Consider the following 72,089-nt stretch of genomic DNA (forward strand, 5'->3'; position numbering starts at 1 on the left):
GAAATATCAATGGCTCATTTAAACTTTGGTTGCTTCATTTTCTATACTCATGCTGGTTTGCAGCATGACCACCTTCATAGTCTCTGTGGGTTTTGACATGATGAATGAACAGGCAATCTTCAGAGGATGTAAAGAATTAAAGCTCAAGGAATGTATGAGGTGGCCCACTAGCCACTCAAGTAAGGTTACTAGCCACTCAAGACCGCGTACCTGAACTTCATCTCTGAAATAATATACATGGTAGAAGAAGAGGATTGTCTCTTCCACACTGTCCTGCAATCTCTACACATGTGCAGTGGTTTGTGCACAGTTACACACATATGTACTTAATCAAACACATGTACCCATAATGTAAGTACATTAAAATGTATAAAATCATATAAAAACAAGCAGACCTCCTACTGGAAGTTTCAGAGAGACTACATTTATAGGATTTGGAGCTTGTTTGTTTCCTACAAACCTCCCATGCAGAAGGGAGGTTTTACATCTACTTTCGCACGACTAAGACTTCGCTTGAAGCACTTGCCTGGGATTCCTGTAGATTTGGTTTTTCTCGCCACATATGAAGAAACCTCTGTGTATTCTGAGTGCCCTAGATGCTGCTGAACTGAAAAATGCACATGCAACACAGACTTCCCACAATTGCTGAAGGCAGGCCCTCCTTTCTTTCTTTTACTGTAGAAGTAACTTTTCCATTTTCTAAACAACAGACAGTAGTAGTTTCCTTCCTAACACAAATGTCTCTGGTTTAGTTAAATAGATTTATTAGCTTCAAATCAGACAATACCATGCAAGTTCATTTTCAGAAGGGTTAAGTGGAATTGAATTTGTGTTGTGTATTACTAACTGAGAGGCCAATTTATAACCACAGAGCACTTTGAGTTGAGTGAAAATAATATTTTTACAATTATAAAATGCATAAAATTCCGTACCAAATTTTTATCAAACTTGCTTTATATGTAAGATAAACCAAAAATTAACAGACAACTACCAAACAGTTAAAGCATACAACATGGCAATAAATTAAACGAAAATGCTTATTTAGAAGTGGGAGAAGATAAGCTTTTATGGAATCTGTTTAATTGTATAAGAAAGAGAAACATCACTTTTCTTCACATGCTCAGAATATAAGAGGGGGAAAAGATCCATGTGATAATCCAGTTCTATGTACACAAAATTAAGCAAGATCCTCATAATTAATGTGTGAGTACACAATGCCTGACTCAAATTCTATCATAGACACTCAAGTCCTGTCACTGAAGGCTCATCAGTCTCACTGTATTATTGTTTATTATTATTATTATTATTATTATTATTATTATTATTATTATTAATTGCTGTTGTTTTTCTTTTTGTTATAATTACATAATTTAAATTTAAAATTTATTCAATTTCAGTAAATGATATTCAAGAAATGTTTAAAACTTTTAATATTGACCAGGGGCAAATGACTCTGCACTAAAAAACTAGATCTCATTCCCCATATTATTATCTGTTAACAGTGTGCACAAGAAGACCTGAGACCTAACAAAGTTGTCCTTTAGTTCCTCATTTTGCTCACATCAGCATCTGTAAACCATTGCCAAGTTCAGAGCCTAAGAATCTGCATAGTATCTTTCACAGACCAAGTCCTCATCGATGACAGAAACTGTGGCTATGTACTGTGTTTATACTTTATTCCTCATGATGAAGGAACAGCTGAAAGCAAGAAACTGATGCTCTAAAGGGCTTACCAAGAAACTTCCCTGGACAATATTGGTATGAATTAATAAAATTTGACTAAAAGAGCACTTTGTCCACCAGGCTTGGAAGATGTAGAAAATGTAAAAATATTAAAGAGAAAAATGTAAACCTGTACTTGTAATATAGTTAACAAAACACCCATGGAAGGAGTTACAGAGACAAAATTTGGAGCTGTGACGAAAAGATGGAGCATCTAGTGATTGCCATATCCAGGGATACATCCCATAATTAGCTTCCAAACGCTGACACCATTGCATACACTAGCAAGATTTTGCTGAAAGGATCCAGATATAGCTGTCTCTTGTGAGACTATGCCGAGGCCTAGCAAACACAGAAGTGGATGCTCACAGTTACCTATTGGAATGGGTCAAACGGCCCCCAATGCAGGAGCTAGAGAAAGTACCCAAGGGGCTAAAGGGAACTGCAACCCTATAGGTGGAACAACAATATGAACTAATCAGTACCCCAGAGCTCTTGTCTCTAGCTGCATATGTATCAAAAGATGGCCTAGTGAGCCATCACAGGAAAGAGAGGCCCTTTGGACTTGCAAACTTTTTATGCTCCAGTACAGGGGGACGCCAGGGCCAAAAAGGGGGAGTGGGTGGGTAGGGGAGTGGGGGGATGGTATGGGCAACTTTTGGGATAGCATTGGAAATGTAAACGAGGAAAATACCTAATTAATAAAAAGAGAAATAAAAAAGACTTTATGGTTAATGAGAGTAAATTTTTGTTAAGATTTGTTCACATAGCCTGTCTTCCACTTAGCTCTATTTCCATAGCCAATGGAATGAAATTCTGCCAGGCCTTGTCTATCATCAATATGAGTGGATGTGCAACTACAATAGCCAAAACTAGAAGTTATCATGGAAGATCTCTTTTCTGAAGAAAAATTGAGGAAGAGTGGATTGGGGTAGCAGGAGTGGAGGAGAAGTCAGGGAGCAGAGAAGAGAAGGAATACTAGTTTTGGGATGTTGATTGATTAACTAATTTAAAAAATCAGCTCCAGGACAGATTATTTTCTGGTGTTAGAGAAAACTCATCTCAACAATTATTATTAAGGAGAATTTTATTATCTGAGATCCTACAGTGAATTCGTATTGGTGTTTGTGTCTGTGTCTGTGTGTCTTGGTGTGTGAACCTACTATGTTGCTTAAAGTAGCTAGCAAAATATAATTTGTCTTTCATGAACTCACAAGCCAGGATTCACTTCTCTGACTACACGGCCATCTTAAGAAGTATCCTCCTGACCAAGCAGTTGTTATTTCAACATAAACCTGGGATTCAATCTACCCTGCTTCTAATTGGGACCAAATGTATAAGCCACATGTGTTTCTCTGCCAGACTACTAGTGGATGAGACCCTCGAGTATCAGATGCATACCATGTTGGAGAGGGTACAGAAGCTCCCATGCACTGACCTTATCAATAAATTAATGCTCAAACATTTCTATAGAGAAAACTGCTATACTCATTTAAAATTAAGAAATCACAAATTGTACATCCCTTTAGGCACAGGAGTGGTATGCAATCATTTAAAAATTCCAGTGTGTGTAATAAAAGCCAAAATAATCAAAGTCACTTTACTGCTCTCTTTTACTTCCACAGAGATGGATAACTAGTATGGACAGTGAGATCTGTAAGTGGACTTCAAATGCTTACAACTTTCTTAGGTTTGTGCTGGCTTTCAGGTCTTCTTGTGTTCCCCAAGCTTCCTTGAAAATAGACAATGTCAAGGGAGAAACTGAGGTGACAACTACCATGCTTACACTGAAGGAAGACACAGTCTTATCATCTTGTTCATAAATTTACCTGAATCTTTGTTTTGGTATTCTATGACGGTCAACATTATAGCCACTGAAACTATGCCATGAATATTAATTCTTTCTGACTTCAAGGGCCATAATAGCATTTTACATCTCTTCTGAGAAAAGTGAAGAATTAAATCATAGTCCATGGTACCTGAAACCAGAGGATAGTGTCTAAGAAAACATTGCTATGGACACAGATGTCTAACAAAAACATAGGTATGGATACAAATGTCAAACAAATACTCATTTCTTTTATTACTAATACAAAAAAAATGTGTGGATAACACAGATAATGAAAGACAGTGGGAAACAACGTAGAATTCTATTGTATCTTTTTTTATGATATGAAACATAACTCTCCCAAATTTTCTAGATTTTAAACCTTCTTTACATTCTGTCCCTGCAATATGCTAATTTTCCTTAGCTTGGCCATTCTGTCTGAGTTTTCTGACTAAGTACATTCTGGTGTCTGAGAAGCCTTGATCATCTGTTAAACATTTTCTCACACAGGTTACATGTATAGGGATGGTCAGCAATGTGGGTCAGCTGGTGCTTAATGAGGTGACATTTTTGAAGGAATGGTCTCCCACATTCAATACAGTTAAACAGGATTCTCTCCTGTATAAAATCATTCATGTTCAACTAAATTTGTATTATGATTAAAGGTTTTCTGGCAACAGGAACACAGATGTAGTTTTATTTCTTAGTGAGTCAGATAATGTATTTTAAAATCTGAACGGTGTTTTTCTGTGTGTGAGGGTGCATGTGTGTGTGTGTGTGTGTGTGTGATATGTATTCAGAATCCAAAGAGACCAGAAGACTTAGAGACACAAGTAGGTTTTTATTCTTGTTTTTTTTTTTTTTGGTTCTTTTGTTTTGTTTTGTTTTGTTTTGTTTTGTTTTCTAGACAAAGTTTGTTTGTTTACCCCTGGCTTTCCAAAAACTCACTCTGTAGACCAAGGTGGCCTCAAACTCAGAAATTCGCCTGCCTATGCCCCCACCCCCCAAATGCTGGGATTGAAGACCTGTTCCCACACTGCCTGACATTAGACAGTTTTTTTGTTAAACTATATTTGGTGCTATAAACAGAACGGGAAGTTTAACATGTACTGTTTAAGAATTGAGCCATCTCTTTCTTCACAATGCAAAGAATAACAAGAATGAATAAAATAGAAAAATATTGTATAATAGATATGAGGGCTTATCTATAATTGTTTAAGAGTTAAATAATAACAACAAAAAGTCAATCAGCTCAGTCGGGACATATGTATAAAAATTGCCAAGTAACTTTTAACAAAACACACAAGCAATTCAATGAATGAAGGCTATAAATGTCAATAAATTATGGGGAGCCAATTGGACAATGTGATGAGTGTTCTTGGGTTTGAACTTTACTGCATCAAGAATTAACTAAAATCCAATTGACTGGGCAAGACATTAATGGATTTTTTTCTTAATAATTTGAGATGGCAAGATCCATTTTGAATCTGAATCTTTCAAGTGGGAAATGTCACTTTAAACCTGGCACACACTTATATAAATGTTCTGCAACCTATATGAAAGACATGGAAGAAGAAAGTTTGTTTTCTTTGCCTGTTTGCCCTCATTGGGAAGCCCATTTCTTCACTGTCAATACAGGCCATTTTCAGTATTCCATAATACACTGGAGACTACCTGAGACAATTCACCTCATTGACTGAATAACTATGAGGTTCTTAGAATATCAGTTGGTAGACAGCTATTGTTGGATCACACCCTGTAATTCACTTTAAAGTATATTTAAACTACATTTACAGTATATTATATAACAAAATATTATAAATGATAAAATATATTACATATAAAATAAATTATATATAATATATACACCATAGTTTTATAAAATTATGCATATATATAATTTGTGCTGTATGTTTTGTTTCACCCGAGAGCAGTGACACATAATAGGTAAAAGAGTCAGCCTCACACTCAATCTCAACTTCATACTGTATGTAAAATAATTCACAAGGGCAGGTAAGAACAAAAAAAATTTAGGAAAATTGGAGTATATGTATGATTAAGAGAGTTAAGAGTGCTAGATTTCATGGAAGAAATATTCATTCTAAGAGAAATAATTGATCCTCACTAAAATTAAGAACTTTCACGCTGAGCTGGATGGTGGTGGTGTGTGTTTTAAACCCAGAACTTGGGTCACAAAGGCAGGTGAGTTTGTGGTAAACCTGCTGTACAGATTGATCTTGAGGACAGCCAGGGTTATGCAGAGAAATTGTATGTTAAAAAAACAAAGAAAACAAACAACCCCAAAACAAAAAATAACATAGAAAATATTTTATTTTTCTGTAGCAGTTCCTGATTCAACAGTGAAGAAGCAATCTAAATCAATTATAATCCAAAAGGCAATATCTCCCAGAGTATATTTTTCACTGTTACAGTCCAGGTTACACAATGTATACACAAAGGAAAGGAGTTATAGTTAACCAGTTAAACTAGTCAGGTGGTTAGCTTGTAGATGGCCAGCATTACAACACTGTAGAGTGTCTTCTTCCATGGGTTAGCATAGCCCATTCTACCTCAGATAAATAAATTTGTATATCGTCAAATATTAACATTCCTGAAGAAGAGAAAGGACTTGAATTTAATACTGAGTCAGAAGCAGTTGTTGTACCTGTCTGTGAATCATGGCAGGCTGCATACTGAGGAAATTATCAGTAACGAATTTAGGTGGAGAAACTGGGATAACCAGAGGTAGGCAAGTGGACCAGATAATTGGTTGTAAAATATCCAGTTTCCACTCTGATCCTGACAAGTCTAGTCGCCTGGAGATCAGTAAGGTTGAATGTACCAGAGAACACTAGTGGTCTTAGCAGCAGGAAAAATCTAAAATGAGACTGCCTGAATTCAAAAGGGAAATGTTAAAATAAAATAAAACAATAACAAAAAGCAATCTGACTTTCTCCAGCCCCTCTATGGTCCAGTAGCCTCCATGGCTTTTTAACACCAACAAACCACTAGTAAACACTACTGTTGGGCAGATTTGTGTGTTGCTATAAAGCTGCCTTGATCATTTGCTCTCTTGGGTGTTATCCTTCATGAAGTTATTTCTCTCTTTTCCTTCTCTGTAAAATATATAAGACTAAACTTAAAAGCATTTTCTGAAGTGATACATGAGTCCCACCCTCTCTATATAAGATCTGTTTACCATTAGTCAGCCAAAATAAACTCTGCCTGACATTCTTAGGTTGGATTCTGAAAGAGGTGGTTTCTGTTGTCACTGGTGTGTCACTTATTTCCCCATTCACTAGCAGCACCTAGAACATGGCACTAGGGTACAAAGGCCAGTGGAAGTCCTCCTCTCTCAACTCATGGATGTATTTTCATAAAAAAGATATTAATCCCAGCATCTATTCCACCTCTAGAGAACATGAATGCCAGCCTAGGCTCCTATACCTAACAAAACTCCCAATCACCATAGACGGAGAAAACAATATATACAACGACAAAGCCAATTTTACACATAATCTTTCCTTAAATCCAGCCCTACAAAGAATAATAGGTGGAATACAACAACACAAGCAGTGAAACTACACCATAGAAGAAACAAGAAAGTAATCTTACAACAAATCCACAAAAACATGCTTCCACCTCTAAGAATAAAACTAATAAAAAGTAACAATCACTTTACCTTAATATCTATTAATATGAAAATTAATATTACCATCATAACCTAATTGAATGAAATTCAAAAATATGAGGAATAAGAAATTGTCCGTTTTTCATTATGTTGTTCCTAATTTGGTAAATAGGATTAATAAGTCCAATATTGTATAATCCATATAGTCTTTCTTCTTGTTTATACATAACACTGTATTGCTGTGTGCCACATAATGGTCTTGAAAACATGGTTCCCCTATCTCAGCCTCTGTATTAGTAGAATTGTTTATTTGATATTTTTACACTATACTATGGTTTTCAGAACAGCTTAAATTTTTCAAAACTCTTTATAAACCAAAATAAATGTAGACAATTAATTTGGGAGGTGGCTTATAAGAGAACAGCAAAGAGTGAGACTAAAGGCTTTGCTTGATATTTATTATTATTGTATAAATTCTGAAGAGGACTTTATAAGTTACTATTATTCTAAGGTGAATGCTTTTGAAAAAACATCACATCCAATAAAACTGAATTCTATCATCAACTAACTTCTGTGACACTCTCCAAGCAGAACAATTCTTCATTGAAACAGTTGATCAATGACTTCATGGATAGACCATCTTAATAAACACCCATTCCTTAAGTGAATGTACCCTGTTACCTGTGGCCTGAGAATGACAACAATCACTCAAATCAAATAGCTTTGAACATAGCAGGAAATTAGTATCCAAAAATCATGCCTACAGTTCATTCCTTGCCACAGCAGATATGTCAACTCTACCCTTAGTACTATGGAGGTAAAATACTTTGGTGATGTGAGGGACATTCAAGTACAGCCTTATTACAATGAAATCCAGTGTCCATAAATTGTTCTTCTTTTTTTCTTTTCTTTTTTTTTTTTGTATCACAGTAAGCCAAGATTTTTTTTTAATTTTACAATTATTATATACTTTCTTCGTTTACATTCCAAAAGTCCCCTCCCGCCTCCCCCCTTACCTCTCCTTGATCCCCAACATACCTACTCCCACCTACATTCCCTAGCAGTACCCTGAGCTGAGGCATATAACCTTCACAAAACCATAGGCCTCTCCCCCCACAGATGGCCTACCAGGCCATCTCCTGCTACACATTCAACTAGAGACATGAGCTCTGGAGGTACTGGTTAGTTAATATTGTTGTTCTTATTTAGGGTTTCAAACCATCTCAGTTCCTTGGGTACTTTCTCTAGCTCCTCCATTGGGAGTCCTGTGTTCCATCCAATAGATGATTGTGAGCATCCACTTCTGTATTTGCCAGTCACTGGACTATCCTCACACAAGACAACTTCAGGGTCCTGTTAGCATAATCTGTAAGTCAAGAATTTTAAGATCTCCTAAAAACACAACAAACAAACAAACAAACAAACAACAAACAAACCAAAAGACTATTTATGTTCACCAAAAAAACTAATAGTGATATATTATTTTAATATATCATACAGTTAATATATTTGGAGTTATTTAAAATTTATGAGAAAAAAGAATTTTCAGTATTGCTCTAGACAAATATATAAATTGATTGTTGTTTCTATCAAACAACATTTTTAATATTCATTTTTATTGTTACAATATTTTATAAATATTAAGGAACATGATAAAAAATGGAAGGTTTGATAGGTTTTGAGTGGGCATCAGCTGGAGGAGTTGGGGTACAAAATAAAAAGCAGAATGTGATGTAAGTCTGTTTACTCAAAATATGTTTTTAGATGTTAACAAATTCAGATAAATTGAAATTATGTATATTTTCTTATCATAATGCAATAAAAATTAAATCAAAATATATTTCTAGAACTGGTGGGATTGCTCAGCAGTTATGAGAACTGGCTATTATTTTACAGTTCCTGAGTTCAATTCCCAGCAAAAACATGGTGGCTTACTACCATATATAAAGTGATCTGATGACCCCTTCTTTCATGAAGGTGAACCCATAAACAGAGCACTCATACATTTTAAAAATGATAGACTTAAACACATTAAAATGTTTCTATTATTATTATTATTATTATTATTATTATTATTATTATTATTAATAAAGTGTCTAACTACTTCCTTTCATTTCTTTCCACCAAACCAGCCTTGGAAATCTAATGCACAAGTAGGAAAACACTGCAAGTTAATGGGCGGAATGCTCTTGGGTACATGAAATACACACTAGACTAGTTGAAAAATTGGAAAAACTAGCTGTTAAGGGCAACTTTTGGTTAGGCAGTGGTGGTTCATGCCTTCAATCACAGCACTTGGGAGGCAGAGGACAAGGATTTTTGAGTTCAAAATCAGCCTGGTGTAAGTTCCAGGACAGACAGTGCTACACTGAAAAACCCTGTCTTGAAATTTAATAATAATAATAATAATAATAATAATAATAATAATAATAATAATAATAATAATAGCACCTATTCTATGCAGAGGACCAGGCACAAAGCACCCACATTGTGGCTCATAACATATGCACAATCACAGTTTCAGAGAAACAGTGCTCTCTTGCAGCGTCTGTAGGCAACAGAGGCATAAGTGAGAGAGAGGGGCTGCTCAGCCTAGCACATAAGTGAGAGAGGGGACCTGGGCAGCCCAGCATATAAGTGAGAGAGAGGCCCTGCCCAGCCTAGCACATAAGTGAAAAAGAGGGCCTGCAAGGACTAACATCTAAGTGAGAGGGAGGTCCTGGGAAGCCTAGCACATAAGAGAGAGAAGGGCCCTGGGCAGTCTAGCACATAAGAGAGAGAGAGGACATGTGAAGCCTAGCACCTAAGAGAGAGAGAGAGAGAGAGAGAGAGAGAGAGAGAGAGAGATAGAGAGAGAGGACCTGCCCAGCCTAACTCCTAAGTGAGAGAGTGGGCCTGAGTGGCCAAGCACATAAGTGAGAGAGAGAGGTCCTGCACTGCCTAGCACACTCTTCTATCAAGCTGAGGACTAGGAAAGTAGAGAAAGGAGAGTACCAGGGGTTGTAGGAAATCTGCATGTTCCCTTCTGAACTCTTAGGGCAGCTTAGACTCTTCTGGTGTGCGTGTGTACATGCAGAACTCCACATTATTAAATGTTTATGCACATAAATAAATAAAAAACCAAAAATGCGTACAAGAGCCTCTACAGCTGAAATTAAGTAGAGCCATTTGCTGTATTTCATATGTTACATATTTGTTCTGGATTTTCAAGTTTGTAAGCACTTGTCAACCAACAAACTGGAAATCATTTGTCTTAAAGCCAGTAGATTACTCCCACCTTCTAAAATCTCCCTTCAAAGTACTTGGTATTCCGTGAACGCATGCGCAGGGTGTATTCAGCCAATCAGCACAGTCCTTTGGTGAGACCTATTTGCTCCAGCTGGCATCACAAAGGATCCTCTGAGGCTTCTGTCTGGGTGTGGCCCCTGACAACGGTTTTTTTTTTTTTTTTTTTTTTTTTTTTTGCCATTGAGGAGCTAAGCACAGAAGGGTGCGGTTTGGAAGGTGTTCTCCTCTTAGATGAGCTGTAAGTGATAGTCTGCCCTGATCAGGGTTGTTGGACAGTTAATCGAGGTGTGACAGGGTGGAGAATCTCAGGCCCAGGAGGCCACTATGTGAGGAAAAGCCTCCTGATCGCCATTTTCTGTGGAATCTGAGGGTGAATGGAAGGTGGAGGACCATATTCATGGAAGAGGATCGAACAGGTCAGGGCCATAGAGAATTGGGAACCCTTGGAAGAGAAAAGCTTGAGGCCTGGGGATAGGATCAGAGAACCAGCTGCAGGACTGTGGGTCAGGGAACAGGGATCCATTGGTGAGATGCCTTGGCGATTGTCCTGTGTGATATTCAGGATCCCTTAGAAACACACTGAGGATTCCTCCCTCCTCATTGTCTTCTCTATGGTGTGTTCCTTTGGTATAGACTGTATGAACATTGCAGACAGTAGAATGGCATAGGAAGATGAATGAAAAGAAGAAGAGGAGATAATTGTAAGAGATTCATAAGTCATTGGGGATGGATTCTGACCACAGATCTTTCTGTCTCAGTCTCCCATATATTGGGATTAAAGACTTGCACCACCAAGTTCAGCTTTTTCTCTCAGTTTAGTTTCTGTAGGATGGGATCTATCTTTGTAGTTTCAGCTGGCCCGGCTTGGCCTGGCCTTGAACTTACAATCTTCAGATGTTTGAAATCCTCGGCTTCCCCAAATCCCTAATTTCTCCAATATAAGGTCTTTCTGTGTGGGTGGTGGTGGTAGTTCATGTTTTTTTGTAGACTTAGTGGTGGATCTTTTTGATATGAATATACAGTTACCATGTTCTTTAAATTTCTGGATAGAACTGTGAGTTTACGTTAGACTGAGATAAACTGGTAAACAGAATTGCTGATGTTTTGTTTAAAAATATTCTGTGGGAGATAGGACCAAAATTCTGATACCTCAAAGGTTAAAGGATGTTGCTCATCGTTTTTTGGGAGGAGGGGAGGACTCATATGTTGAAGGTTGGCCAGTTTTTGTCTCTTTTTAAACTGAGAAATGGCAGACTAATAATTTAGGTTCTAAAGGAGGTTTTTAAAGAAGTGAGTTAAAGAAGTTTTTAAAACAAGTTGTGAGGGAGAGGGACATGATAAATGGGATACACGGAGGAAATGGTACGGGTAAGTGTATATATATATGCATCACCATATTGAATATGTACACAGAACTCTCTGATAAAGGCAATTGATTAAAAATATACATGTTAAGTAAAAAAAGAAATGATCTTTCATTGAGCTAAAATAATTATTTGATTTTTTGTTATTTTTAATTATTTAAATGATAATTTTTAATCAGGTAACTAAGTTCTTTTTTTTTCCTTTTTATTTTTATTTTTATTTTTTTTAAACTAAGAAGACTACTGAGTTCTTATGAGAAGAATGGCTCTTAAGAAATTGAAGGTGATACCAAAGGAAGGTTACTTATTACTTTTGGACTTTGATGATGAGGACGATGACATAAAAGTTTCAGAGGAGGCTCTTTCGGAAGGTATCGCATTTCCAGTATTAATTGTGTCCTGCAGTTCATTAGACTTTAACTAGTCACCTGAAATGGAAGAAGTCTTTGTTAAGAGTTTACATATACTTCATTTCTAATTTTACCTATATCTCTGTATTCCTATATACAAGGTTTTGCAGCACATAAACCTACTCTTGGAACTATATCAGCATATGTTGAGAGAGAAGAACTTTCTTGATTTCACCTCAAGAAAAGACATGAACATTGTTCGTATAATATGTTTGCCAAACATGAATTTATTTCATAAAACTTGCAAATAAATTATTTCCTTTCTTTTTCTATTATAACTTTTCCTTATTTACATTTCAAATATTATCCCCGTTTCTAGTTTCCACTCCAAAAAATCTCCTGTCCTCTCCCCTCTCCCCCATCTCCCCAACACATCATCTACCAATTCCTAACCCAGGTATTCCCCCATACTGGGGCATAGGATCTTTACAGGAACAAGTGTCTCTCCTCCCATTGATGCCTGACTAGTCCATCCTCTGCTACATAAGAAGCTGGAATCATATATCCCATTATTTGTTTTCATTGATTGGTGGTTTAATCCCATGGAATTGTGGGGTACTTGTTAGTTCATGTTGTTTTTTCTTCTAGGGGCCTGCAAACTCCTTAAGCTCCTTAGGTATTTTCTCCAGCTCCATAATTGGGGACCCTGTGCTAAGTCCAAAGGATGTCTGTGAACATCCACTTTTTTATTTGTCAGGCATTAGCAGATCCTCTCAGGAGACAACTATATCATTCTCCTGCACCCAATCCCTTGTTGGCATCTTCAGTAGATTTGGTGGTTGTATATGGGATGGATCCCCAAGTGAGGCAGTCTCTGTATTCTTTTATTCTCAGCTCCAATCTTTGTCTCTGTAACTCCCTCCATGATTATTTGGTTCCCCATTCTAAGAAGGAACGGCATATCCACACTTTGGTCTTCCTTCTTCAGTTTCATGGGTTTTGCACATTTTACCTTGGTTATTCTGAGCTTCAGGGATAATATCCACTCATCAATGTGTGAATATCATGTGTGTTTTTTGTGATTGGGTTAACTCTCTTAGGAAGATATCATCCAGATCCATCCATTTGTATAAAAATTTCATGAATTCATTGTTTTTAATAGCTGTGTAGTAATTCATTAAGTAAATGTGCCATATTTTCTATATACATTCCTCTAAAGAGAGTCATCTGGGTTCATTTCAGCTTCTTGTTATTATACAAAAGGCTGCTATGGACAAAGTGAAGCATGTTTCCTTATTACAAGTTTGAACTTCTGGGTATAACCTTATCAGTTTTATGAGGTCCCATTTGTCCATTTTTAATCTTATAGCACAAGACATTGGTAGTATTTTTTTTCAAGAATATCCCCCCTTTGCCCATGTATTCCAGGCTATTCCCCACTTTCTCCTCTATAAGTTTCAGTGTCTCTGGTTTTATGTGCAGTCCCTTGATCGACTTAGACTTGAGCATTGCACAAGGGATGAGAATAGATCAATTTACATTCTCCTACATGCTAACTGCCAATTGAACCAACACCATTTGTTGAAAATGCTGTCTCCTTTCCACTAGATGGTTTTAGCTCCTTTGTCAAAGATCAAGTGACTAAAGGTTTATTTCTCTGACTTCAGTTCTATTTCATTTATCTACCTGTCTACCACTATACCTGTACCATGTAGTGTTTATCACAATTGCTTTGTAGTGCACTTTGAGGTCAGGCATGGTGATTCCACAAGAGGTTCTTTTATTGTTGGGAATAGTTTTTCCTATACCAGGTTTTTGTTTTTTGTTGTTGTTGTTGTTGTTGGTTTTTTGTTGTTGTTGTTGTTGTTGCTTGTTTGTTTTTTTCAAATTCCAGGAGAATTTGTAAATTGCCCTTTCTAACTCAGTAAAGAATTGAGTTGGAATTTTGATGGGGATTATATTGAATCTATAAACTACTTTTGGCAGAACAGCCATTTTTACTATATTAATCCTTCCAATCCATGAGCATGGGAGTTCTTTCCATGTTCTGAGATCTTGTTTCATTTCTTTCTTCAGAGACATGAAGTTTTTATCATATATATCTTTCACTTTCTAAGTTAGAGTCACACCAAGCTATTTTATATTATTTGTGAGTATTGTGAAGGGTGAGTTTTCCCAAATTTCTTTCTCATCCTCTTTTTCCTTTGAGTAGAGAAAGGCCACTGATATGTTTGAGTTAATTTTATATTCACCTACTGCACTGAAGTCATATATATGGTTATGATTTCTCTGGTGCATTTTTGGGTCACTGATACATGCTATCATATATTCTGGAAATAGTGATATTTTGACTTCTTCCTTTCCAATTTGTATTCATTTGTTTTCCTTTTGTTGTCTAATTGCTCTAGTTAGGACTTCAACTACTATATTCAATAGGTATGAAGAAAGTGGGCAGCCTTGTCTAGTCCCTGATTTTAATGAGATTGTTTCATTTAGTTTAATGTTTCCTACTCGTTTGCTGTCTATTGTATTTTTTTTTTTATGTTTAGATATGGGCCTTGAATTCCTGACCTTTCCTGGACTTTTATTATGAATGGGTGTTGTGTTTTGTCAAATGCTTTCTCAGCATCTAATGAGGTGATCATGTTGTTTTCGTCTTTGAGTTTGTTTCTATAGTGGATTAAGTTGACAAATTTCCATATATTAAACCATCCCTGCATTACAGGGATGAAGTCTACTTGACCATGATGGATGATCGTTTTGATGTATTCTTTTATTTGGTTTGCAGTGATTTTATTGAGTATTTTTGCTTCGAAATTCATAAGGGAAAATGGTCTGAAGTTTCCTTTCTTCATTGTGTTTTTTTATGGTTTGAATATAATTGTAATCTGGCTTCATAGAACAAATTCAATAGTGTTCCTTCTCTTTTGATTTTGCATATTAGTTTGAAGAGTTTTGGTATTAGGTCTCCATGTGTAAGACCCCGAAGATGGACCTCCTCTCAAGTCCAGTAAAGTCCCGGGATGAGCTGGCCAGCACCCCAATGACTTGAGAGAAATCCACACCTGATGCAAACTGCAAGAGGTTTTATTATCAGCTAGCTAAGGACAAACTCCTTCCACTGTGCAGGGCAGGGGCGTATGACTCTGAGATGTGACAGAAGAAGGTATTTATTAGCTAGCTGAGGAATTGGGATGAGTTGGGAGGAGAGTTTGGAGGAGTTGGGAAGAGATGGGAGGAGTGTTCTTCTCTGCCCAGATGTCCTTGTCAAAACTCCAATTTTGAATCTCTAGCTGTAAGGCTCAGAAACCAAAAGGATTTTTGGTGGCTGTAGAGAACATAGAGTCTCTTTCTGGCTGTATTTTTATAAATCAGGGAAAACAATCTTGGAGAATGTCCAGGTGCTTTACCTTCCAGGGAGAAACGCTCTAAGTTGTGGTCTCACATTTCCCACTCCTTCTAGTACATAGTTCTGATCTTATAAGTTAGAAAATTAAACCTCTGGCCCAGCTGCCAAACAAAGCCAACATGAGGTCACAGCTTTAGGATATGTAAGATTGAGAACCTCAGAAGCCCATTGAATGAGACAAAAGAGCCTCTTGCCATTGGGAGGAGGGAGGGAGGGAGGTTCCTGTGCAGTGCCCACTGTGTGTGACCAGTGCCAGGCCAGTGGGCCATGGCAGGCTGGATGCCAGAACTGGGCACATGCTGGAGGTGTGGCAGCAGGGCTTGTGAGAATCATCAGGGAAAGTCCTTTTGATCTGAGTTCAAGTTTGCCAGAATGGTGGCACCAGACCAGGACAGGTACTCCTGTTTGAAATTAATGTGGCACCAAGATGGTTTCTGGTTCGTATGTTTTTTGGTTTTTTGTTTTTGTTTAAGTTTTTTATTGTGTTTCAACATTTCCAAGGCATCTTTTCTGACCAGTTGTAGGTCCTTCAAGTGAGCTAGTGGGAGTTCTGAAAAAGAAACATGAGGGTCAAACATTCCACCTGCTTGTGTTAAAAGGGGGGGGGTCCCCTGTTGAGGAGTTCGAATGGTGTAAGTTTAAATTTCCCTGTGGTGTTCCATACTCAGAACAAGGTGAAGGGAAAAAGAGCTGCATAATCTTTTCTGCAGGTCTCTAAAACCAATTTAGTCAAGGTTTCTTTTAATGCTCTATTCATGTGAGTTTTTGAGCTTTACTAAAGTTTCTTTTATGAGTGTGGATGACATTGCATTTGGCGTATAAATGTTCAGAATTGGGAATTCATTTTGGCAAATTTTAACATTGATGAATATGAAGTTTCCCTCCTCTTTTTTTTTTTTTTTTTTGATAACTTTGGGTTGAAAGTCGAATTTATTTGATATTAGAATGGCTACTCCAACTTGTTTCTTTGTAACATTTTTTTGGATAATTGTTTTCCAGCCTTTTACTCTAAGGTAATATCTGTATTTGTCCCTGAGATTTGTTTCTAGTATGCTTGGTCTTGCTTACACATCCTGTCTGTTATTCTATGTCTTTTTATTGGTGAATTGTGTCCGCTGATATTATGAGATATTAAGGAAAAGTAGTTGTTGCTTCCTGTTATTTTTGTTGTTAGAGTTGGAATGTGATTCATGTAGCTTTCTTCTTTTAGGTTTGCTTCAAGATCAATTTCTTGGTTTTTCTAGAGTGTAATTTCCCTCCTTATATTGGAGTTTTCCCATTATTACCCACTTGATGGGCTGGATTTGTTCGAGCATATTGTGTAGATACCGTTTTTTTTTCACAGAATACCTTGTTTTCTCAATCTATTGTAAAATTTTTTGATGCGTCTAGTAGCCTTGTCTGGCATTTCTTTTCCCTTAGGGTCTGTATGACATCTGCCCTGGATATTATGGCTTTCATAATCTCTGGGGATAAGTTAGGTATAGTTTTGATAGGATTTCCTTTATAAGTCACTTGACCATTTTCCCTTAGTGCTTTTAATATTCTTCTTTTTCTTTTCTTTTTTTTTTTATTATGCATTTGGAGTTTTGATTTCTATATGATGGAAGAAATTTCTCTTGTGGTCCAAACTATTTGGAGTTTTGTAGGCTACTTGTATATTCATAGGCAACTCTTTCTTTAGGTTAGGGAAGTTTTCTTCTATAATTTTGTTGAATATATTCACTGTCCCTAAATTTGAAAAACTTACTTGTCATTGATACCTATTATCCTTAAGTTTTGTCATCTCCTTGTGTCCTGGATTTTCTCGGTGTAAATATTTCCTTTCTAAAATCTCTTCCAAAAATTTACATGGAGAGTTTTTCCAGATAAATTCAAATCGATAGTACTTTATTAACTATTACTTATATAGAATCCTTTCAAATGTTTCTGTTTTCTATTGTTAATACAGTAAAGAGCCCAGCATTTGATAAAAATGAGAATATATCGCCTCAAGCAGAAGCAGATGAAGATATGGGGTAACATTTTCAATATTTTTTGCCAGCTCAATAGATTACTTCATAAGTAGTGTTTGTATTACCTTCACTGGAGAAGTAGATTCAGGAAGATAGCAATACAAATCAGACACTGCTATATGTTGAGTTCAAGCCCAGCTTGAGGTCCTTCAGACCTTGTGATAACAAACACACAGCAACTAGTATAATATGACCACCTGCCTGAGATCTTCCAAGATATACACACAAAGAAAAGGAGAAAAATCATGAAAATAAGAGGGGGACCATCTGGCAAGAAGAAGGGTCTCAGCAAGAGTGGGAGAGTAATGAATAAACTACTGTGGGTGTAAATGTATGAATTGGTAAAAGTAAAGAATACAAGATCACTTTGATACTCCACCATGTAATATATACACACACACACATATATATATATATACACATACATACATATATATATATACACATACATATACATATGTATATATATATATATATGTATATATATATATATATGACATTTGTTCTTAACCAAACATTATATATTTATTATAAATAATTAAAAGAAAGTTCTTTTTAAAGTTTTGTGTGGGTAGGAAAAATGCCTACCAGTCCACTATATTTCTTGCATTAATTTTTTATTTTCCTTTCTTCACAGAGATGAAGTAGACAGTATGTTGGATAAATCTGAAGGTATGTGTTTTTGGAGGTATTTGCCTGTTTTTTAAAGAGGTCAGAAGAGGGCATCAGATTTCTAGACTGTATAGCAAAAGGGGATAATTTTGGGTTCACAGTAATTGTAGTTTCCTTTAAAACACATATGAGATAACTTCTCAGCAAACATTCAGAATGCAAGATTAGCTGAAGATGTAGCTCAGTGGTAAATCACCATTTAAAAGTGATGAGTTTCATCTTCAGTGGCAAAAATAAACAAACAAAAACAAACAAAGAAACAAAACAAAACAATAACAATAAAAACCCCAAACAAACCAACAAATGCACCAAATTAACAAAAATCCTACCAAACAAGCAAAACACAGTTATAAGTCTTGCAAATGAAATGTTAGGTTGTCCAGTTTGCCAAATTAACTGCAAATTGTAAAATGAGCAAGAAACCCAGTTTGCTCTTGTAAGGAAACAAGCAAAACCAGCAATAAGCATTTTAGGAGCCTAAACTTAGGCATGATTAGAGAAGAAAAAAAAATATACAGTGGCTACCACAAGAGAACAAACCTCTCAGAGGGGCTAGAGAGATGGCTGTTTTGGTAATGTGCTTTATTTGAAAGTATATAAATTAAGGAGGGGGTCTTAAATCGGCTTTAAAAATGCAGGCTGCAACCCAGTGAAAAGTAGTTGGAGACAGCTTGCTGGCTAGCCAGGCTAGTGGCATTGGTGAGCTGCAGATTCAGAGAGAACCTGTCTCATGTTTTAAATTTGGGCAGTCAGAGGTGGTTCATGCCATAATCCCAGCAGTTGGTAACCAGGGTGAGGTCCAGGACTACAACCCTGCCTTGAAAAAAAAAAAAAAAAAAAAAAAAAAAGGAAGTTGGAATGTGATTGAGAATGCAGCAAATGTCTATTTGTCGCCGTCTTATGCATACTTATACTGGAATGTATATGCATCAGTTTTTTACAATACTCTTTATCTGATTTACACAATCCATTAAAATGATGGTTTTTGTCTTTTTGTTTTTTCTCTATGAGCAAATTGTCAATATTAAGAAAGTGTTATAATTTTGTAATCTCCACTGTATAGTACAAATAAACATCTTTCAAGAAAAATGATCAGCACACCTTAAAAGACACAAAGGACAGGGATGGAAAGATGGCTTAGAAATTAAGAGCACATGTTGTTCTTGGACAGAACCAAGTTTTAGTTCCTAGGACCCACACAATGGCTCAAAACCATTTTTAATTCTATATCCATGGGTTTTGGAATTCTCTTCTAGTTTCTATGTGCACCACACATGCATGTTTATAAACACAAACATGCAAAAACAAATTACTTAAATAAATAAAACAATTGAAAATTACAAACAACAGCACCTTCATCTGAAACAAAGTAGGAGAGTCTTGTTTGGGGTCCGTTTTATTTTAGCTTTCAAGTTAGTATTGTAAACTTGGAAAATGGAAAGCCTCTGGGTAGTAGTGGCAGCTAAAATACTACCTCCTTTTTGCTCTTCAATGACAGACGACTGATTGAGCCTTTCTCACCCTTAGTACACATGTGCAAACACTGCCAATCAGCAAGGGCCTTGGCTGAGATTGTTTTCCCGCTATCCAAACCCTGTTACCCAGTATGCTTTGTGGTAGTCATCAAGCCGAGTTCTTGTGGAAGCAAGGTTCTTGAGGAAGCATGGTAGGGAGAAGTCTCAGTAGAGGTAGTCAATTGTCTGTTGAAAGATGATTAATACTGTTTGAGCTGGGGGCCTGTGTGGGGAAGAAGGTGGAGGGGTGGAGGTGTTACTTTAGGAGTAAGGAGAGGAGGTGACCCTCACTGGACTCAGGAAGGTACTGCTTCCAGGCTCACAATCAACTTTTCCCACTTAGTTCTCTGCTGAGAAAAACAGAGAACTTCGCTAAGGGCAGGGGTTTGAACAGAATTATCTTCTAACAGAAAGCAGGAAGGCCAGGGAATTGGAGACCCTGGAAGTCTTCTTGGGGCTTGGGGAGGTGAGGAGTGAGTAAATTGGAAGTCAGTTAGTGGAGCCAACAGACTAAAACCTTCTTTTAGCTGCTGCTGCCTGCCAGGAATTCATTAAAAACGAACTGAAAACCAGTCTTCATTTACCTCTACCTGTTGTTAAAATGGCAGATTCCCGAAATTTCTATGTATAGGCTCCAATTGCCTCAAAATACAGAGGCTCCTCTCAGCCTCAGAAGTGCTGGGACTTCAGACATAATTCAGGCCAGGTTGTTGTTATTTATTTGTTGTTTTGGTTTAGGACAGTAAGCTCTAACTCTATATCTCAGGATTGTCTGAAACCTCACCTGCAGCTTTGACTGGCCTTGAAACTGAAGTCCCCAGCCTTACAAATGTACCTGGGCCTGAGGAAATATGTGTTCTTTATTTTTTATATTTAAATTTTTGTTTGTTTGTTTGTTTGTTTGTTTGTTTTTTATTCCTTTTTTCCTTGTTGAAGATTGAAACCAGAGCTTCTTGATGTAGCAGTAAAATATTTGTCCAGCCAGAAAAACTTTATATTTTAGATCTGCTTTAGATTTGTATTATGATGAAAAAAATTGAGGAGCTTGGTTATGATAAAAGCAACCATGATTTCATTTGGAGATTGATATGCAAACACATTTACTCTAATTTATCAAAACCCTAGCAACAATGGGACCAAAATTTAGATCATCCTGTGATTGCATATAAACCCACTTGAAGTCACAGTTAAAGCCATCATATTATGTGTGTGTGTGTGTGTGTGTGTGTGTGTGTGTGTGTGTTTATTTACATTTCAAATATTAGTCATTTCCTGGTTTCACCCCAGAAATTCCCTTTACCATTCCACCCTCCCTCTGCTTCTATGAGTATGTTCCCCCACCCACCAACACCGATGTCCCTGCTCTGGTATTTGCCTACACTGGGACACCAAACTTCACATGACCAAGGACCTCTCCTCTCACTGATGTTTGACAAGGACATCCTCTGCTATGTATTTAGCTGGAGCCATGGTCCCCCTCTTTGTTTGCTGGCTTCGTCCCTGAGTGCTCTGGGGGGAGGGGGGCGGTCTGCTTGGTTCATATTATTGTTCTTCCTGTAAGATTACAAACCCCTTCAGCTCCTTCAGTCCTTCCTCTAACTCCTCCACTGTGGACCCCATAATCAGTCTGATTGTTGGCTGTGAGCATGAGCCTCTGTTTTTGCCAACCTCTGGCAGAGCCCCTAAGGACACAGCCTTATTAGGCTCCTTTCAGCAATCATTTGTTGGTATCCACAATAGTGACAGGGTCTGGTGTTTATATACGGGATGGATCCACAGGTGGGGCAGATTCTGAATGGTCGTTCCTTCAGTCTCTGCCCTGCACTTTGTCTCCATATTTCCTCCCAGTAGTATTTTGTTCCCCATTCTGAGAAGGACGGAAACATGCACACTTTTTTCTTCCTTCTTAAGGTTTATGTGGTCTGTGAATTACATTTTGGGTATTCTGAACTTTTAGGATAATATCCACTTATCAGTGAGTGCATACCATATTTTTTCCTTTGGGATTGTGTTACCTCATACAGGATGATATACTTTAGACATATCCGTTTGCGTGTGAACTTCCTGAAGTCATTTTTTCTTTATGGTCACTATACATTTTTATCACTATTTCTCTATAATACAGCTTGAGGTCAGGGATGATTCCCCCTGAAGTTCTTTTATTGTTGTGAATAGTTTTACAATATCCTGGATTTTCGTTATTCCAAATTATTTTGCATATTGCTCTTTCTATCTTTATAAAGAATTAAGTTTGAATATTGATGGAGAGGGCATGGAATCAGAGCTTACTTATGGCAAGATAGACATTTTTACTAAATTATTTGGGACACCAATCTATGGCCATGGGAGATCTTTCCATCTTCTGAGAATTTCAATTCTATCTTCAGAGACATGAAGTTCTTGTCCTACAGAACTTTGACTTGCTTTTTTCGTGTCACACCAAGGTATTAAAATATGAGACTATTGTGAAGAGTGTTGCTTCCATAACTTCCTTTTCAGCCTGTTTATCCTTTGAGTAGAGGAAGGCTACTGATCTATTTGAGTTAATTGTATATCCAATCACTTTGCTAAAGTTGTTTCTCAGGCTTAAGGGTTCTTTAGAGGATTTTTTTGGGGTCACTAAATATACTATCTTATTACCTATTAATAGTGATATTTTCATTTGTTCTTTTCCAATTTTTAACTTTTTGACCTCTTTTTGTTGTCTATTTAATCTGGCTAGAGCTTCTAGTACTATAGTGAATAGGTAGGGAGAGAGTGGGAAGCCTTGTCATATATTAGTGGGATTGCATCGAGTTTCTCTCCATTTATTTTGATGTTGGATCCTGGTTTGCTACTATGTTTAGTTATGGGCCTTGCTTTCTGAATCTATCCAAGACTTCATCATGAAGGTGTGTTGATTTTTTTTAAATGATTCCTCAGCGTCTAATGAGATAATACTGTGTTTTTTTCCTTGAGATTCTTTACATATTGGATTACATTGATGGATTCCCATATATTGAACCATTCCTGTATCCCTGGGATGAAGCCGCTTGATCATGAAGGATGATCATTTTGATGTGTTCTTGGATTGTGTTTAACAGGATGTTATTGAGTATTTTTGCATCAATATTTATAAGTTAAATTGGTCTGAAGTATCCTGTCTTCATTGGGTTTTTGTATGGTTTGGGTATAAGAGTAAATGTGGCTTCATAGAACAAATTAAGTAGTGTTCATTTTCTTTTGTTTTTGCATAATAGATTGAAGATTGTTGGTATTGGTGTTTCATTGAAAGCCTGATAGAAATCTGTACTAAACCCATCAGATACGGGGCTTTTTTTTTTTTTTTTGAGGGGGGAGCTCTTAATGACTGCTTCTATTTCTTTGGGGATTATGGGAGAGTTTACAGGTTTTATCTCAACCTGATTGAAATTTAGTACCTGACATCTGTCTAGATAATTGTCCAATTCATCCAGATTTTCCACTTTTGCTAAGTTACAGGCTTATATAGTAGGATCTGATGATTTTTTTGGATTTACTAAGTATCTGTTGTTATGTCTCCCTTTTCATTACTGGTTTTGTTAATGTTGATATTTTCCCTGTGCCCTGTAATTAGTCTGGCTTATGTTTTATCTATCTTGTTGACTTTCTCAAAGGTCCAGCTCCTAGTTTGTTTGATTTTATGTTATAGTTCCTTTGTTTCCACTTGTTTGATTTCAGCCCTGAGTGTGATTAGTTCCTGCCTTCAACTCCTCTTGGGTGAATTTCCTTCCTGTTATTCAAGGGGTTTTAGGTGTTCTGTCAACCTACTACTGTATCTTCTCTCCAGTTTCTATTTAGAGGCATTCAGAGCTATGAGATTCCCTTTAACACTGCTTTAGTTGTGTTCCACAACTTTCGGTATGTAGTAACTTCATTTTTTTTTAAACTCTAAAAAGTCTTACATTTATTTTTTTTTTATTTCTTCCCTACCTGATTTATAACTGACTGGATTTTTGTTCACCTTCTACGTGTACATGGGTTTTCAATTATTTATATTATTATTTCAGATCAGCCTTAGTCCTTGGTGATTAGATAGGATGTATGAGATTATTTGGATATTTTTATATCTGTTGAGGCATGTTTTGTGACTGATTATATTGTTAATTTTGGAGAAGGCGTCATGAGGTGCTGAGCAGAATGGACAATTTTTGTTCTAGAATAAAATGTTCTATAGATATCAACTAATGTATTTGTTTCATAACTTCTGTTAGTTTAACTGTGTCTTTTTTTAATTTTTCTTTCCAGGATCTTTCCATTGATGAGGAGGGTTGTTGAAGTCTTCTGCTATTATTGTGTGTGGTGCAATGTGCATTTTGAGCTGTACTAAAGTTTCTTATATGAATATGGATGCCATTGCATTTGGACTATAAATGTTTAGAATTGAAAATTCATCTTGGTAAATTTTAACTTTGATGAATATGAAGTGTCACTCCTTGTCTTTTTTGATAACATTGGGTTGAAAGTCAAATTTATTTGATATTAGAATGGCTACTCCAAATTTGTTTCTTTGGAACATTTGCTTAGAAAATTGTTTTCCAGCCTTTTACTGTGAGGAAATGTCTGTCTTTGTCCCTGAGGTTTGTTTCTGGTATCCTGGGTCTTGCTTACACATCCAGTCTGTTTGTCTATTTCTTTCTAATTGGTGAATAGAATATGGTGATATTAAGAGATACTAAGACAAAGTCTTTGTTTCTTCCTGTTATTTTTGTTGGAATTTTGTTCATGTAGCTATCTTCTTTTAGGTTTACTTCAAGATTAATATCTTGCTTTTGCTAGCATGTGATTTCCCTCCTTATATTGGAGTTTTCCCTTTATTATCCCTTGAAGGGTTTGGTTTGTTCAAAGATATTGTGTAAATATTGTTTTTTCACGGAATACCTTGTTTTCTCAATCTATGGTAAAATAGTTTTACTGCATATTATAGCTTTGGCTCTTATTTCTGCTCTCTTAGTGTCTGTATGATATCTACCGTGGATCTTATGGCTTTCATAGTCTCTGGGGAGAAGTTAGGTGTAATTCTGATAGGAATTCCTGTATATGTTACTTGACCATTTTACCTTACTGCTTTTAATATTCTTTCTTTGTTTTGTTCATTTGGTGCTTTGATTAATATATGATGGCAGGGATTTTTGTTTTTGTTGTTGTTTTTCTGGTCCAAACTATTTGGAGTTCTGCATGCTTCTTGTATGTTCATGGACATCTCTTTCATTAGGTTAGGAAAGGTTTCTTTTATAGTTTTGTTGAAGATATTCACTGGCCCTATAATTTGGAAATCTTACTTCTCATCTATACCTGTTATCCTTATGTTTTTTCTTCTCCTTGTGTCCTAGATTTCCTGGATGTACTTAATTTTACTTAATTTTTAAAATCTGTTTCAAAAACTCAAAATGGGCAGTTTTTCCAAAGAAATTCAAATTGATAGTACTTTATTAACTATTACTAATATTGCATACTTTCAAATGTTTACATTTTCTATTGTCAATACAGTAAATAATCCAGCAATTGGTAAAGATGAAAATATATCGCCTCAAGTAAAAGGAGATGAAGACATGGGGTAATATTTTTAATTCTTTTTCTTTTTTTCTCTTTTTTTTTCTTTCTTTTTTTTTTTTTTTTTTGCCAGTTCAATAGAGTACTTCAAAAGTAGTGTTTGTGTTACCTTCACTGGAAAACTAGATTCAGGAAGATCAGCATTTCAATGTCAGATGCTGATATATGTTAAGTTCAAGCCCAGCTTGGGATCCTTTAGACTTTGTGATCACAAACACATAGGAACTCATACAATAGGACCACCTGCATGTGATCTTTGACACACTCAAAGAAAAGGAGAAACATCATAAAAATAAGTAGGGGACTATCTGGGGGAAAAAAGGGTCTTGGCAATTGTGGGAGAGTTATGAATAAACTCCTTGTGGGGTGTAAACATATGAATTGTTAAAAGTAAATAATCCAAGTTCAAGTTGGTAGTCCACCATATATTTTATATGCATATGACATTTGTTCCAAACCAAACATTATATATTTATTATAAAACATTAAAGAAGGTTCTGTGTAAAGTTTTGTGTGTGGTAAAAAAAATGGCCTACCAGTCTACTATATTTCTTGCTTTAATTTTTTATTGTTCTGTCTTCACAGACATGAAGTAGGCAGTATGTTGGATAAATCTGGAGGTATGTGTTTTAGAAATATTTCCCTGTTTCTTGAAGAGGCCAAACGAGGGAAACAGATCTCTATAGAACCTATAGCATAGGGGGATAATTGTAGGCTTCACAGAAATTATAGTTTTCTTTAAAAAATACACACAGATAACTTCTCATCCAACATTCAAAACTAAAGATTAACTAAAGATGTAGCTCAGTGGTAAAGCACCATTAAAAGTTATAAATTTCATCTTCAGTGGTGAAAACAAAAACAAAAACAAAAAACCAGCAAAAAAAAAACAAACCCAGCAAATTAAAAAAAAAAAGCACCAAAGAAACAAAACACAGCAATAAGACTAGTAAATGAAATGTCAGTTCGTCCAGTGTGCCAAATTAGCTGCAAATTGTAAAGTGAGCAAGAAAACCAATTTGCTGTTGTAAGGAAACAAGCAAAACCACCACTAAGCATTTTAGGAGCCTAAACTTAGGCATGATTAGAGAAATAGAAAAAGAAACCAAACAAACAAAAAACAAACAAACAAAAAATTGCAGTGTCTATAGCAACAGAACAAACCTTGAAGAGTGGCTAGAGAGATGGCTGTTTTAGTAAAATGTTTTTCTTGAAAATAAAAGTGGGGGCCTAGAATCCACTTCTAAAATGCAGGCTGCCAACCAGTGCTGAGTAGGTGGAGACAGCTTGCTGGCTAGCCGAGGTAGTGGCATTGGTTAGCTGCATATTCAGAGAGAACCTATCTCAAGTTTTAAGTTGGGTCAGTCAGTGGTGGCACATGCCTTAATCCCAGACGTTGGGAGGCAGAGGCAGGGAGATTTTTGATTTTGATGCCACCCTGGTATACAGGGTGAGTTCCTGGTTAACCAGAGCTATACAGATAAACCCTGACTTGAAAAAAAAAACTGAAAATGAAAAAGAAATTTGGAATATAATTGAGAATAAAACAGATGTCTATATCTGGCCTCCTTATGCACCCATATACTGAAATGTATACACTCCATTTTTATCCTGAAACTATTTATGATTTACACAATCCATTAAAATTATGTTTTTTTTGTTGCTGTTTTGTTTGTTTGTTTGTTTGTTTTTCTGTTTCTGGAAATAGACAACATTAACAAAGTCATTTTTTATACTCTCCATTATATAGTAAAATTAAACATCTATCGTGAGAAATGGTCCAGCACACCTTAAAACACACACAGGATAGGAATGGAAAGATGACTTAGAAATTAAGAACACTTGTTGCTTTTATACAGAACCAAGGTTTAGTTCCTAGAACCCACATAATTCTCAAAATCATTTTTAATTCTAGATCCAGAGATTTTGGCATCCTATTCTAGTTTCTAGGGGAACTAGTCATGCATGTTATATAAATACAAACATGCAAAAACACTTTAGTTTAAAAAAAAAACCAAAAAAAAGAAACAAAAAAACAAAACAAACAAACAAACAAAAAAACAATTTAGAGTTACACAGAACAGTCCCTTCATCTGAAACAAAGTAGGAGAGTCGTCTTTGGAGTTCATTTTATTTTAACTTTCAAGTTAGTATTGCAAACTTAGAAAATGGAAAGCCTCTGGGTAGTAGTGGAAGTTAAAATACTACCCGCTTTTTGAAGCTTTAATCACAGATGACTGAAAGAGCCTCTCTTACCCTTAGTACTCATGTGCAAACACAGCCAATCAGCAATGGGCTTGGCTGAGATTATTTTCCTGCTGTTCAAACCCTGTTACCCAGTATGGTGGCTACAAAGAGTTCTTGAGGAAGCAAAATTCTTGAGGAATCATGGTAGGATGAAGTCTCAGTGGAGGTAGTCAATTGTCTGTTGGTTAATCCTGGTTCAGCTAGGGGTCTGGGTGGGGATGAAGGTTGAGTTTTGGAGGTGTTTCTTCAGGAGTAATGAGATTAGGTGACCCTCACTGGACTCAGGAAGTTGCTACTTCCAGGTTCACAATCGACCTTTCCCACTTAGGCCTCTGCTGAGAAAAACTGAGAACTTCACTGTAAGTGCAAGAGTTTGAACAGACTAGCTCCTAGCAGAAATCAGGAAGGCCAAGGAAATGGAGACCCTGAAAGTATTCTTGGGGACTGGGGATGTGAGGTGTGAGTAAACTGGACTTCACTTAGTGGATGAAACAGACAAAACCCTCTTCTGTGCAACTGCTTCCCACCAGGAATTTATTAAAAAGAAACTGAAGACCAGTCTACATTTTAACGTGTTGTGAAAATGCCACATTGCCGAAATTTCTATATATAGGTTCCAAACTGCCTCAAATACTAGAGGCTTCTCTCAGCCTCAGAAGTGCTGGGAATTCAGACATAATTCAGACCAGGCTGTCTTTATTTATTTGTTGTTTTGGTTTAGGAAAGTAACCTCTAGCTCTATATCTCAGGATTGTCTGAAACCTCAATTGCAGCCTGGACTGGCCTTGTACCTGAAGTCCTCAGCCTCAGAAATGTAATGGGGCCCGAGGAATCATGCCTTCTTTATTTTTTATATCTAAATTTTGGGGTTTTTTATTTTTCATTCCTGAAGATTGAAACCAGAGCTTCTTGCTGTAGCAGTAAAATATTTGTCCAGCCAGGAAGAATTTTATATTTAAGATTTGTCTTAGATTTGTATTGTGATGAAAAAGGTTGAGGAGCTTGGTTGTGATAAGAGCAACTATGATTTTATTTGGAGATTGAGATGCAGACACATTTACTCTAATTTATCAAAAAACTAGCAGGAATGGGAAAAATTTAGATCATCCTGTGATTAGATGTAAACCCACCTGAAGACACAGTTAAAGCCATCTGTGTGTGTGTGTGTGTGTGTGTGTGTGTATGTGTGTGTGTGTGTGTGTGTGTGTGTGTGTGTGTGTGTATGTGTGTGAGTGTGTGTGTATTTATTTACATTTCAAATATCAGCCATTTCCTGGTTTAATCCCAGGAAATCCCTATTCCATTTGACACTTGCTTTGTTTCTATGAGCCTGTTCCCTCACCCACATACTCCACCTCCCTACCCTGGCATTTGCCTACACTGGGGCATGGAGCTTTCACAGGACCAAGGACCTCTCCTCCCACTGATGTCTGACAATACCATCCTCTGCTCTATATGCCGCTAGAGTCATGGGTGCCCCTCTTTGTTTGGTGGCTTAGTCCCTGAGTGCTCTGGTCTGTCTGCTCGGTTCATATTGTTGTTCTTCCTGTAAGGTTGCAAACCCCTTCAGCTCCTTCAGTTCTTCCTCTAACTGCTCCCCTGGGGACCCCATGATCAGTCTGATTGTTGGCTGTGAGCATCAGCCTCTGTTCTTGCCAAGCCCTGGCAGAGCCTCTCAGGAGACAGTCATATTATGCTCCTATCAGCAAGCACTTGTTGGTATCCACAATAGTGACTGTGCCTGGTTTCTGTATATGGGATGGATCCAAAGGTTGGACAGAATCTGGATGGTCATTCCTTAAGTCTCTGCCCTGATCTCCACATTTCCTATCAGGAATATTATGTTCCCCATTCTAAGAAGGACTGAAACACCTACACTTTTGTCTTCCTTCTTCTTCAGCTTCATGTGGTCTGTGAATTACATTTTGGGTATTCTGAGCTTTTAGGATAATATCCACTTATCAGTGAGTGCATACCATGTTTTTTTTCCTTTGAGATCACACAGGATGATATATTTTAGATCTCTCCATTTCATGAAGGCATTGTCTCTGTACCATTACCATACATTTTTGTATCACTATTTCTGCATAATACAGCTTAAGGTCAGGGATGATTCCCCCTGAAGTTCTTTTATTGTTGAGAATAGTTTTGGGATATTCTGGAGTTTTGATATTCCGAATGGTTTTGCATATTGCTCTTTCTGTCTCTACGAAGAATTGAGTTTAAATTTTGATGGAGAGTGCATGAAATCTGTAGATTGCTTTTGGGAAGACAGCCATTTTTACTAACTTAATCTATGACCATGGGAGACCTTTCCATCTTCTGAGATTTTTCAGTTTCTTTCTTCAGAGACTTGAAGTTCTTGTCATAGAAATCTTTCACCTGCTTGGTTTGAGTCACATCAAGGAACTATAATTTGTGACTTTTGAAAGGTGTTGTTTCCATAATTGCCTTTCATCCTGTTTATCTTTTGAGTAGAAGAAAGGTACTGTTTTGTTTGAGTTAATTGTATATCTAGCCACTTTGCTGAAGTTGTTTTTCAGGTTTATGGGTTCTCTGATGGAATTTTTGTGGTCACTTAAGTATACTATTTTATTATCTGCTAATAGTGCTATTTTGATTTATTCCTTTCCAATTTTTATTCCTTTGACCAATTTTTGTTTTCTAGTTGCTCTGTCTAGAACTTGTAGTACTATAGTGAATTGGTAGGGAAAGAGTAAGAAGCCTTGTCTAGTCCTGTCTTGTCTTATTTTAGTGGGATTGCATCAAGTTTCTTTCCATTTAATTTGATGTTGGCTTCTGGTTTGCTTCTATATTTAGGTATGTGCTTAAAATTCTTAATCTATCCAAGACTATTATCATGAAGGTTTGTTGATTTTTTTTCAAATAATTTCTCTTCATCTAGTGAGAACTGTGTGTGAATTTGCTTCAATATATGTGTGCATGTTTGGATGTGTGTGTCTGTGTGTGTGTGACAGATACATATATATGTATCTGATGAATCCGATTGTTTCATAACTTCTCATTAGTTTCACAGTGTCTCTTTTTCATTTCTTTTTTTCCAGGACCTCTGCGTTGCTCAGAGTGGGGTGTTGAAGTTTCTCACTATTATTATATGGGGTACAATATGTACTTTGAGTTCTAGTAAAATTTCTTTATGAATTTGGTTGCCCTTGTATTTGGAGCATAGATATTCAGAATTGTGAGTTCATCTTTGATGAATTATCCTTTGATAAGCATGAAGTAACATTACTTACCTTAAAAAAACAAAAAAAAAGTACTTTGTGAACCTCCTCTTTTCACAGTAGGCCCTCTTGACTACTGAGGCTTTTTTGTAACAGCTTTGAAGGAATTTTAAAAGGAAAAAAAATAGATGTAAACAATTTCACAGTTCCATGTACTCATAGCTAAGTGATATGTATACAAAATTCTGTACATGAAACATATTTTCATTGATCCAGTGCTAATTTTATATTAAGTCAGTTTCTTTTCTAGGAGTCTTCTGTGCTTCCTTCTTTATATGGCACAGTGCAAAACTGAATTCTTTAATGTAACCCTTATAACTTATTTTTAAATTTTATGTTATGGTTATTGTTTTTTTTTTCTTTCACGTGTGTATGTGCACAACTAGTGTGTCTTGTACCTGAGGAAGCCAGATGAAGGCCTTGAATCCCCTGAAACTGAAGTTATAGGTAGTGAGACACCTTGTGGGTTTTGGTACTCCAATCTCAGAAAGCTGGAAGGGAACCAGTGCTCTTAACTGCTGAATCATCTCTCCAATCCCTTCATTGTTTTTTTTTTTTTCTTTTTATGAAATGAATTATGTAACTGTAAGTGGAAGACAACTTACTAAACAATGAGAGAATGATACTCAGATTCTAAAGTATCTGTTTTAAATTATATGTAACTGAATGCTAAGTGAGCTTTCTCAGAAGACAGTAACTTGTCTTTGAGATATGGTGTCATTATGTAGTTCAGGCTGGCCTGCATTTTCCTATTTAACCTATGCAGTCTTTACACTGGAAATCTCCTGCTTAAGCTTCCAATACTAGGATCATACACACAAAAAAAAACATCTTTACATGGCTTACTAAACAATGCCCTAATACCTATTTTTGGACTTATTTATGTGTATTAGTGTTTTGCTTACAGTTATATATGTGCACCACATGTGTACCTGTTGTTCAGATATCAATTGATTATTTCAGATACCTGGAACTGGAGTCAGATAGTTGTGAGCCACCATATGAGTGCTAGACACCAAACCTATGTCCTTTGCAAAGAACAGGAAGTACTCTTAACTGCTGAGCCATATCTCTACCCCCATGAAACAATATTATATTTTTAAAAAATAATATTTTGCTTCTTTCAAGTTACCCATTTTACCAAATTATTTTTTTCAACTGAAGGATTTGCTCTATTTAGAGGAGGCAGAATAATCATTTAATAATCTGATTTTGTCTAGTACTATGTATGGTGAGAATATTAAACATGTACCCCGAAATATAGCTTCATCCTAGTTACTGAAAGCTAACTGTGCATGCTAGAAAGGTACTAAACATTTTCTGAAGCATTACAATTTTCATGAACTGCAGCAGTTACTGATCAAAAGTTCCTACCATAATTTTCTTCAAGTGTTTTTTTAAAGGATATGTTCTGAAATATAATTACCAATTCACTTTAGAAATAATTTTATTTTGATTTAAAAAAAACTTGAAGATCATTGTTTTAAACATAGATTTTAACATTTTTATCTATTTTTATTTATATAGGTATTTTGCCTATAAGTATGTCTGTGAGTCATATACATATGTACCTGGTGCATGCAGAATTTAGAACAGGGCATCACATCCCCTGGAACTGGAGTTGGAGATATTTGTGCACATTATGTAGGTGCTAGGAATCAAACGCAGGTTTGATTCTGACAGGGTCTCATTTGTAGCTCTGACTGTCCTGGAACTCAGTATGTTGACCAGGTTAACCTGGAACGCACAAATATCTCTCTGCATTTTCCTCCAGAATACTAGGATTAACATGGGAACCAATATGACCGGTTGCCCTCTTATTTTAATTGAATATTTTAAACAATGGGTCTAACAGTTCCACAGTCAAGTTTGTTCTTTCAGTTGCATCATCTTTTTTAGATTTGGAAAAGAATTAGCCTTTATTAAAAGTGTTTCCCTATGAAGAATTAAGTATACTTTTGATCCTTTGATTTGTGCATTTGTTCTTTTGAAAACTGTTCTTGAAGCTCAAAATTATTTTCCTTACAGAAATTAAAATTCAGATAAGATTAGATATTTCTTATCCAAAATACATGGACTGCATTTTTCTATGTTGTGGAACATTTCTGTAGACTTTACAGGTTGAACATCCTTCATCTGAACATACCAAACCCTAAGTATTCTAAAGTATGAAGCATGTTTGTGATATCTATCATTTAATTTTAAGTTTCCATAGCATTATTGAATGAAATTTATCTATATCTATTTTTACTTGAATACATGGAATCATCTAATTTTTCTTCAAAATGACTCTTTATTTTTAATATAGATGACATTTATAAGACGCTTCACATAAAGAGAAAATGGATGGAAACTTATGTCAAAGAATCTTTCAAAGGCAGCAACCAGAAATTAGAAAGATTTTGCAAAACGAACGAACGAGAGAGGTAGAGTTGTTATATTTGTAGGGTCAAATGTGTATCATTTTAAAAATTATATGTGGCTGAAGTTTAAAAAAAATTATATCATGTCTGATTCTTTAGTAAAAATGTGTGGCTTTGATTTTGTCTAAACAGTTAACCCTATAACATCATGCCTTCAAGCAAACTAAATCTAATTCATAGAAATCTATGAAAATTTTATTTTCTGCTTTAAGTCAATGTTAATGAGATTTAAATTTTAATTTACATTCATTGTGGAAATACAGAAGTCTTGCACATAGTCTTAGGAATGTAATTTATGGATTATTATGTTTAACAATATTCAAAAGGAACAACTACAATTACATATGCAGACAATTTGTATATTTTAGTTGACATGTTTTGCACTGTCTTTACTAAGGCAATGTATGAAAAATAAATTAGAACTTATATTTGGTAGAAAATAATGAAAAAAAAACCACATTGAAATATAATTAAATTTTGTACATGTATATATATATATATATATGTGTGTGTGTGTGTGTGTGTGTGTGTGTGTGTGTGTGTTACGTGTGTGTTGTGTGTGTTTATATTTCTTTAATTTTGAAAAGCTAAAACATAAATGAAAACCTCTCTGATAATATGTTAGCGGAAAAATCTATAATGATTTCCCATTAGATATTTTATACTGCTATTTTTCTTTTTATAGTATGAAATGTTCAATTGAATTTGTTTTGAGTGTTCATTTTCATATTGGTATGAAATGTGCCTGCTTTTGTTACTGTGCTTTACAGGAAGAACATCAACAACAAATTTTGTGAGCAGTATATATCTACATTTATGAAGTCTGATATGGATGTACAGAAATTCAATGAAGAAAAAGAAAAATCAGTGGTTGGTACCATAAAAAAAAAACTTAATATTTAACCTAGTATTACTAAGTAGGAATGGAACAACTAGCCTTGAGTTGAGCATATGAAACTAAATTAAGTTCCATTATCTATCTATCCTTGCTTCTGTTCTAGTCTTACTGAGATATAAACTATTGATTGCATACTATATCAATGAAAACGACTAGGCATTTTATGGTATACCAGATCATAAATTTTCAAGAGGCAGACATTTGCAGAAAGATCAAGAGATGATTACCAGTGACTACAAAAAAAAAAAAAAAAACAAAAAAAAAAACCACAATATATCAGAGTTCAAAGAAGAGAGAAAGCTTATTTATTGGTTTCACCTGGACTCTGTTGTTTATATTAAAAAACCAACTCAATTTGGTAAATCAGTTCTTACAGTCCTAAATTTCGTAAAGATTTAGTAACAACAGAGGATGGAAACAAACAATCTCAACAGCCCTGGAAGAATTTTCCTGTGGAAGAATATCAGCAAACAATTTTAGATCACGTCTCCATTACTCTACCTGTAGAGTCATCACCTGGTTTCCAAGTAAGATCTGAGACAACGATAATCATATTAACTATTTTATTTTATTTACTGGTTAATAGTTTGGAAAGTATTCAATTTGAAAGGAACAGCAAATTCATTCTTGCCTCAGAAGGCATTGAGGAACCTGCCATTATGAGTCAGTTCTGGAAAGAGATAGGAACTAAAGATAAATAATAAATACTCCAATTGAAGACAGTTTTTAAACATTGGACTCTGGATGACATTTCAAGGGAAAGTGATCATCCCTGTAAATAAGGAGTCTAAAGACAGAACAGCAGGGTACTTCAAAATTTGTAATTCTGCATATGGCAGTTGGTGAGAGGGAGCCAGTAAAGGAAGAGAACCACTGGTAGAAAGAAAACTACCATGAGTGAAGGAAAGTTTTAAAGAAGAAAAGATCCCTAAATGTGTCATATGCTGCATGTGGGCCCAATAAGATTGATTTACAGGGCTGGAAGATGGTTTAATTGGTAATCTTTCTCCCGTGTAGGCATGGAGACCCCAGCTTATATTCCCAGCATTGGGATGAATGCCGACACCACCACCACCACCAACAAAATAAACAACAACAAACTAGCAACACTAAAAACAAACCACCACCACAACAACAAAAAAAAAGTTGGTGTGGTTGTGAGCATTTTAAAACAACTAATCTCAGATTTAGTTCAGAGAAAAGAAGATCTCCAGATCTTTGTAGCCACCAGGTGTAGCATAAATGATGAGCTCTAGGTTTAGTGAGATTCTGTCTCTGAAACAGTACTGTGAAATCAAAGATGACACCCAATATTAACCCTTTGTCTCCAAATGTATGCAGGTGCACTTTTTTTAAAGATAAGCATTGCAAATTAGAGGTAATTTTACTTAATTATGATGATTTGAGTGCAAATGTGAGGTAAAAAATTGATCACAGTGAATAAAGGGCAAAACAGGATTGTAGTAGCCCAAGGTGAAAAGGTGTAAAGGGCTTGTCTTATTTTTTTTTTAAATGCAAATTATCATGGTTGTGCGCAACCCTAAAGAATACAATGAGAACTTTATGTTACTACTTCTATATGTTGCTTGAGATTGGAATCTAGAGAAAACCAATCTAAGCTTCCAAGACTAGGATTTTACCGAGTTCATGTATACATGGTGCATGCCTATAAACATAAGAACTTGGGAGGCTAAGGCCAGTCTGTGCATTATGAAAAACTCTTTCACATTAAAAAAACATTCCTACCCCACAATTGGTAGCATAATGTTATTTCATATTATTGTAAATATATATATATATTTAGTCAAAATAGTTGTTAAAATTTTAAATCAGTTGGAAAACTATTCCTTTTAACTTTCATATAGAATTATTTTTGCTCACATAAATGTTTTAGTATTAGATATACATTTAGTGTTTTATTGTTAGACTCCCATGCATGTTGCATGGCAGTAACAACAAAAATAAACAGAATTGTTATACTAATGTTTTCCTTTTACATTTGTAGAATAGTTGTCAAAAAGAACAACAAGCATTGAAACTGTCCAAATGTAGTCAGAATCAGACCCTGGAAGCAGTTAAAGAAGTGCATGAGAAGTCCATGGAGGTATGTTGCACATGGTCCATAAAATGACCTTAGGAATCTAAATATGTTTTAATAATCATAAAGTTTTAACTACTTATTATTTTGAATTATTTCTTACTGAAATGACTGCTATTATCCATAAAATCCTAATGGCTTTGTATGAATTATTAAAGATATGAAATGATAAAATGGGAATTTGACCTCAGATGTACCTCATACTTTAATAACACTATAATTATCCTGCTTTATTAAACATAACCCTAACACTAACCCTAATCCTAATCCTGACCTTAACCTTTACCCTATACATCATCTGCACAGAATCTTTCATATTTGTATCCTTGGGAATTTATTTAATAAGAGGTACTTTTCTGTTTTAGGTTTTGATGAACTTGGGGACCAAGAACTAAGATATGCTTTTTGGTGTAGATGGTGAACTGAGAAAAAAAAAAGTCTATGTTTGAAAGAGCCATCATGGAGAATAATCTGAAGTACTCTTCTACTTTCCCATCTTCAGAAAAATGAAGCATGAAAAATTTTCACTTGCTGGTATATATATAAAACAAATAAAAAAATCTCTAACTTTTTTGTTTCCTATGAAACAGAGTTTTAAAGTTTCTTTAATCCTTGTTATTCTGATGATTGGAAGTTAATCCCAGTGATGTGATTACAAAGTTAACTAGCAGTTATACCTTTAGAGTTAAAATAGAACTTCTTTATTTTTAAATATCTTTAATCATTTTCTTGTTTAAGTGTAAGTGCATCTTTATATTAACTTCCAAAGGAAATCTAAATGAATATGTGAATGGTATATAGTCCCGTGGACTGAAATTCCACACACTAATATAGTTGAATTATTTAAAATTTATTCTTATACTTTTTTTAAAGTCGAGATTTTATTCTTCTCCTAGTTCCCCCTCTTACTGTTCCACACCCCATATCTCCTGCCTATATGCCCCCATGCTCCCAGGGCCCCAAGCCCACAATCCCCATCTCCAAGAGTATGTCCCCACCATCCTGTCCCCTCTCCACTAGACCTCCCTGCTCCCTGGGGCCTGAAGTCCCTTGAGGATTAGATGGACCTCATCTGACTGAGTCCAGACCTGGCAGTCCTTTTCTGTATATGTGTTGGTGGCTTTATATCATCTGGTGTATGAAGCCTGGTTGCTGGCTCAGTGTCTGAGACATCCTGGGAGGTCCAGGTTATTTGAGATTGTTGGTCCTCCTACCGGGTAGACCTCTTCCTCAGCTTCTTCCAGCTTTTCCCCAATTCATCCACAGGGGTTCCCAGCTTCTGTCTATTTGTTGCATATAAATTTGAGCATCTGACTCTTTCACCTGCTGGTTTGGTCTTTCAGAGAGCAGTCATGATAAGCCCATTTTTTGTGAGCACAGAATAGCATCAGTAATAGTGTCAGGCCTTGATGCCTCTCCTTGAGCTTTATCACAATTTGGTCTTGTCACTGGATCTCCTTTTCTTTAGGCTTTTCTCCATGATTTTTCCTTGCAGTTCTTTCAGACAGGAACAATTCTGGGTTAGAGCTTTTTACTGTGGGATGGTAACTCAATCTTTCCACTTGATGTCCTGTCCCTCCACTGGAGGAGGACTCTACAAGTTCCCTCTCCCCACTGTAGGGCATTTCTTCTAAGGTCCCTCCCTTTGAGTCCTTAGGGTCTCTCACCTCCCAGGTCTCTGATATAACCGAGGGTTTTCTCACCTCCTACCTCAAAAAGTTGCCTGTTTCCATTCTTTTTGCTTTTCCTCAGCACTTCAGTTATGTTCCCCACACACATAATACCCGATCATGTTCACCTTCTTGTCCCATTTCCCACCCAGGCTCTTTCCTCCCCATCACTGTAGTGATTTTTTTAACCTTCTTAACATTTAAAATTGTTTTCATTCATACAGATAATTGAAATTTATTTATTTTTTGATTCATTATCTTATTAGTTTCCAAAGGTAAGAGATACAAATAAAGAAGGTACATTGGGTTGATTTTATTTCACTTCATTTCATTTTTGAAATAGGCACATAGTATGTTGTGTATTGTCCAAGAAGTTCTAGAATGTTTAGGTTCCAGGTGATCTCAGCATTCCATGTAGGTATTATTACAGGTATGTGACAACATACCTGGCTTATATTGTTCTTAAGAAAGTAGTCCCACAAAAATTTCCTATAAACACTTTAAAATTAACATTGCTCTCAGAGATGAAAATATTTCCTGTTAACTTACAAAATTCATAGAAAGTATATTTCTTTCTTGAAAGAAACTAAACTGCTAACTTCAAGGCAAGATAAAAGGACTGATTAGCCCCCTCTCTCTGTTCTAGGCCCAACCTCTCTGTTCCCATTGTTCTTGTTTCTATAGCTCTGTCTCTCTCTTTGTTTTCAGCTAGCCCTCTATCTGTTCTTTGCCCCACATTTTTCTGACCTAATGGTTTTGTTTCTGCCTCTATGCCTCTATACCTCCCCCATTTCCTAATTAGAAATTACCCTCTACCCTCTCCCAATCATTCCCTTTATACCAGGTCTGTTCCGTGGTGTAATTTCTGAAGGTCACAACATGCATGGGTCCAGCAAATGTATTCCCTTGCCATGTAATATTTCATAACACTAACAAATTAAAAGCAACTGACAAAATCTATAAATATTAGTTTGAGACATGGATTTTTGTATTCCCAAAAAGGAATCAAAACAACATTTCATTTGGCTTGGCCTTCAGATAAATTCAGATAACCTAACCTTACCTAATCACTAAGAATGCTAAATTATGCACTTGTTTTTCTCCTTGCAACAATGTATGTCCATCAGTGCCCTTTGACACAAATAAATCCACAAACTTGCTCCATTGACAAGAGCATTGCTCATTTAATCCTGTGATAACAAAAGCAGGTGCAGCAGGAGCAGCATCTGCCCTAGGTCCTCTCAGGAGCTCTTTCATTAATTCACTCCCAAGAATCACTAGAATTTCAAACAAAAACTATCTGCAGCTGGGGACAGACATGAGATTAAAACAAAACAAAATAAAAAAAAACTACACATATAACATTGCTGGGTTTTTATAGGAAGCAAAATTCTCATACATTTTTTCCTATAAGGAGGATGGAGGATCCTACAACTCAGAAGCAAATAAAACTTCCAAGTTTTAGGAAGCTCAGAAAGCGCTAGGTTTGCTGAGGCCCTCCCAAAGGCAAGAAAAGAGGAACACAATTGCTGGGGTGATGTTTCGCCTACCTCTTCCTGGTAAAGAGAATTCAACACAGTTGAATTCTTTTCAACAGCTTAAGAGCAGGAATGCCTCAATGCTACAGGAACCCCAGGAACCCAGGGAGGACTGCTTAAATACACCCCAGCACTGGGGAGGGCTATGCGTCCTGCTAGGGTTGGTCAGTCTGCAGACATGTTAATTTGCATGCACCCACTCAGGAGGGGTTGGTGCCAGATTTGGTCTAGCACCTGCTCAGTGGTGTTGTTTACTGCGATGGTGTACCGGAGACCAGCACCATCTTTTAGGTGCTGGCTGCCTACAGCATGAACAGATTTTTTTTTTTTTAACTACTTGCTTGGACTGATCTTCCCCTGCTTTGTGGGCCCAGCCTGCTAATTCTGTTATCTACTGTATTTGTCTGACTCATTTGGGATAAGGATTTACTTGGACCCAGCTTCATTTGTCACATCCACTTTTCAAGTATAAAAAAAATCACATACTCCATCTACCAACATGGGAGACATTATTTTTTGATATGCAGTTTTCCCCAACAGTGGAATGACAAGACGACCAGAGCCATCCCTTAGGACAGGGACAAATGATCCAAAAGTTACTATTCTCTAACCTAGGACAACCAGTGTCAATAATTTTATATGTCTCTGCAAACCTAGATTATGGCTGATCAACTTCATTGAGTCAGTGGTAGCACTCAGAGTGGGCATACAGGCTAAATGATAACTATATATGTGAACATCCTTCAACTCTGGCCAGATGTACCCCTAAAGCCCATTTTTACATTTCCTACTGGAAGCACATCTTATGAACAACCTGGCACTACAAGTGCAAAAATGGTGCTCCTTCAAAAGGAGCCTTCTGCATCAGACTGTCAACTAGGGACCTGGAAACATTCTAATTTCAATATCACTAACTTAAGAAACCCCTGACAGAATACTGGCTGGCAGATTGGAAAGGGCACGATCACAGGGTCTGTGTTAAATGTCAAGAGAGTTTCTATCATGCATTAAGTGACATCCAGATCTTCCATTCTTTTCATGAGGAAATAAAAATTAGCCCATTTCTCATTGCTCCCATAGCAAGAAATCTGTTTTTGGTCCTGTTGCCACAGACCCTCTGGGTCCCTCTTTCTGCATGGAAAGAGTCACTAGTCCGAGATGGGCAAAGAGTCTGCGAAAGACAGAAAGATGAACACGTGAGATTGTGTACTATCTGAATGTCATTTGTCAAATTGAGCATCAAACTTTTTATACACAAGAAAATAGGGAAGTTAGGTGACACATTGGCAAAGTACAAATGAGGTTACTGGGTGCTTAATGGCTCTTACACAAAACAGAGGAATGTAAACACAAAGACAGGCAGGAACTGGTCAATAAAACAACTGAGACAAAGTCAGCCCTATCTAAGGTCATCTAAAGTCTTAGAAGCCAGGTGTGAGGTCTTACACTCCTAGGGCAATGGCTTTCACACCCAAGTCATATTTCTAATTAGGGAGTTTGGCTCTAGCTAACCATCTCATTACCCTAAAACCACAGCCAGATCTACTGCCTAAACCATTGTAAATTCCTGTATGTGGGAGTGATTTGGCTTTTATTCTAAGTGATAGTGTAATACCAAAGGCAATTCTGAATGTCACTGAATAGGCAACATTGAATTCCAAACCCATGGTCAGCTCAAGGACTTTCTAGGACATTGGAACACTGGCAAAGGCTTAGCTATGTCAGAAATCAATCTTAAAAGGCACTTATAATAAGATATTACTAAAAGAGAGCACATGGATCTGTACACCAGACTAACAAGGGGATAGGGTATGAATATGTGGGTTATGAGAATGCCAAAGCTCCAGGAGTTGAGTTCATTTTGAAACTCTTTGACTCATGAGTGCTTCCAGGGCTCTTGGACTGCCAAGCAGACTTCACTACAGTGTGCATGTGCGGCATCCTGGTAGACACTAGAGTCCAGTAGCTAAGGGTGTATTTTGGCCATGCATGTGAAAAAACTAACATGGAAGAACTATGGCCTGGATAGATAAAAAAAAAAAAAAAAGAACTGGATTCCTGTAATCCTTTGTATGAGACAAGGTTCCCCGGTCCTGCTACAAATCTTGACTCACTAAAACTTCAATTATTGGGACTAGGAGTGGTAATAGCACATGTGTTTAAACCTAAGCACTCCAGAGTCAGAATCCTCTGTGACTTTGAGGCTAGCATGGTTTACACAGTGTGTTCCAGATTACTCTGACCTACATAATGAGATCCTGGACAAAACCAAAACCAAAATTGAACTAATACTTAAGTTGTTGGGGAAAACTGACCTACCTAATGGAAGGGTGATTTAAACTTCAGCTGGAAGCCCCACATGCCTGGGCCAAACATTCTTTAATGCAGTCACTTGGGAAATTCAATGGTGTGGATTCCCAAACCACTTTGAACAAAACATCTATTCCTTGTCTAGTTTCTCTAATCTCTGACAGGACCGAAAAAAAATGTCAATGCAGGTATCAGGTACCATGCCCTTTGTGGGCTATACTGGATATGTTGGGTACACAGCCTCGATTATACTTTTTCTCACCTAATCAGGATTGTGTGTTTTGGGGACTAGCTGTACAATTTTCTTCCTGTTCCAACTTACCAGAGGGGACCATTTAGAAATCTAAAGTACTAGCCAGGTGGTGGTGGCACTTGACTTTAATCCCAGCACTTTGGAGGCAGAGGCAGGCAGATTTTTGAGTTCGAGGCCAGGCTGCTGTGCAAAGTGTGTTTCAGGACAGCTGGGGGTATACACAGAAACCCTGTCATGAAAATAAAAAAAAAAATCTAAAGTACTGGTAGTCGCAAAGTAAATGGTGTGCCCTTGAAATTGGCAACTAAAAATAAAATGAATGGCAATCTGAGTGTAAAATTCATTAACATGATCCAGCTACCTGGACAGAGTCCTGAGGCTACCAAACTCCCATGTATATGTGAAACCATATTAGCAGTATAAGACACAGTTTAAATAATTATTAGTATAATATTATTTTGTGACATAAAATTATTAACTGTACAATACAAGAAACATTGAATTTATTACTACTATAACTCCAAAAGCCCTTAATATACATTTGTATAATAGTATCCTCAGAGGATTGAAACCTTCCACCCTACAGGAAGCTCCTTAAGCAGAGAGATAAACAACTCAAAAGAAATCCAGGAAGCTCTTTAAGCAGGAAGGCAAACACCTTTGTCAAAGAGCTTCAAGGAGTCCCTCAAACTGACAAAAGTCAGTAGGCTTCTCCCTGCCAGAGAAAGGAATAAAAGCTGAGAGTCCCTCTCATATGCAGAAAGATGAGGTACAAAAGAGAAATATGAGGCCAAGGCTTAGAGCATTTCTCCCTGGAAGGTAAAACCCTGGACAATCCCCAACCTTGTTTTCCCTAATCTCTAAAATACATTCAGAAAGAAGCTCTTTGTTCTCTATAGCCAGCAAAAAGCCTTTTTGTTTCTGTGCCTTACAGCCAGAGATGTGATAATTGTAGGAAGACCTATAGGGATATGGAGATAGAGAGGATATGCAGACTACTCCCCACCCATAGCCAAGTTTACTCCCAACTCCTCCCAACTCTCCCCATCTCCTCCGAACTCTCCTCCCAACTCCTCCCAATTCTTCATCTAGCTGTTAAAACCCCCTGTTCTTACTGCTCAGGGTCAAACTCCCCTGCCCTGCAAGGCAGAAGGAGTTTGTCCTCAGCTAGATTTAGTAAAAACTCTTGAATTTGGCATCGGGGGGGGGGTTTCTCTTGAGTCTTTGGGGTGCTGGCCAGCTCATCCTAGGACTTGAGTGGAGGCCCAGCTTTTGGTGGTCTTACATGTGGGTGCTCATTTGCTGAGATTTGTGGCCTACCCCAGTTCTCAGAAATCCCCGCTGAGAGGTAAGATCCTGCCTTTGTCTATGTCTTTGTCTATGTCTTTGTCTGCAGGCTTTTTTTGAATTTTGTATTCTTAGTTTACAGTAGCCTGTGCACATGAGAGCAACAAATTCCCTGTCTGGGATGGAGGGGAGTGTTACTGACAGACGTATCAGGAGTAACTGCCTGCCAACCTGGGAGACATCCCAGAAGGTCTGAGGGAGCTCCAGGGATGCCTGGGTATTTCCCATCGGGGAGCCAATTGAGACTGTGCTCACTCACCCGTCTGTTTCTGTTACTAGGTGCTAATTGAGTGGTGCTCACTCAACCATCTGTTTCTGTTACTGTGTGCCAATTGAAAGGTGCTCACTCAGCAATCCATTTCTGTTACTGGGTGCCAAGTGAGAGTGTGCTCACTCAGTCATCTGTTTCTGTTACTGGGTGCAAAGTTAAGAGTGTGCTTACTCGGCTGTCTGATTGGGTACTGGTTGCAGTTATCGTAAATTATTGTGTGTATATCTTGTTTGTCTCCCTGAATGTGACACTGACAATGAGACAGACTCTTAGCACTCCCCTCGTATGAGTCTTGTGATTTGGACTGAAATTAAGACTAGGATTCACAACCCGTCTGTAGATGTCAGAAAGAGATTTTGAAGAACTTTCTGCTCTAGGGAATGGCACGCTTTTGGTGTTGGTTTAACACCAGAGGACACTCTTGATTTGATTGTGATTTCTGCCCTTAAAAATGTTGTTTAGGCAGAGGGGACCAGGGTCTCAACCAAATCAAGTGCCATAGAATCTCATCTAAAAAAATTTAGCCAAGGATCCCCCCCATCCTTGTTGAAACCTTGAGTTCAGTGGAAAAAGCCAGACTCCTGAGACCTAACTCTCTGCCACTCAGAGAAAAAAAAAAAAAAACTGAGATAAAAATAGTGGAGTCTGAACTGCAACCCTGGCTCCCACAAAGATATATCCAGAGTTAGAAGAACCTCCACAATGGCATAACACCCTACCACCATATCCCCAACTCGTCCCCTCCCAGACCTCTCAACATGTCTGAGGTGCCGCTGGAGATTTGGGGGTGGGACCAGCAGCTGGAACCTGAGGCTGTTGAGCTCGGAACCTAGAGGAAACAGACTGCACAGTGCTGCCTTTATATACTTACGGCCCTCCTCCATCAGAACCCAGACAACTGCAGTCCCTTTAGTACTGGCCATTTTCCTCTACTGATCCTATAATTTGAAGGCATATCATGCCCCCTTTTCTGGAAATCCCTCTAGCCATACTCATCTAATGTAATCTCTCATGTTCTCTCATCAGCCCACTAGGGATAACTGTCAACAGAATTTGAGCATTCTTTTCACCACAGAGGAGAAAAAAAAAGATACTGCTGGAGGCCAGAAAGAACATGCTAGGGGTCAATGAATGGCTGTCACATCTTCTGAATGAAATAGATGCAGGCTTGCCTCTGACAAGTCCTGACTGGGACCCTGAAAGTCCTCACAGTAGGGGGCAGTTGACAGTTTTCCTCTGGGCTCTAGTAACAGGGCTGAAAGGAGCTGGCAGGTGCCCCACTAATTTGGCCAAGGTAAGAGGGATCCTACAAGAGGAAAAGTAGCACCCAGCAGTGTTTTTTTTTGAGCACCTCTTAGAACCATACAGGCCTTACACTCACTTTGACCCTACATCAGAGGGCCAGCAGGCAGCGATGGCCATGGCTTTCATTGGCCAGTCTGCTTCTGACATTAAAAGGTTACAGTGTCTATAGAGTCTGCAAATATTATCTTTGAAAGATCTGGTTAAGGAGACAGAGAAAGTGTACTATAAGAGAGAGACTGGAGAAGAAAAAAGAGAAAGAGTAAAGAGAGAGTCTGAAAAAAGATAAATTATACGAGATAGAAGGCTGTAAGAAATTTAACTAGGGTTTTAGACATAATTCCAGGTGATAAGGAATATTATAGAAAGGGAGGAGGATGTAGGCAGACAGTGTACCTGGGTAACACAGCACCAAGAAGATGTCAAAACTCCAGAGGACCTTCGCAACCACCTCTAGATAAGGACCAATAAAAAAAAATGGACACTGGGCAAAAGACTGCCCCCCCCCCAAAAAATAGATATCAGTCCTCCCAAGGTCCTTAACCCAGATGACAATGCCTAGGGCAGATGGGCCTCAGGCCCCCCTCCCCGAGCCTAGGGTAATCCTAACTGTGGAGGCGACCACAACATATTTCCTTGTTGATACCAGAGCAGAATTTTTAGTCCTGAAAGAGCCACTGGGGAAATTGAAGAACAAGAAAACTGTAGTAATAGTGGCTACTTGTCAGAATCCATACTCTTGGACCACTGATAATAAAGTTGATTTAAGAAGAAGCCAAGTAACTCATTACTTTCTCATCATTCCTGAATGCTCCACCCCATTGTTGGGGAGAGACTTACTATCAAAATAAAAGCCCACATAAGTTTCTTTTCAGAAGGAACTTCAGTCTCTTGGATTCCACCATCTCTATAATTTTAGCTTGAAAATCAGAAAACTAATATAGATAAAGTGAGCCTCAAACCTGTTAGAGAAAAGTTCTAGAAGGGAACTGGTTAGAGAGATATCCTCAAGCCTGGCCAGAGACTGCAGGTATAAAAATGACAAAAAGGGTGCCCCCATCGTTGTGATGCTCAAAGCTGGTGCGACTCCTATTGGGGTATGATAATACCCCATGAACAAAGAGGCCTTCAAGGGCATCAGACCTCACCTCAAAAGGCTCTTAGAACTGGGTGTTTTATTCCCTTGTCAGTCTTCCGGGAATACTCTGTTGCTAACAGTTAAAATTCAGGCTTCGCCCCGGGAAAGCAGCTAAGAGGTGACCCGCTAGGGGCATACTGGGCAATAAATTTTACTGACGTTAATCCAGCCAAGTACAGTAATAAATATTTATTAGTTTTTTTAGACACTTTTTCAGGGTGAATGGAAGCCTTCCACACTAAGAAGGAGACCACCAATGTCATGGTAAAGAAGATATTAGAGGAAATTTTCCCAATATTTGACATCCCTAAGGTAATTTCATCAGACAACATCCCCTCCTTCGTTGCTCAGATAAGACAATTGCTTATAGACCCCAGATTTCAGGACAGGTAGAGCAGATAAAGAGAACATTAAAGTAAACCTTAACTAGATTGGCTTTAGAGACCAGCAGAAAAGATTGGACAACACTCCTAACCTTCGCCTTGTTCCCAGGGAAATTTATACTTACACCCTTTGAACTCCTCCATGGGAGACCTAATGAAGCAGGGAGAATGTTTGACCTGGTGTTCCTTTTTCCCAACCCCTGCCAGCTCACTTGAAGGCCCTATAACTGATCAAAAATGATTCCTGGGAATTGCTGAAAAAAAAATCAAACAAAGACACACAGACACACAGACACACACAGAGACACACACACACAAACAAACAAACAAACAATACATAGGTACCAGGAACCACAATGGGACCACATCAATTTCAAATAGAGCATCCTATCCTGGCCTGACACCACCTTTCTAACAACCATAAACCCAGACGAAAATGACCCTAACTGGTGCTTGTGACAAGCTCTGCTGCTGCTCCTCCAGCCTGTGTCTGGCTCCTCCTATTGGCCCCACCGAGGCCCACTGACCCAGCCCTGCTTGCACTAACTGGCCTTGGCTCAGGAACTGAAACTCCTCCCTCCATCCCACCTCTGGTGAGAAACTCTTTAGTCTCATTAAAGCGCTTCTGGGGCTCTCAATGTAACAAATTCTGAAGATTTGACCTCATGTTGGCTTTATTTGACAGCTGGGCCAGAGGTTTAATTTTCCTAGTTCTAATATTAGAACTATTTACTAGAAGGAGTAGGGTATGTGAGACCCTGTCTTATAGCATTTATCCCTGGAAGGAAGAGCCCCTGGACATTTCCCAACCTTTTTTTTTTCCCCTTGATCTCTAAATAAACATCAGAAAGAAGCTCTTTGTATTCTATTGCCAGCAAAAGGCTTTTTGTTTCTGTGCCTTACAGCCAGAGATGCGATAATTGTAGGAAGACCTACAAAGATATGGATATAGAGACGAGGTGCAGACTACTCCCCCACTATACCCCCACCTATAGCCAACTCTCCTTCCAACTTCTTCCAATTCCTCAGCTAGCTGTTAAAGTCCTGTAATGTTACTGCTCAGGGTCAAACTCCCCTGCGCTGCATGGCAGAAGGAGTTCCTCCTCAGCTACCTGATAATAAAACCTCTTGCAGTTTGCATTAGGTGTGGTTTTCTCTTGAGTCTTTGGGGTGCTGGGCAGCTCATCCTGGGACTTGAGTGGAGGCCCAGCTTTGGGGGTCTTACAGAGTCTTGGTGAAGTTGAGACTAGTTGTCTGAAAGAAGCAGAAACAAGAGGGAGCTGGAGCTACCTTGCCTGGAAGAGGTTTAGATCCACTGAGCTACATTGAAAGGATTCTCCCCAACCTGTTGAGCTGTCTGCTCTATTCTCCAGGTTCCCGTTTTTGTGGACCATAGTGGGGTGGGCTTTGGTGGTACAGCTGTCCCTGAGTCATTTCTGCTCCTGTAAGTAACCCCTCACACTTATTCCTGTAAGGAATCCCAGTAAAACTCATTCATCAACCAATTTGGAATTCAGCAACATTTATAGCATAACCAGTTCTAATTCCACCACAGTTAATGCAATAGCCAACATTTGGCCTTAATTATTACAGATTGATTATTTTTGCTTGTTTATTGTGTATAAGAATAACTCAGTGAAATTCTACCTTTCTCCCACATGGATTCAGTCCTTGAAATCCAGATGCCAGGGAGCAAAAAAAGAAATTTGACTTGCTGAGCCTTCTTGCCAGCTCTGATTTTGCCAACTTTAATGCTTATAGCAGAAACATGGCCTAAAGTCAAAATATTTGTATTTATTTATTCAAATTCATTTGTTTATTTAATATATTCGTGTGTGCCTATTCTCATGCCACAGTACACAGGGTTTTTGGGCATTGCGGTTTTTAGTGTCTTTTTTGGGGTTCTATTTTTTTTAAGGTTATTTTAGAATTTTAGGTTTTTTTTTTTTTCATTAGTTTGTTTTATATTTTGTTTCTTTGTTTCATTTGTTTTTTTAGTAAGACTTCTTGAGTTCTCTTTAGAATTTTAGATTTTTCTTTAGGGTTTGTAAAGTTTTAATTATGTCTTTTAGGATTTTTTTTTAAGGTTCTTTCATATAAAAAATAATTTTAGGGTTTCCTCAGTGTTTCAGGCAACTTTTTAAAGACATGTTGTTCTTGTTGTTGTTGTTGTTGTTGTTTGTTTTGTTCTTCTGTTTTGTTTTTTGTTTTTTTTTTTGTTTTTTTTTGCTTTTACAATTTTTAAGGTCTTTTTAGGATTCTTGAGATTTTGGGGAATTTTAGGGCATTTTTAAAGTGTTTTTAGAATTTTTAATGGTCTTTTTAGAGTTCCTGTTTTTTTGTTTGTTTGTTTGTTTTGTTTTGTTTTGTTTTGTATTTTTGTTTTATTTTTTGTTTTGTTTGTTTGTTTAAGTATTTTCGGGTCTTCTTTCTGTGATGTCCAATGGCTTTAATCCGAGCATATGGCAGGCAGAGGCAGGCAGATTTCTGATTTCAAGGCCAGCCTTGTCTAAAAAGTGATTTCCAGGACAGGCAGAATTACACAGAGAAACACTGTCTTGAAAAACCGTAAAAAGTATATAGATAGATAGATAGGTAGGTAGGTAGATAGGTAGATAGATAGATAGATAGATAGATAGATAGATAGATAGATAGATAGATAGATAGATAGATAGATAGACAGATAGATAGATAGATATAGATAGATAAAATAAGATACATAGATAAGATAGGTAGGTAGGTAGGTAGTTAGGTAGGTAGGTAGGTAGATGATAGGTAGAAAGGTAGATAGGTAGATAGATAAATATAAAGTATTTTAGGTTATTTTAAAAGCTTTTTAGGTCTCTTTTAGTGTTTGGTTAAAGATTCTAAAGTGTTTTAGGGTTTTCTTTTTTAAGATTTTAGGAGTCTTTTAGGGAGTTTTAAGTATTTTAGAGTTTTTAGGATGGGAGGCTTGAATGACAGGGATTTTATGTAGGGTTTTAGTTTTTTATGATTTAAAAATATTTCTGGATTTTTTGGGATTTTAGGGTTTTCTTGAGGTCTATATTTGGAGAGGGATGGATGTTTCTTGATTTCTTTTGAATTTTAAAGTATTTTAGGGTATTAGGGTCTTTTAGGGCTTTTAAAGGATTTTAGGATTTTTTTTAATTTCTATTTTTTTAAGGCTTTTGTTTTGTTTGTTTGTTTGTCATTGTTTATTTTATTTTATTTTTTAGAAATTTGGTATATTTTGTTAGGGCTTTAGGGTCATATATATATATATATTTTTTTTTTCTTTTTTTGGTTTTCCTGATTTTTTTAAACTTTCAGTGTTTTTTGGGTCTTTTGCAATTTTTATATTTGCCTCTCACCATTTGTTTATCTCAGATTTTTACTGGCCTTATTGTTTCTGACTGGATCCTGTTCCTCCAACGAGCTGATTGTGAACTGGTTGTGGTGGAGCTTCCGGGAATCAAAGTTGTCGATGGTTGTGGGACTGGATCTGGAGCAGTGGCTCTGGCCCAGGCCAAGTTTTCAGCCAGAAGGAAAATGTATCTCTACCAGGGCAAGACAGATATGGTTTGCTTTCACTGGGCCCCTTGAGGTCCCAGGTAGGCACAGTATTGTGGCAAGCGGTATCTCATCTGTGAGCTTGGCTATGACAGACCTACTAGTAGTCAAGATATCTCTGTATGTGGGAGGAGTTCTGGAGCACCAGCTCTGCTGCAGGGAAGAGTTGTGGCATCATGATAAAGTCTTATCCCTCTGGAATGATAAGACAAAAAAAGCTTTCCTTCTACTAGTTGCCTTGGTAATAGTGGTTGATCACAGCAATAATACAGCAATTGCTAACTCCCCTTTATGTTCATTATGATAAGTAATATATTAGGTTTTCTATCTTTCTGCAAGAGAATACTATCACTCAACCTCACACATGCACGAAATTATATAAAAATGGCCTCAAACCCGTATGAGAGCAAAACTATGTTAATTACCTTATTCCAAATCTGTGTTAACTCACCTAACAAAACACTCTCCTTCCATCCATTTTCCTCCAAATGCCTTGATTTCAGCTACTGCTACAAACACACCAGTAGTGACCCACCTGACAGGCCGAAAAGCCTAGACATGGTCCCGAGGCGAAAACTTCACGGAAACTTAGTCTCCTGTATTCATGGTAACCTGTATAATGAATGTTCCAATGTCCTTGCTTTAGTCGGTAAATGGATCTGTGTGCTTTCCCTTAATATTGCTTTTTTGTAAGTGCCTCTAAGGATTGATTTTGACATATTGCTAAGTTAGATACCTCACCTAGGAATTCCTGTCCTAGGCATTCCTTGAGCAAACTATGGTCTTTGAATTCACCAAGGATGCTGCCTATTCAGTGACATTCAGATTTACCTCTAGTACTGTAAGAGAGATAATGAAAGAAATCAGGCATTACTATCTGTTCCACAGAGTTAGAATTCTCAGGGCAAACTACTACCATATGCAAGAATTTACTATTATCTAGGAATAAGAAAGGTTGTGTTATAAGAAGAAACCAGAATAGATAATTAGAACTATAGATATTTGAGCTTCAAACATACACAGGAATTTGCAATGACCTAGGGGCCCGAGGTATTATATGATAGACTAGAAGAGGAACTATTGCAAGGGCACAAAACCATTGCCTATGACTTCTAAGATTAAGCAAACCTTAGGGAAGGCTACTTTTGATCCCAGTTTTTAACATTGAATTTTATCCCAATTGGTCCCTGCCAGTCCTTTGTAGGCATTCCTCTATTTTGTGTAAAAGTCACTTATAAGACTATTGCTCCCTTTGAGACAAATTACATTCAGATCCACACTCCTTTGTGTCCTGTCTGTTTCTCAGCCTCTCTTCTTGTTAAATCCTTGCCCACCTTTACTCAGAATCCAAGATATGCCCATGGAGCAAGGACCCAAGTGAGGTTTGTCTGTGGCAAGCTACCTTTCAGTTGACTAAAATTATATCATATATATAATATATATATATACACTCCAGCTCTATTCAGGTACCCCAGGAGAAGGCATTAGATCTCATTATGGATGGTTGTGAGCCACCTAGTAGTTACTGGGATTTGAAATCTGGACCTTCAGAAAAGCAGTCAGAGCGCTCAACCACTGAGCCATCTCACCGGCCCTATATACCACATTTCATCTATTAAGTTCATAATGGAAAAGAAACGGTTCCATTTCCTAGCTATTGTGAATATTGCAATAAACATGCATTGAACATATATCAGATGTAGGACGTGGGATCTTTAAGTATTTGTCTTGGTGTGTGACAGCTAGACTATCTCATAAGTCTAGTTTTGAAAACCAGTGTACTAATTTACACAGTGCTGCCCATGTTTACATACCACCATGGATACATATGGGAGAGGAAGTAGTCAATTGATCCCCATTTGTAGAAAATGCAATCCTGTCCTTAATAGTTTCAACAGAAAACTTATATACAAACAGTTTCAGCAAATTGGAGTGATACAAAGTCACATTAAAAAATCAACATATTTATATATGCCATCAATGAACTTGCTGAGAAAGAAATAAAGGAAGTAAAAGCCAATTCCTAATAACATTTTTTTAAAAATAATAGGAGCTGGGAAATAGTTAAGGGGATATTGTGCTTGCCACACAAATGTGAGGAAAAGAGTTCAGATAACCCAGTACCCAGTGGTGAGTGAGTGTGTCTGCTCACCTATACTCTGAGCAGAGGAAGACTGGAAATCCTGGGTCAAGCTGCCTTTCTAGACAACCCAAACCCTGCTCAGTAAACAGAGTGAAAGTCATCAAATTACACAGCTTTAACATGTGGTCTGTACATGCACATGCACACACATGAACATATACACTTACATATATGTACAGCTTCATACATGAAAAAACATTATATATACATGCCATTAAGATCCACCTCCATTCTCCCTCATCCACTCTACACACACACAAACACTCACACACACACACACACACACACACACACACACACACACACAGAGAGAGAGAGAGAGAGAGAAAGAGAGAGAGAGACAGAGACAGAGACAGAGAGACAGAGAAAGATAGACAGAGACACAGAAAAACAGAAAGACAGAGACTGAGAGAAAGAGAGATGGGATGAGGAGGAGTCATAAGAAGATAAATTGTAAGAAAACATTAAGACAGGACAAACAAGAGTGTCTTACTGTTCCCACAAAACTCTGCTAGGAGAAATAGCATAAAAGCACAATGGTGTCATCAATACAGCTCCAGTCATGAAAAAGAAAGTACACCAAGGCCCTATTAAATATCCAAACCAACATTTTGTTTGACTGACTTCCAGTGTCAAGCTTTTAACATGCCAAATGTCAAAAGATATTAATTTAGTTTACAAAAAGACTTGGTCTTATGTCTTTCCTGGTCATTCAGTTGTTTGTTCATGTAAGAGAATAAACTTAAGAAAAGGAATAGATTTTAAAAACTTTATTAAAGAATATTAATTACTGTGTTAAATGCTACAAACCTATTCAGTTATTTTCATTATTACATTTACAATGAATAAAAGTCATTTTATTTGAACAACATTATAATGCTGTTATTAATAATGATATGTTTAAAAACATATCCAATATTTAGAAAAAATCACAGAAAACTTTTCAAAACATAAGTCAAGTAATCACCTTCATAGATTTAATTTCAAAGTGAAAAATTGAACTTTCTTTTCAATATCACCATGCTTAAATCAAGCGTTTCTCCATTTATAAACCACTACTCATTTTGCCTTTATAGATTATCTGAAAGAAACATAGTAACAGTAACTTAAATCCAGAAAGCTATTTTGTTCTGACATTAAGATTGCACAGCTAATTCTCAAAACGTGTATATTATCTGAATCGATACATATAATTTCCTACCCATTTTACCATGCAGCAAGTTCTTCATGCCTAGCAGGATTGTTCTGTTACTTAAATTCAATGTTTTCAGAGATAGCAAAAGACCAACTAGAAATTCAGATAAGAATAGTTAATACAGAATTAGCCAGGAATACAAGTTACCCCAGATTGTAGGAGAAGAGTGGATATTCTGACAGCAAATAGCTTTTAAATATAAACTCCTGAGATAAGTTGGAGTTAAAAAAAAAAAGAGAGGGGGTGGTAAAGCATTCAAGAATTCCAAGAAGAAAGAACTTATGGCATAGCACTGAGGCAATGGCACAAGGAAATAACTGGTTGATAGAAAGTGTCCATGAGTTTCTGAATGATGCAAGCCTTTATTGCTGCATAGCCAAAGGGAAACAGAAATCCTTCACAAAAATCAAAGAGAGGAGCCAAATAAACACCTTTCATCCAGCAAGATCAAAAACTGCTCTTAGAAAACTGGCAAAGTGTACAAAACAGGCAAAACAAGTTTCTGTGTCAGTAAAGTAGGATCTTCACTTATAGCCTCAATTTTACACTTTCTCAGTGTACCAATTTCTATAAAACATGACCTTTCAAAGAATCAGCTTGACTAAGTGTTTAATAAACAATCCTGTGCAACTATATTCCAGCTGCATCATTGGACATAAACTGAATTTTCCATGTGTTGCCACTGATGTGAGCCATTATCCTGTTGTGCTTCAGGAGATTTATATGACCTTCAACAAGCAATCCAAATATGAAAATGAATAAGAACCCAACTTGCTAACTGTGACAGACAAAACAATTCTTTAAGGCCACTAGTGCTACATTCAGGAGTCCAACTTTGTCTGTGTTCTGAATCTAGTCAAAAACAGTTAAAATATTGGAAATAAAACTTGCATCTGTACTATAAATAGATTACTGTTTTGCCCTTATTCTCTGAACAATAAAATGTTAATTGCACAGTAATATTTCAGTAAGTATTAGTCATTCAGAGATGTCTTTCAGCATCCAGTTAGACTCACAGTTGTCACAAATTTATCTAGGAGAGTTCGTTTTTAAAATACAGAATAATATCTGTGATATCAATTCCATGCATTCTTTGCTCTATTCAAATACTATCACCAGTTCTTTCCCTAGCAAGTATGCCAGTGTTTGTCTATCCCCATAGCCTCTGAGGAGGAATTGTATGGATAAAACTTACCCATTCATTTATGAGATGGAAACTGACGTCACTGAAAATCTCACTGACTACCACAGGTTATAGGGATCTATCCTGGTGTAAAATGGACTTGAGATCACAGCCTCCTAAGAACATGTCCATTATTTCATATCATGCTCTGACTTCAACAATTCCTTGTCATGACCCCTTAGAGTGGGCACCAGACCAGGTAGCACTCTGAACCCTAAAGAAGAGAGTCCTCGGGGTCCTTCCTCATTCAGAAACTTTGGACGATTGCCGTGCTACCTGAAGCAGAACTGCAAAGTGAGGCAGCCTAGGATTGGCCAGTGCAAGAACAAGGACAACCAATCTACAGGTTCCAGATTGGCCTGTGCAGGCAAGAGGGTAGCCATTATCTAGGCTCGGGACAGGCCCGAGAAGGCATGAGGACAGCCGTTCTCAAAATTTGCTTGATTCCTGAGGCCACTGTTACTTATATTCTGTGCGATTTGCCTTACGATATGTCCAAAATTTTCAGGAGAGAGCATCACTCTTAAAGGATGCTGCTTCATTGTTTCTTTCTGCAAGTCACCATTGGCAAGTCCATTCCTTGCCCCTTTAAGGGTCAGTCGCCCATTTCATGTTTCTTGAACAATTTTCTTAATGATTAAATGGCAAGACATGTGGAGAGATGGCAGCGAGCCTCAGCACAGACTTGACCCTATGACCACAGACCACAGGTTTCCCTGCTTCTAGAGCCTGGTACTGCCTTCAGTGTCGCCCAAAGAAAGGTGATACCCTACCCCAATCAGGGAATAGCCTGGGGCCCACTTCACTGACCCCCAGCTGTATTTAACACCTTAAGCCAACAGGGGAAGCATTTGACCAGCAGAGACCCGAAGGACTTTGTGCCTCCAGGGCTCCTTATACAGAAACGGCACAAGTTCAGGTGCCTAAAGCCCTATGAAGACCACACATTCAAAAAAATCTGATGCTCATGTTGCAGACGAGCTACAGAAACCCAAAGCTCTTATAAAGCGTTTAGCCATTTACACGACCCTGGGCCCTCTGAAGGAGCTAAAAGAGAACAAAAAAAAAAAAAAAAAAAAAAGATCAGTTACACTTTCTCTGATGTTTCCTGAGTTCATGAGTAACCCACTGAGCAGGGTACCAGACAATCTGTTTTACCACCTTCCACCAGAAAATGAGTGGCCTCATCTGCTGTGTCCATGCATAGATAGGTGAAAAGAAGCCAGCCTATGTCCACTGGGTTTGAAGAACCTAGGGATTTTGAGCAGTCGGGTGCCAGAGTGCCTGCAGCATCTTCCAAACACAGGGCTGGAGATACCAGTCACAAATTCAAAGAAGATAACACAGTGCCTGGGCCATCGTCTGCTGGACAACATGGACAGGTAATTTCCCCACACATTCAAGGTTCCCTACACCCTTCCCAATCTAACCAAGGAGATCTGGGATCTTCAAATTCTCAGGGCAGGTCCTTATGCACCAAAAAGTTTTGAGAACTAACGCAAAGTTTCCAAGACTCTATGGGACATTGCACATCTGCCCAGGCATCCCATAGACTTCCCACGTGTGCTTAAAAGAAATTCATAAATGCCTCCTCTTCCAGAAGGAGTTCAAAAGTTTGTTCCCTACCCTACATAACTGTATTCTTTCCAATTCTCCTCCAAAGCATTTTGGAGAAGAACTCTCTTGTCAAGCAACAGGCCCCATCAGACAAAGAGGGCTCCAAACCTTCTTCGCCTAACGGTAATGTCAGTGATGTCTTATTAGTCCCTAATGCATCAAGTCCCACCTCCTCTTCCCAGGAGAATTCAACATGTTTGACAGATGCCAAGGCAGGGCAGAGAGCTAAGTCCTCTCAAAATGACAGCCAAAGATGTTCCCTTTCTCCCCCAAAGTGCCATATGCAATCTGCTTTTAGTAAAATGAGTTTGAGAGTGGACCCTGCTGAACAAGGGGGTTTCAAAACTTCCCCATTAAACCAAGAGGGATTTCAAAGTCATTTATCATTATAAAATGGGCTCATGTCATCTCTTACAGTAAAAGGGAATTAAATGCACAACTTCCTAAGTGAGCCTCACACAGCTCATACCTGCCCAAGCAGAGAGAAAAAAATTCCACAAGGAGCTCAAGTACTTTGCCATTCATGGAATTGCACTTGAGTGTTCCACACATACTCAAGATGTGGTAGAATCACTTAAGTCCTCCAAAGGGACTCTACTTTACTTCTGCACAAAGTGAACTAGAACCATAGGCAACTTCCCCAGGGGTTATGATAAATTCTCATTCTGTCAGGGGGCCAAGAAGATTATCTCCCTCTATGGAACAGATTCAAAGACAGTTCTTAAGTTTTCTCTACCACAGAAAGGAAGATTATATCATTCTCCTGCTATGAAATGTGACACAAACATTGTCATTCTAGTAGAAGACTGAAAGATGCTCTGTCCAAACAATGGGTCTTCAGAAAGTCCTGATCTGATCAAGAATTATTCAGATATCTCTTTTCAGCCAAAAGAGCCCTCTTGATTTGTCAGCAGGCCCCAAACACCTGAGAGATTATTCCAAAACACTTCCAGTGAGCTAAACAATTTCAATATTTGTCGTAGAATACACATCTAAGAGGATATCACCCTCTCAGCTGCCACTGGGCACACTAGAGGCTGTGAAGAATTCCCCATATATGTCCAAGTTTCTAGGATTTCCAAAACCTGTACAGGACTCTCTGCATACTACTCTATCACATAAAGGGACTGTAGGACAGGATAAATCTACAGAAGAGAGTTCTAGCCACAGTCCCATCTTTAGAAATGGCTCATGGATATGATACATCTTCAAAAGATGTTCTAGGACAGATTCCATCTGTAAAGAAGGGTCTGGATCCAATCCTATGTGAACATGGTGCTATCGGATGTGATTTGCACGCACAAGAGTCTGTAGCATCCTGTACAGCCAAAGAAGGGAATTCCATGTATTCTACCTGTGCACAAGAATTCATATGATCTCCCCAAACTTCACAGGAGACTATGAGAACTTCTCTATCTCTCAAGAGGATCAGCCCTCTTCTCCAAATACACATTCTTATCCACCTGCACAAGGGCTGTTGGTCCTTCTCCATGCCTGCATAAGTCTCCATAATATATTCCAAATGCCTGAAAACGCTCTGGATTTTACTTCATCTTCCAAAGGGCCCTCGGAACCTGTTTGCCCATCAAGTAGTCTATGACACCTGAAATGTCTACACAGAAGTTGTTATCCAATTCTCTAGCTGAAGAAAATTTTCTTGGAACTTCCACTGTTACACAGGAGGTCTAAAAATTTCACTAAATGCCCATGAGGCTCTTAGACCTTTTACACATGTCCATGAAGCTCTAAGAGAGGCCACATCTACGCAGGTATCTCTAGGGCCTTCTCCTAATTCTGAAGCTATTGTCAAGACTTGTACATATACACAAGGAAATTTAGACCTTCACCATCTGTGCAAAAGGTCATATGTCTATCATATCTGAACAGGGTGCTTTACAATTATTTCCATCTACCCTAGAGTGTTTATTTTCCTTGTCTTGTCTTGTTGAAAGCAGTAGACATTTGCCCTCTACCAAAGTGATCCACAGGCATCCAGTTTCTAGGAATTAAAAAAAAAAAAAGAAAAAAACAAAAACAAAAAAAAAAAACCAAACAAACAAACAAAAAAACCAGGTTAATTGTTGATCCTTCTGAAATAGGACTCTTCAGAAATTCTGTTAAAAGGTAATACTTGCATCATGTCCTGCTGAAAAAAAAACAACAAAAAAAAAAAAAACATCAAAAGCTACAACTATTCCTCAGGTGAGTCCCACAACATCTCTATCCAAAATACCTTGAAATGTTCAACAAATGACCAAGGGACTGTGGAAACTTTCTTGTCTACCCAAGAGCATGTTGCCCACTTACATACCTTATAAACAGACTCTGCATTCTTCAATATCTACACTAGGGTATTTCCATTTGCAAAGAAATGTTGAAATGTCATCACTGGCACAAGGAACACTAGAGTCTTTATATCATCCCACAAGGAAAGGTACAAAATACAAATCAGAATAAGACATTCTGTGACAGTCTATATCACCACGGGGGACTGTAGAACCATCACAAAGTAATACAAGGGCTTTAGGATCTACTCAACATGCTCATGGGAAGGCTCAAATATTTCCATCTACTCAAGGAACTGAGAAACATTCTTTGTCTCTTAGAGGGGCTATGGGACTACCCAAATCTGAAACTAGGCCCTAAAAAATTCACCATCTGAAGCAGGACCTGAGAAAATTTTCAGCTTTTTTTTTTTTTTTTGGAAGTCTTCTACACGTTCTCTATTTTTGTAAGATACCCTGTGACATCTACCATTTGATACAGAGGTTCTTACATCTTCTCCATCTAACCAGGGGACTAAGAAAACATTGTTATCTTCCAAAGGGAATGTGAAACCTTCATCAACTGCAACACATGCTCAGAAACCTCCATGCACAATGACGGGAACTTTAACAAATGTCAGATGTAACCAAGGGCCTCTAGAAGATTCTGTTCCTGTCCAGGTGAAGGAGGGATTTTTACTTCTATCTCAGGAATTCTAAGAGCATTCAGCACCTTTCCAAAAGAAGCTATGGTACTTGTCACACATGGTAGAATCTCTAGATACCTTGCCATCTTTCCATGGGACTACAAATCCTCTGCCTTCTACAGAGGTTATGTGACCTCCCAAATCTGAACCTAGGAAGTCAGAAACATCTCCATCTGAAAAAAATTCTTCATCCACCAGGAAAACTAAAAAAAAAAAAAAAAAAAAAAAAAAGAAGGAAAAACAAACAAACAAAAAACAAAAACAAAACAAAACAAACAAACAACAACAACAAAAAAAACATTGTTATCTTCCCAAGTGACTGTGAAACCTTTGTCTTCTGTACCATGTGCTCAGAAATTTCCACTAATTACATCAGGTACTCCAACAACTGTGAGATGTAAACAAGCAGTTCCAGAATATTCTATACCTGTCCAGGAAACTTTGGATTTTTTGCTGACGATTCCCGGGGTTTCTAGAACATTCAGCATCTTTCCAACAGAAGCGAGGGAACTAGTCAACATGGTAGAATCTCAGGATACCTCACCAATATTCCAAAGTACTACAGGCCCTTTGCCACATCCCTCAAGTCATACAGGATATTCACAACCTGACCAATGATCTCAGGAGAATTCTTTAGAAGTCCCAAGGGATCTAGCACCTTTGAAGTCTACCAAATTTTCATATCTGTTGAGGCATGTCTAGGCCTTTCACTATATGCTCAACAGTCTATCCAGCAGTCATCATCTTCCCAAAAGATTCTGGGAACATCAGAGTGTGCCAAGTGTATTCATTAACATTTTTCTTTCGTCTCAGGTTCTTTGGGAATGTATTCATGTGTCCTATGGATGACAGGAACATTGCTACAAGTCCCAAAGCCTATTGGACATTCCTCACCAATACAATCATGTCAATCCCCTCCACCATCTATGAAAAGAAACTGTGAAAACCTGTATTCACAAGCAACTCTTGTAGCATAAATCTCTCCATTGTTCTCACCATCTACTCAGGTGAATGGACAAGCTTACCTCAATCAAGAATCTACTTTGGGACAGCCCATAGCTGCCCAGGGAGTTCAACAACTTTTGTTGTCTAGCCCAGGTTATAAAGAAAGTGACAAGCAGGAAATAGGAATTTTTCCATCTTACCAAGTACTTCTGGGAATTTCCTTACCTGCAGAGGGAATGGTAGGATCATGACCATCTGTACAAAGGGTTCTGGGAACTTCCCTATCTGTCCAAGAGTCTCTGTTCACACCCAAACAAGAACCTGTAGGTACTCTGCATCTCTAACAAAGTCTTTCAAATATCAATCTACACACTAGAGGGCTCTCAAATTTTTTCCATGTGCTCAACATACAATGTTCATCATGTTCCCCACACTAATGAACCTCTCCTTTCTAGCCAGAAAAATCAGAAGAAATTTTTATATTTGCCAGGTTATCCAGAACACTACCTATCTGCACCAGATGGTCAGGGGCATATAATACCTACTCGAGTAGCTGTAATACTTTTGCTTACTTCTCAAGGGCACAAGAAAAACTTAACAATTGCAATGGAAACTTTGCATTTTCAAAGTTCTTTGTCATCCATTCAAAGGAATCCATTACCTTTGTCAGATTCCATAGGTATATTGGAATTAAGACAATGTAAACACACAGAGACTTTTTTGGACCCTTTGCCTCAAGTGAAGAAGGATGCCAGATCTTCTAAATCTGCTTTCCCTACTGTAGGAAATTAGTCACCATCACCTCGAGAACCTGTGAGACATTCATCTTTTCCTAAAGGAGGTATAGAAATGCTCTCAACTGGTCTAGGGAATCTAGTACCTTTGCAATCAATCCAGGGGCCTTTGACACTTTATATCTCAGCCCAGACAATGACACATAACTCAGGATCTGCCAATGGGGTTGTACTGCATTCAGCTTCTTCCCCAGCAGTTTCAGAAAGAAATGAATATTCTCCATTTACCCAAGGGACTTCAGAAAGTTCCAAAAGATCTGGATTGCATCTGGATCTTACTACATCACTACTGGTAACACAATCATCTTCAAGATTTGAACAAGGAATTGTGGAAACTTGCTTATCTGATCAAGGGACTAAATTTAAAGAAACATCTATAGGGTTGTATGCTTATGCTCAGGATACTATGGGGCATTCTTTATCTGCACAAGCCACAGTATGAAAGTCCATGTCTGCAAAGCAGACTTGGAAACTTTGGCTACCACTACAGGACCTTTGGGGTCTACACAAGTGACTCTTGTAGTCTCAGAGTCATTGTCATCTGATCAGAGGCCTCTGGGAATTTATTTAACTTCAACGGGAACTCTAGGCTCTTCGTCTTCCATAGAGGCTTTTGGAATATCCCTTTCTGAGCAAGGGTCTCTAAAACAGTCCACATCAAAATTAGGGTCTGTAGAAACTGTGACATCTTCTCCAAAGACTGTGCATCATCCAACATATTGCCAGGAAGCTATGAGATTTTCTCCTCTTTCTAACATTTTGGACAAAAATCCCCAGCTTTTTCAAGGTTCATTGGTCTGTTCCTACCTCGTCAGAAATCTCAAAAATCCATTTCATCATTCATCACGAGATGTAACATACTCATCATCTGTACTAGGTACTCAGGATCACCCTCTTTCTAGTCCAGAGTTTCAAGGATATTTTCTGACCTCTCTAAAGTCTAAGGAATGTCCCACAGCTGCAAAGAGAACTTTGACTATGCAAATTTCTTTGTCATCCATCCAAAGGTATGTAGAACCTTTGGCAGAATCCACAAGGATATTGGGAATGGGACAATGTAAAGACACAGAGACTACTGTGGGCCCATTGCCTCAAGTAATGAAGGATATAGAAACTTCTCCATCTGCTTTGCCTATTCTATGAACTTTGCCACCATCACCTCAAGAACCTGGTAGACATTCATCTTTTCCTAAAGGTGGTGCAGAAATATTTCCATCTGGTCCAGAAATTCTAGGACATTTGCAATCAGCCCTGGGGCCTCTGGCACTTTCCATCTCAGCCCAGGCAATGACACATCACTCAAGGCCTACTGACAGGGCTCTACTGCATTCAGCTCCTTGCCCAGCTATATCAGAAACAAATGAATATGCTCCATCTTTCCGAGAGACTTCAGACACTTACAGATGTGCTGGACTGCATCTGAATCTTACTACATAGCTACAGATGACACCATCATCTTTGAGATCTGAGTAAGGAACTGTGGGATTCTTGTCTATCAGAAGAAAGGTGTATGAAAGTGACTAAATCTAAAGAAAGTACTATAGGGTATTCCACATCTGCTCAGGCCACAGAGGGGCATTCTTTATCTGCACAAGCCATAGTAGGGAAGTACATATCTGAACAGTTGCAATTGGAAATTTGCCTGTGCAAAGTTCTTTGTCTGGGCACACTGTGCAGACTGTGAGAACTTTGCCTCCCACTCCAGGACCTTTGGGGTCTACCAAATATACTCAGGTGCTACCAGAATCTGTGTCATCTGATCAGAGGCCTCTGTGAGTTTCTTTAGCTTCACAGGGAACTCTAAGTTCTTCATCTTCCCAAGAGGCCTTTGGACATTTCTGTTCTACCCAAATGTCTCTAAAACTGTCCACATCTAAACAAGGGACTGCACAAAATGTTTTATCTGCTCAAAATAGTTTGAATGCTCCAACTTCTTTGCAAACAGATATGGGATTTTTTCCAACTTACTAACATTTTGCATAAAGATTCCCAGCTTTCCCAAAAAACACTGGAATTTCCCTACCTAGTCAGAAATGTCAAGTATCCATTTGTCCTTCACCATCATATGGAGGACATTTCACACCTCTACGAGGTGTTCAGGAGCATAGTGTACCTATGTGGTTTTAGAAGCTTTTCGATCTTTTCAAAAGCCCAAGAAAATTTTCAGGACAGAAGAGGGAACTTTGCACATACAAAGTTATTTTTTCTTCAACCATATAAATCTGGAAAATTCAACAGGTTTCACATGGATATTGACACACACACACACAAAAAAAAAGACTCACAGAGTAGTTTAGGGCATTTGCCTGGAGTGATAGATGATATAGAACCTTCTCATTCAACTTCAGTGACTCTATGAACTTTGCCACCATCACCTCCAAAAACTTTTAGACATTCATATTCTACCCAAGGATGTGCAGAGACTTTCCCATTTGGCTAAGGGTATCTAGCACCTCTGAAATTTACCCAGGGGCCTCTGAAACTTTCTATCTCATCATAGGCAGTGATGAATACATACCAATGATATGAATGTTCTTCTAATTCTCTAGGTCTTTCCTCCTCAGAACAAGGGACTCCAGCATCTTCAGATTCTCCTCTTGGAGGTGTGAGTCCCTGCCTCTCTGCACAGGAGACCTTATGTCTCTCCACATGTCCACAAAGGTCTACCCAAGATTCTACATGTTCCAAAGGCTTTTAAATCCTTCTTTACATAAACAAGGTATAGGAACTCAGTCCACATCTACATACTATACAGTAGAAGACTCACCAACTTCCCAGCTGTGTCAGGGATATACTGACCCTGCTCCAAATAAAGCAAGGACTTTTAGATCTATCCAAGGACCTCTGAGTATTTCAGGAACTGCATAAGGCTCTATAGAACCTTTGCCATCTCCCCAGGGGACTCTAGGATATTCATCATTTGCATCAGGTGGACAATCATTTTCAACAGCTACCCCAGGACATGTGATATGCAGTGACTCACCAGTGTAACTTGCAATTTCTGTCCATCTTAGTTCCTCACTTTTTTCCTTAAGCATTTTGAATCCATTCATTTACACATAATCACTCTAAACCTACAGAGGGGTCTTAAACTTCATGCTACAGACCAAATTATTATTTGATTACTCCACAAATGGTCCAACAAACAGATCCATATGCTTTAAATGCTTCAGGATCTACTCATTTTTCCAAAGGAGTCATGGTAATTTCTTTATCTGGACAGGGAACACTATGACCTGTATCATCTGCCCTAGAAACTTTGACAATGCCCTCATCTGCTCAAGTGAATCAGAACCTTCTTTATCTATTCTAGAAGTTGTAGGCCCATGCCTGTCTTCTACAGGAAAATCTGGAAGCTTGTCATGTACAAAAAGCAAGCCAGGAATAGCGAATGTTTCACCAGGAGCTTTGGAAATTTCACTATCTACCATAGTGAGTCTAGGGTTTCCTTTATCTGTCCAATTGGATTTGAGTGATACAACCTGGATTTTTTTCCTCAGAGACTTTCTCTGTATGCCCATGGTATAGTAGGACTATCAACACCTGCACAATGACCTTCAGACACTTCCTTTTTATCACAAGAGACCCAAAAACCCTGTTTGGAAAAAGAGGCTTTAGGTTATTCACCATCTGATCCTAAAGATCTTGGACTTTTTGCCGAGGACAAATTATAAACATGGCCATGTATGCAAAACCATTCAGATATAACACCTGTCACCAAAGAGATCATAGCATCTTTGTCATCCATGCAAGATACTCTCATATAGATGGGTGGATGGATGGATGGATGGATGGATAGATGGATGGATGGGTGGATGGATGGATGGACGGATGGATGGATGGATAGATGATAGATAGATAGATAGATAGATAGATAGATAGATAGATAGATAGATAGATGGATAGATAGATGAGATAGATGAGATAGATAAGATAGGCTGAGAGGTAGAGAGGTAGATAGGTAGATAGATAAAATATACTAAATATAAAGCACTTTAGGTTATTTTAGAAAGCATTTTAGGGCTTTTTTAGGGTTTGTTTAAAGATGCTAAGGTTTTTGAGGGTTTCCTATTTTTAAGGTTTTAGGTATCTTTATGGTGTTATAAGTATTTTAGAGTTTTTACAATTTTAGGGGGGATTGAATGACTTAGGGACTTTATGTAGGGTTTTAGTTTTTTATGATTTTTAAAATAATTTTGGATTTTGGGGGTTTTAGGGTTTTTTGGGGTTTATTTTTTGGGGGGTTGGATGTTTCTTGAATTCATATGGATTTTAAGGTATTTTGGGTTATTAGGATTTTTTAGGGCTTTTAAAGAATTTTAGGATTTTTTTTAAACCTTCTATCTGTTTTGTTTTGTTGCTGTTGTTTGTTTCTTTTTGGCTTATGGGTTTGTTAAAGGTTTTAGTTTTTTTTGGGGGGGGCTCTTTTTAGAGTTCTAGAAATGTGTTTGTTTGTCTTTTTTTTAAATTTTGGGATATTTTGTTAGTGTTTTATGTTCTTAGTTTTAGAATTTAAATGTATATAGTTTTCTTTTTTTAGGGTTTTGTTGATTTTTTAAAGCTTTCAGTGTTTTTTTGGGTCTTTTCCAATTTTTCACTTGCCTCTTGATATCTGTTTATCTCAGATTTTAACTTGGCTTATTGTTTCTGACTGGATCCTGTTCCTTGTATGAGCTTGTGTACTGGTTGGGATTCAGCTACCAGGAATCAGGCTGTCTAGGGTTGTGGGATGGGATCTGGAAAAGTGGCTCTGGCACAGGCCAAGAAGTGGGCCAAAAAGATGTGTCTGGAGCAGGGCAAGACAAATAGGTTTTGCCTGCACAGGGACCCTGGAGGTCCCAGGTAGTCCAGGTATTGCTGCAAGGGGTATCTCATCTGTGAGCTTGGCTATGACAGATCTGGTAGTCAAGGTATCTTTGTATGTGGGAGGAGTTCTGGAGCCCCAGCTCTGCCTCAGGGCTGAGTTGTGGCATCATGACGAAATCTTATCTCTCTGGAATGATAAGACAAAAAAAGCTTTCCTTCTACTAGTTGTCTTGGTAATAATGGTTTATCACGGCAATAATACAGCAATTGCTATACACCATTTTATATTTTTTATGATATGTATTCTACTTTGTTTTCTATCTTTCTCCTAGATAATAATATCACTCAACCACACACATGCATGAAAATATATAAAAATGATCTCAAACCCGTATGAGAGCAAACCTATGTTAATACCCTCATTCCAAATCTATGTTAACTCACCTAACAAAACACTCTCCTTCCATCCATTTTCCTCCATGCCTTGATTTCAGCAACTGCTACAAACACACGAGTAGTGACCCACCTGACAGGCCAAAAAGCCTAGACATGGTCCTGAGGCGAAAAATTCATGGAAATTTAGTCTCCTGTATTCATGGCAACATGTATAATGAATGCTCCAGTGCCCTTGCTTTAGTCGGTAAATGGATCTGTGTGCTTTCTCTTAATATTGATTTATTGTAAGTGCCTCTAAGGATTGGTTTTGACATATTGCTAAGTTAGATTCCACACATATAAATTCCTCTCCTAGGCAGTCCTTGAGCAAACCATGGTCTTTGAATTCAGTAAGGATGCTGCCTATTTGGGTACATTCAGATTAACCTCTAGTATTGTAAGAGAGACAGTGAAAGAAATCAGGCATTACTAACTGCTACATAGAGTTAGAAATCTCAGGACAAACTACCATATGCAAGAATTTACCATTATCTCGAAATAAGGAATGTTATGTTATAAGGATCAAGCAGAATAGATACTTAGAACTATAGATAGTTGAGTTTCAACCATGCACAGGAATTTACAATGGCCTAGGGTGGAGGGGTACTATATGATAGACTAGAAGAGGAACCATTGCAAGGGCATGAGACTCTTGCCTATTGCTTCTAAGATTAAGCAAACCTTGGAGGGGGGCTGCTTGTAATCACAGTTGTTAACATTGAATTCTATCCCAATTGGTCCCTCCCAGTCCTTTGTAGGCATTCCTCTATTTTGTGTAAAAGTCACTTATAAGACTAGTGCTCGCTTTGAGACAAATTACATTCAGATCAACCCTCTGTTTGGTCGTGTCAGTTTCTCAGCCCCTCTTCTTGACTAATCCTTGCCTACCGGTACCCAGAACCCAAGTTATGCCAATGGATCGAGGACCTAAGTGAGGTTTGTCTGTGGCAAGCTACTTTTCCTTTTACTAAAATTACATCATATATATATATATATATATATATATATATATATATATATATATATATATATATATGTGTGTGTGTGTGTGTTTGTGTGTGTGTGTGTGTGTGTGTTTATGTGTATGTGTATGTGTTTGTGTATATGTATATACATACACATATACATCAATACATATACATATATATACATTATACACATATACACACATACATATACACATATATATATATGTGTGTGTGTTTGTGTGTATGTACATATGATATATATGTACAGCTTCATACATGAAAAAACATTATACATACATGCCATTGAGATCCACCCCCATTCTGTCTCAGCCATTCTACACACACACAAACACTCACACACACACATACACACACAGAGGGAGAGAGAGAGAGAGAGAGAGAGAGAGAGAGAGACATGGAGACGTAGACAGAGATGGAGACAGAGACAGACAGAATAAATTTGGAAGTCACCAAGACAACAGTGGATTTTTCTATTACACATTGCAATAAGTTAAACCAATAAAAGCATATTTGTGAAAATACTCTAAGGAATCTTATTGCTTTGTACTCTGACAAAGAAAATGAACAGAATTTAAAATCTTTATTAAAGAATATTAATTACTGTGTCAAATGCTACAAACCTACTATTCAGTTATTTTCGTTATTAAATTTACAATGAATAAAAGTCATTTTGTTTGAACAACTTTATACTGCTGATATTAATAATGATATTTTTAAAAATTCACAGAAATCTTTTCCAAACACAATTTAAGTTATCATCTTCAGAGATTTAATTTCAAAGTGAAAAATTGTAATTTCTTTTCAATATTATCATGCTTAATGCAGACATTTCTTCATTTATAAACCACTACTCATTTTGCCTTTATAGATTATCTGAGTGAAACATAGCAACTGTAACTTAAATTAAGAAAGCTATTTTGTTCGGACATTAGAAATGTGAAGCTAATTCTCAAAAGGTATATATTATCTGAATTGATACTTATAATTTCCTACCCATTTTACCATGCAGCAAGTTCTTCATGCCTAGCAGGATTATTCTGGTACTTAAATTTAATGTTTTCAAAGATGTAAAAAGACCAACTGGAAATTCAGAAAAGCACAGTGAATACAGAATTATCCAGAATACAAGTTACCCCCTATTGTAGGAAATGAGTGGATATTCTGACAGTAAATGGCTTTTAAATATAAACTACTGAGATAAATTAGAGTTAAACAAAGAAAAGGGGTGCTAAAGCATTCAGGAATTCCAAGAAGAAAGAACTTATGGCATAGCATTGAGGCAATGACACAAGGAAATAATTAGATATTAGAAAGTGTCCCTGTGTTTCTGAATGATGCAAGACTTTATTGCTGTGTAGCCAAAGGGAAACCGAAATCCTTCAGAAAAATCAAAGAGAGGAGCCAAATAAACACCTTTCATCCAGCAAGATCAAAAACTGCTCTTAGAAAACTGGCAAGGTATGCAACAGGCAAACAAAGTTTCTGTGTCAGTAAAGAAGGATCTTCACTTATAGCCTCAATTTTACACTTTCTTAGTGTATCAATTTCTATAAAACATGACCTCTCAAAGAATCAGTTTAACTAAGGGTTTAATAAATCATTCTGTGCAACTATATACCGGCTGCATCATTGGACTCAAACTGAATGGTCCATGTGTTGCCACTGATGTGAGCCATTTGCCTGTTGTCCTTCAGGAGAATTATATGACCTTCAACAAGCAATCCAAATATGAAAAAGTAATAGGAACCTAACTCACTAACTGTGACAGACAAAGCAATTGTTTAAGGCCACAAGTGCTATTTTCAGGATTCCAACTTTGTCTGTGTTCTGAATCTAGTCAAACACAGATATAAGTATTTGAAATAAAACTTTCATTTGTACTATAAAGAGATTACTAAAGTTCTGCCCTTATTCTCTGAACAATAGCATATTAATTGCACAATAATGATATTGCAGTAAGTATTATTTAGTAATTTAGAGATGTCTTTCAGCATCCAGTTATCACAGATTTATCTAGGAGAGGTAGATTTAAAATTTGAAATAATATCTGTGATATCTATTCCATGCATTCTATGTTCTATTCAAATATTAACACCTGTTCTTTCCCTAGCAAATATGCCAGTGTTTGTTTAGCCCCATAGCCTGTGAGGAGCAAGGGTATGGATAAGCCTTTCCCATTCAGTTATGAGACAGAAACAAACATCACTGCAACACTCACTGATGACCTTAGGTTAGAGGGATCTATCCTGGATTAAGATGGACTTCAGAGCATAGTCTCCTAAGAACACCATGTCCTTAATTTCCAACCATGCTTTGCCTTCAACAATTCCTTGTCATGAACCCTTCGAGTGGGCACCAAACCAGGTAGCACTCTGAACCCTAAAGATGAGGGTCCTCTGGGTCCCTCCTCATTCAGAAATTTTGGATGATTGCCCTGCTAATATGAGGTAGCTCAGGACTGGCCAGTGCAAACAGGAGGACAGCCAAACTGCACGCTCCAGATTGGCCTGTGCAGGCAAGAGAACAGCAATCATCTAGGCTCGGGAATGGCCTGAGAAGGCTTGAGGACAGCTTTTCTCAAACTTTACTTGATTTCTGAGGCCACTGTAACTTATATTCTTTGTGATGTGCCTTCTTATATGTCCACAATTCTCAGGAGGGATGCTGCATAAGCGTTTCTTGTTACAAGTCACTTTTGCCAAGTACATTCACTGTCCCTTTAAGGGGCAGTCATCTATTTAATGTTTCTTGAACAATTTCCTTAATGATCAAATAGCAAGACATGTGGAGAAATAGCAGTGAGCCATAGCCCAGACTTGACACTATGACCACATACCACAGGTTTCACATCCTCCAGTGCCTGGAACACCCTTAAGTGTAGTCCAAAGAATAGTGATACCCTACCGCAACTGATTTCACAGCCTCCATAGCCTTGGACTCCCTTCACTGTCCCCCAACTGGATTTTACACCTTAAACTAACAGGGGAAGCAGTTGGCCAGCAGAGACTCGAGGGATTTTGTGACTCCAGGGCTCCATATACAGAATCGGCACAAGTTCAGGTGCCCAAAACCCTATGAAGACGACAGATTCAAAAAAAAAAAAAAAAAAAAAAAAAAAAAAAAAAAAGAAACCTGATCTCATGTTACAGAAAAGTTACAGAAACCCAAAGCTCTTATAAAGCATTCATCCAATAACAGGACCCTGGACCCTCTGAAGGATCTAAAAGAGAACATAAAATGGACAGTTACACTTCCTCTGAGGTTTCCTGAGTTCACGAGTAATCCTCTAACCAGGGATACCAGACAATCTGTTTTACAGCCTTCCACTAGAAAATGAGTGGCCTCATCTGCTGTGCCCATGCATAGACAGGTGAAAAGAAGCCAGCCTATGTCCACTGGGTGAAGAACCTATGGATTTTCACCAGTTGGATGCCTGAATGCCTGTAATATCTTCCAAACACGGTACTGGAGATGCCATTAAAAAGTTCAAAGAAGATCACACAGTGCCTGGGGCATCTTCTGCCTACTCTTCTGCTGGCCAACATGACAGGAAATTTCTCCAAACATTCAAGGTTCGTTACACCCTTCCCGATCTAGCCAAGGATATCTGGGATCTCCTAATTCTCCCCAAAATGCTCAGGGTCTTTCCTTATCCAGCCAAGAGGTAATGGAACTATCCAAATTTTTCCAATACTCTATGGGACATTGAACATCTGCACAGGCATCTCAAAGACTACTCACTTGTGCTGACAGTAAAATCATAATGCCTGCTCTTCCAGAAGGCTTTCCAAAAGGTTATCCATTACACTACATGACTCTCTTCTTTCCAATTTTCTTCCAAAGCATTTTGGAGAAGAACCCTCTGGTCAAGAGGACCTACAACAGGAGTGTAAGTCACATAAAGGGGGCTCTAAACCTTTTCCCCCAATGGTAATGTCAGTGATTTGTCCCAAAAGTATCATGTCCCACATCCTTTCCCTAGCAGAGTTGAAAATGTTTGCCAGCTGCCAAAACAGGGCAGAGAGCAAAGTCTTCTCAGAAAGACATCCAAAGATGTTTCTCTTTCCCCCCAAAGTGTCCTATGCAATCTGTTCCTACTAGAGTTATTTTGAGACCTGACCCTCCTGACCAAGGGAATTTCAGTCATTCTCCATGAAACCAAGAGGCCTTTCAAAGTCCTCTACCAATAAGAAATGTGCTCACATCATCTATTTCAGTCCAAAGGGAAATACATGCAATCACAATGTCCCAAGTGAGCCTCACACCTCTAATAAATGCTCAAGGAAAGAGAAAAATGTCCACACCTACACCAGGAGCTCAAGGATATTTGCCATTCCAAGAATAGGATCTTGTGAGTTCCATACATACTCAAGACGTGGTAGAAATTCCTGAGTCTTCCAAAAGGCCTTTCGCTTCTGCACATACAGGAAGTGAACTAGAACCATCAGCATCTTCCACAGGCAGTCTGAGACCTTCTCAATCTTTCAAAGGGCGACTTAGAGTGGACACCATACCAGTTAACACTCTGAACTCTAAAGAAGAGGGTCCTCAGCATCCCTCCAAATTCAGAAAATTTGAGCTGCCCCAAACTTTATAGGAGACTATTAGATCTTCCCTATCACCTCAGGAGGATCAGCCTTCTTCCCCAACTAAACAAGATACTATAGATTCTTACCCCCCTACACAAAAGCCTGTTGGTCCTTCTTCATGCCAGCATAAGTCTCTAGAAATTTTCAAATGCCAAAAATCCTCTGGGTTCTAATTCATATTCAAAAGGCCCCATGGAAGCTGTTTTGCCCATCAAGCTGTCTATGACACCTGAAAATTCTATACAGAAGTTGTTATCCACTTTTCCATCTGAAGAAAAGTTTCTTGGAACTTCCACTAGTACACAAGGAGGTCAAGAAATTCGACTACCTGCCCATGGGGATTTTATACCTTATACACCTATCCATGATGCTCTAAGGAGATG

At 37.8% G+C, this 72,089-nt stretch overlaps 1 protein-coding gene across 1 annotated transcript; it reads left to right on the forward strand.

The window, feature by feature from the left end:
* Positions 1-10,663: 10,663 nt before the first annotated feature.
* Positions 10,664-36,862, forward strand: Gm20824 (predicted gene, 20824). The gene is made up of 10 exons (NM_001378622.1): positions 10,664-10,707; positions 12,073-12,204; positions 17,544-17,610; positions 18,245-18,279; positions 25,302-25,368; positions 25,950-25,984; positions 33,165-33,282; positions 34,050-34,149; positions 36,183-36,281; positions 36,641-36,862. The coding sequence occupies exons 2-10, from the start codon at positions 12,087-12,089 to the stop codon at positions 36,668-36,670; spliced, it is 669 nt and encodes a 222-aa protein (NP_001365551.1). The 5' UTR covers positions 10,664-10,707; positions 12,073-12,086; the 3' UTR covers positions 36,671-36,862.
* Positions 36,863-72,089: the final 35,227 nt, after the last annotated feature.

Source organism: Mus musculus, chromosome Y, assembly GCF_000001635.26.
Source record: "Mus musculus strain C57BL/6J chromosome Y, GRCm38.p6 C57BL/6J".
Classification (NCBI taxonomy): domain Eukaryota; kingdom Metazoa; phylum Chordata; class Mammalia; order Rodentia; family Muridae; genus Mus; species Mus musculus.

What these genes read in the sequence shown, in the direction of transcription:
- Gm20824 (NM_001378622.1), top strand. Translation starts at nt 12,087, where the DNA reads ATGAGAAGAATGGCTCTTAAGAAATTGAAGGTGATACCAAAGGAAGGT. An exon ending in AAAGGAGATGAAGACATGGG is followed by an intron (nt 25,369 to 25,949) that starts GTAATATTTTTA and finishes CTGTCTTCACAG; the next exon opens with ACATGAAGTAGGCAGTATGT. An exon ending in TGCATGAGAAGTCCATGGAG is followed by an intron (nt 36,282 to 36,640) that starts GTATGTTGCACA and finishes TTTCTGTTTTAG; the next exon opens with GTTTTGATGAACTTGGGGAC.